Source organism: Aotus nancymaae, unplaced genomic scaffold (genome assembly GCF_030222135.1).
Source record: "Aotus nancymaae isolate 86718 unplaced genomic scaffold, 86718_ANA_hifiasm-v0.15.2.pri h1tg000004l, whole genome shotgun sequence".
Lineage (NCBI taxonomy): Eukaryota > Metazoa > Chordata > Mammalia > Primates > Aotidae > Aotus > Aotus nancymaae.
This window is the reverse complement of record NW_026988415.1, coordinates 48,469,421-48,541,509: the sequence shown is the minus strand read 5'-3', so window position 1 is coordinate 48,541,509 and position 72,089 is coordinate 48,469,421. Positions and strand designations below refer to the sequence as shown.

Genomic DNA, 72,089 nt, shown 5'->3' with positions numbered 1-72,089 from the left:
AAAAACTTTTCTCCTATTCTGCATGTTGTTCAATCTAATGATAGTTTCTTTTGCTGTGCAGAGGCTATTTAATTTAATGAGCTCCTGTTTGTCATTTTTTGCTTTTGTTGCAATTGCTTTTGGTGTTTTCATTATGAAATCTTTGTCCATGGCTTTGTTCTGAATATGGTATTGCCTAGATTTTCTTCTAGGAATTTTATAATTTTGGATTTTACATTTAAGTTTTTCATCCATCTTAATTTTTGTATAAGGCATAAGGAAGGGGTCCAATTTTGGTTTTCTGCATATGGTAGCCAATTCTCCCAGCACCATTTATTATATAGGGAATCCTTTTTCCATTGCTTTTGTCAGGTTTGTCAAAGATCACATGGTTCTAGGTGTGCAGTCCTATTTCTGTGGTCTCTATTCTGTTCCATTGGTCTCTGTGTCTGTTCTTGTACCAGTACATGCTGTTTTGGTTAATGTAGCTATGTAGTATAGTTTGAAGTCAGGTAGCATGATGCCTCCAGCTTTGTTCTTTTTGCTTAGGATTATCTTGGCTATTTGGGCTCTTTAGATTTTCTAAGTACCCAGCTTTTTAATGAAACACTAACGTAGGTGTTTCTGTGAAGGTATTTTGTAGATGTGGTAAATATCTACAACCAGTTGACATTAAGTAAAAGAGATGACCTCAATAATATGGGTTGGTCTAATCCAATCCATTGTAGGTCTTGAGAGCAAAAACTCAGGTTCCCTAGGGAAAAAGATATTTTGCCTGAAGACTACCCCATCAACTCTTGCCCGAGTCTCCATCCCCTGCCCATCTGCCTTATGGATTTCAGACTTGCCAGTCCCACAATGGTGTTATTAGGCAGTTCCTTAAAAAAATGTAAAATGTTTGTTTCTATCTCTTTCTGTGTGTGTGTGTGTGTGTGTGTGTTTGTGTGTTTGTGTGTGTGTGTGTGTGTGTGTGTGTTTTCTCCTACTGGTTCTATTTCTCTGGAGAATGCTGACTGATATATTATGTTCAAATAATTTTAAGCAAAAATTTTAAATAGTTATATTACTAAATATTCCATTATAAAGTTTATTCAAAAAAATTCTATTGTGCATCTTAGTTATTAATAAAATATAGCCCTTTATTTTCACTGCTTGAAATGCTATTTAATTTTAATCATGAGAAAAAGTGTAATTTTTCAATAAATAAATAAAATGGAATATGTAATATTGAATTTGAGGAACAAATGTATATTAAAATATAAATTGAAATGTAACTATTATAGAATCAAAAGAGACAAAAACATTTTCATAAAATCACATTGAGTTTTTGTGTTTTGTTTATAGAAATCAAAGTTTGCTTTTTATAGTTATTCTCCACCCATTATAATATTCAACATTTTCCATTTGTAAGCACTATTCTTTAAAAGACATACTGTTACTCTATATGGTATGTATTCCAAATAAATAGTAAGAAAAAGTGGATATATTTGTCCCTAAATTTTCTTTTTTATACATTGGTTTTTGAAGTATTGGTGATACCCTCAGCAGCCACATACAATTCTTAGAAAGTTTTAAGATATAATTTGTATACTGTAAAACATACCTGTTGTAATTGTTAAATTCAATGATTTTTAATAAATGTATATAATTGTGCGACCTCATCACAATTCCATTTTGGAGCACTTTTATCATCCCAAAATGTTTTCTCATGTCCATTTGTAGTTAGTCCTCATTCCCATCCCCAACTTCAAATAGACACTAATAGTGATTTTGTCTCTATAGAATATAAACTTTAATTTTAGCAACCTCTCTATGAAGCTGAGATCATATTGAGGTAAATATATAGAATTATATTTATACTTTTTATTGACTCATTCATTTATTCAACAAATACATACTGAGCACCTATTACATGGCTTATACAGTGGTTGATATACTTTATATCTATCATGACATACACAGTTGAAAGAAGGAAGCATGAGTTGAAACTAAAAATTCCATGAGGCAAGGGAACAAAGTAGATAAGCTCCTTGCTTTATGGAATTTTTATCATGAGTATAAATTAAATGATACATAGCTGAGAGCATAAACGATAAAAATTAGTAAAGTAGTCAAAATCACCACAGCATCTTCTAAACTCAGTTACTGAATCCTGAGCATGCTCATCATGTATCTACCAACTCTCAACGCAATATGCCATCAGATGTTCTTAAATTATGCCATTTTATGAAGAATAATTAAATATTTATTTTTTCAATTGTTTGGAATAGTTTCAGAAGGAGTGGTACCAGCTCATCTTTGTATGTCTGGTAGAATTTGGCTGTAAACCCGTCTGGACCTGGACTTTTTTTAGTTGGTAGGCTATTAATTGCTGCCTCAACTTCAGCCCCTGTTATTGGTCTGTTCAGGTTTTCAACTTCTTCCTGGTTTAGCCTTGGGAGGGTGCAAGCGTCTACGAATTTATCCACTTCTTCCAGGTTTACTGGTTTACATACATAGAGTTGTTTGTAGTAATCTCTGATGGTAGTTTGTATTTTTGTGGAATTGGTGGTGATATCCCCTTTATCATTTTTTATTGCATCTATTTGATTCTTCTCTGTTTTCTTTTTTATTAATCTGGCTAGTGGTCTGTCTCTTTTGTTGATCCTTTATAAAAACCAGCTCCTGGATTTATTGATTTTTGAAGGGTTTTTTGTGTCTCTATCTCCTTTAGTTATGCTTTGATCTTAGTTATTTCTTGTCTTCTGCTAGCTTTTGAGTTTTTTTTTCTCTTGCTCTTCTAGCTCTTTCAACTTTGACATTAGGGTGTCGATTTTAAATCTTTCCTTGCTTCTCATATGGGCTTTTATTGCTATAAATTTCCCTCTAGACACTGCTTTAAATGTGTCTCAGAGATTCTGGTACATTATGTCTTCATTCTCATTGGTTTCAAAGAACATCTTTATTTCTGCCTTCATTTCACTGTTTATCCAGTTGACATTCAGGAGCCAGTTTTTCTGTTTCCATGATGTTGTGCAGTTTTGAGTTAGTTTCTTAATCCTGAGTTCTAATTTGATTGTACTGTGGTCTGATAGACTGTTTGTTAAGATTTCCGTTCTTTTGCATTTGCTGAGGAGTGATTAATTCCAATTATGTGGTCAATTTTAGAGTAGGTGTGATGTGGTGCTGAGAAGAATGTATATTCTGTGGATTTGGAGTGAAGAGTTCTGTAGATGTCTATTAGGTCTGCTTGGTCCAGGTCTGAGTTCAAGTCCTGGATATCCTGGTTGATTTTCTATCTCGTTGATCTAATATTGACAGTGGAGTGTTAAAGTCTCCTGCTATTATTGTGCGGGAGTCTAAGTCTCTTTGTAGGTCCTTAAGAACTTTATGTATCTGGGTGCTCCTGTATTCGGTGCATATGTATTTAGGATAGTTAGCTCTTCTTGTTGTATTGATCCTTTTACCATTATGTAATGCCCTTCTTTGGCTCTTTTGATCTTTGTGGTTTAAAGTCCATTTTGTCAGAGACTAGGATTGCAACTCCTGCTTCTTTTTGCTCTCCACTTTCTTGGTAAGTCTTCTTCCATCCCTTTATTTTAAGTCTATGTGTGTCTCCACATGTGAGATGGGTCTCCTGAATACAGCACACCAATGATTCTTGACTTTTTATCTAGTTTGCCAGTCTGTGTCCATTGACTGGGGCATTTAGTCCGTTTACATTTAACGTTAATACTGTTATGTGTGAATTTGATTCTGCCATTTTGCTACTGGTTGGTTGTTTTGCCCTTTGGTTGGCACAGTTTCTTCATTGTGTCATTGGTCTTTACATTTGGTTCTTTTTTTGCAGTGGCTGGTATTGGTTGTTCCTCTCTGTGTTTAGTGCTTCTTTCAGGAGCTCTTGTGAGACAGTCTGGTGGTGATGAAATCTCTCAGCAATTGCTTGTCCATACAGGATTTTATTTCTCCTTCACTTATGAAGCTTAGTTTGACTGGATATGAAATTCTGGGTTGAAAGTTCTTTTCTTTAAGGATGTTGACTACTGGCCCCCACTCTCTTCTGGCTTACAGGGTTTCTGCTGAGATATCCACTGTGAGTCTGATGGGCTTCCCTTTGTAGGTGACCCAACCTTTCTCTCTGGCTGCCCTTAGCATTTTTTCCTTAATTTCAACCCTGGTGAGTCTGACAATTATGTGTCTTGAGGTTGCTCTTCTAAAGGAGTATCTTTGTTGTATTCTCTGTATTTCCTGTATTTGAATGTTAGCCTGCCTTGCTAGGTTGGGGAAGTTCTCCTGGATAATATCCTGAAGAGTGTTTTCTAGCTTGGATTCATTCTCCCCGTCATCTTCCAGTACACTGATCAAGTGTAGATTAGGTCTTTTCACATAATCCCATATTTCTTGGAAGCTTTGTTGATTTCTTTTCACTCTTTTTTCTGTTTTCTTTCCTTCTCATTTTATTTCATGGAGTTGATCTTCAATCTCTGATATCCTTTCTTCTGCTTGATCAATTTGGCTATTGAAACTTTTGTATCCTTCGCGAAGTTCATGTGCTGTGTTTTTCAGCTCCATCAAGTTGTTTATGTTCTTCTCTAAGCTGGTTATTCTAGTTAGCATTTTGTCTAACCTTTTTTCAATGTTTTTAGTTTCTTTGCATTGGGTTAGAATGCGTTCCTTAATTCAGAGAAGTTTGTTATTACCCACCTTCTGAAGCCTGCTTCTGTCAATTCATCAAATTTGTTCTCCATCCTGTTTTGTTCCCTTGCTGGTGAGGAGTGTGATCCCTTGGTTGGGGAGAGGCATTCTGGTCTTTGATAGTTTCATCCTTTTTGCGCTGGTTTCTTCCCATCTTCTTGGATTTATCTAGCTTTGATCTCAGGTAGCTGTTTGGGGAGGCGGCCTTTCCTTTGTCTGCCTGCAAAGGCGCTGCTGGGCTGCCACAGATTCAGTGGAACTGCTGGGTGTATTTCCTGCATCTTTTGTTCAGGAAGATTTGGCCTGCCTCTGCAATAGCAGCTGCCCTTCCCCCTGCTGAGTTCGATCGTTCCTGGTTGTGCTCTAACTGATGTGCTGGCTGTGAAGCTCTCAACTGAGAGGGCTTCAGCCTGCTGGGCTTTGTGGGCGAGGGACCTTCCCAGCCATATGGCCTGATTCCCTGCTTTCAGTTCCCCTTCTTTCTGGGGGCAGGTAGCTCCATTCTGCAGGCTTTCTCGGCGTCAGCCAGTACTTCCACCTAGATCTGTGCCGACAACCCCTGGCACTGTCTGGAGTTGGTGCTCAGCCCTGTTCAGGCAGCTCACAGGTGCTTTTCAGCCTGGCGAAGATCCTGTTCTGTGGGTTGTAGAGGATTTGGGTGAAGTGCAGTATCCGAACTGGAGTCCCAGAGGTGAAGAGCCCCCGATCCTCCAGTCAGTGGCATGTACCTCTGGGGTGGGGCAGTGTCCCACCCTGCCTCAACTTGTCCTCTTTGGGTTATATCCACTGTCCAACGAGACCCACAAAATGAACCTGGTACCTCGTTTGGAACTTCAGAGACCACTCAGCTTCTGTGTCTCTCTCTCTGGAAGCTGCCTCTGTCCGGCCATCATGGAACCCCAGTGCTTAAGATATTTTGCAGACCCTACACTCAGTGGGTCAGCTGGTACCACCCAGATGGATAAACTGGCTCATCTGGTCTTGTGGCCCCCACGAAGGAATGACTCAGTACAAGAAGACATCTTCAACTTCCTATTATTGCATCTCCCACCTGACCAGTCAGAACTTCTGACTCACTGGGTCCCTATCCACCAAATTATCCTTAAAAACTCTGATCCCTGAATGCTCAGGGAGACTTACTTCAATAATAATAAAACTCTGGTCTCCTGCACAGTGGGCTGCGTGTGAATTATGGTTTCTCTATTGCATTTCCCTTGTCTTGATAAATTAGCTCTGTTGAGGCAGCAGGCAAGGTGAACCCATTGAGCAGTTACACTCTTCATAAGTACGATCATAACACACTAAAAACCTTGAACTCACAGGGCTCAAGCAATACTCCTTCCTCAGCTTTCTGAGTAGCTGAGACTCTAGGTGCACGCCACAGCATGTGGCTTCGATTTCTTTATTAAAGATCAATTCTCTTCTGAAGTTTCTCTCTCTTTTTTTTTTTTTTTTGAGACAGTTTGCTCTTATTGCCCAGGCTAGAGTGCAATGGTGCCATCTTGGCTCACCGCAACCTCTACCTCCCAGGTTGAAGTGATTCTCCTGCCTGAGCCTCCTGAGTAACTGGGATTACAGGCATGTACCATCACGCCTGGCTAACTTTGTATTTTTAGTATACACGAGATTTCTCTATGTTGGTCAGGCTGGTCTCAATCTCCCGACCTCAGGTGATCTGCCTGCCTCAGCCTCCCAAAGTGTTGGGCTTACAGGCATGAGCCACCACGCCTGGTCTCTCATTCTTTTTTCTTAATAGACTTCTGTTTGGTCCAACCTTAGGCTTACTTATTATGCCCAGATATTTTGGAACTGCAGCAGTGAACACAGCTGGACTTATTTTTCAGATGATTCCTCAGCAAATAGACTTCAGTTGAGCCTTTCTTATCAGTTCATCAGAACATGTCCAAACATATCTGAACCCCTAGCTGTTTCTGGCTATGCACCAACCACAATATGGATTACATTTTCTGTAAGGGTATACACAAAATACAATGGCAAAGGTGCTGTAAAAAAGCAGAGAAGACAGAGGAACTAATTTCTCCCGGTAGTGACTGAGAGAGCTGGAAAGTCAAGCAGTAGGAAAGTTTTAATGTAAGAACTCTGACCTTAAAGTAGGTCTTCAAAGATTTGTGTGATTTTGCCAAATGAAGAAAACAGGCAAAGCATTGTAGGTACAAGGTATATGAACAAACGCACGGAAGTATAAAAATACATGATATGTTCAAGAATAAACAAATACTTATCCCTAGAGTACTGAGTTCACCAATGAGATGAAAATAGAAAAATGGACCTAGTCAGATTGTGAAGAGTTTTTTTGCACTGTGCTAAGAAGTTCAAGGTTTACTCAAAAGGCAATGAGAGCACTAAAGTTTATTTTTTTTAATGAAGATTTTTGAGTTGCATAGTTGCATTATTTAATCTCTATTTTAAGAAAAATAACTGGTTACTGTGTAGATAATAGAAAGAGGAGAACTATTAAAATAAGTAAGAGAAAATGAAGAACAAAAATAAGATAGTATAGCACTGGGATGTCGAACGACTAAATGTTATCAGGACTTCTCAGAGATAGAATTGACAAGATTTACTGACTAACTGTATATGGTTAGTGAAAGAAAATTGATTCTGGGCTTCCAGTGTTGAGAACTGTGTAGATGGTGAGGCTACAGGAAATAAAAAAGTAGATACAGATCTGTAGAAAGAGATAGCAAGTTAAATTTTGAACTAGTTGTATGTAAAGTATGTATACTACCTTCAACTACTGGTCTTTAAAAGATAACTGGAAATATGGGTCTGGAACTCAGGAGTGAGGCAAAACCTACATATGTAGATGTGAGAATTATCAACATACATATTAGTTGAAGTCATGAGCATAACTGGGTTACCTGGGGAGAAAGAAGACAATAAATATTTGTTAATTCATTAAACACATTTCTAACAAAGAGGTATTATGTTCTAAGGATTGCGATAGGAATTGAGAACAATATTATAACAAAGAAAGAATTTCTTTTTTATTAATGTGAAGCTTTATTACAATCTTGTAAGGACATAACTGTCAAACAAGAAAGTACCTAATAAGTGAATTACATATTTGGAATTGCTTGTGAAGGAACTGTACATGGTGCTTAAAAAAAAAAAATCTTATAGCAGAAGGATCAAAAATAATTTTCAGAGGTCAAGGAAAGATTCCTGAGGAAATACGTTTTGAGATTTGGAAGATGAGTAGATGTTAAGCAAGTAAAAGCAAATGGCCATTAGAGGGAGAATTCCAGGCAGAAAAAAAGTTTCTTCAAAGTCCCAGAAGGCAGAAGCAATGTATGACTTAGCAAGAACTAAAAGCAGGCCAATGTGCTTATAGCACAGAGAAGAGCATGTTTATTTTCTGAAATACGATGAATTTGATAAAGAGAAAAACTCTTCCTGTATCTAGTAATTCTGAATAAAATATAGCAAACATCCTTTTATAATCATATCAGGACTTGCAGTAAAGGAAATTCTTGGGAGCCTATCAATCTATAATTTTTTAAAAAGTATAAACATGATTCTCATATAAATGTGAAGTAAGGATGTGGTAAAGATTTATTTAATTCATTAATAAGAGAATGAGCAGAATGGTAGAGCTTAGCCAAAGAATTAGAGGAATAGGGGTTTTATAGTCCACCAGGAAATATATACTAAAATAAAGTTGTCAGATTAAACACAGAAGTAGTTAATGCCCTATAAACCAATAAAACCATAATCTTTGGAGTTATCTTTTCTGTGAAATAGAAATAATTTGCACATCCTCTAGATAAATACTACTAAGTTAATATGTAACTTTGTAAGTTCTGGGCCTTAATTAATAGTAAATAACATGTCAAAACAAAGTATCTTCCCCTGAAGAATAAAATAATCATTGGATAGGGCCTTTACACAATGCCCCAGTATTATACTGAATGGTCATGTAGATCCTTCCACCTAATTTTTAAGGTTTTGATATATTTTTTTCTTGAATGGTCCCAAACAAATATGAACCTCAAAGCAGGAGCAGTAAATGTAAATTCCATAACAAGCACTTTATTTTCTGCTCTATCTCTAGTGACTCTAATAGTGGTGAGGCATAGTAGACATTTAATAAATAGTTGTTGAATAAATGAATTAATTTATATTTTAGTTTATCTGAGTATATTTGCTGTTTTCCATAAATGACTTAAAGTTTAATGGTCACATAGGAACAGGGGGGCTGGGGCTTGGGCCTGTGAGAATTAGGAATTTAAAATCGAGACTCTCTTAAAAAGCCAAAATACTTTATGGTCTATACCCGAAGAATAAAGGCAGACTAGAAAAAAATAAAGCTACCAGCAAAGATAGTCTGTTTATATTGTCCTGGGCTCTAGATTATAAAAATGTTTTTTCCCTGAAAATTCATTACTACAGATCTTCCTTCACATGAATTTTGTTCTACTTCCATATTCTGGGAACACCAAAGTCAATAAATTGACATAATAAATGATCTTATTCTGGTGACATTTCTAAGGAACCTGTCAAAAGCAAACACAAATACCAAATGTCCCCAGAAGGATACACCCTTATTCCAGGATTCCCACAATAAAACCCCCACGAAACACAAACTCAAAATCAAAACTTACAAAGCACACCAATAAACAAACTGCCATGAGCAAAAGTTAACAGAAATAATAGTAATAAACAGCAGACGTAAATAAATAATTCATAACACTGCTTAAAGAAGCAGAGATCAATAATAGGAAAGGTTCAGGATAGTTTGAGAACACGCAATGTATGTTTAATAATAATGCTAGCAGGAAAGTAATGGGCATGGGAAGAGGAATATTCAAAGTAATAATGTTAAAGACTTTTACACAAGTAATGTAAGACATAAATCCTCATATTCAAGAAACAGAGATACCAAAACAGAGATATAGACCAATGGAACAGAACAGAGGCCTCGGAGGCAACACCACGCATCTACAACCATCCGATCTTTGACAAACCTGACAAAAACAAGCAATGGGGAAAGGATTCCCTGTTTAACAAATGCTGTTGGGAAAACTGGCTAGCCATATGCAGAAAGCAGAAACTGGACCCCTTCCTGACACCTTACACTAAAACTAATTCCAGATGGATTAAAGACTTAAACATAAGACCTAACACCATAAAAACCATAGAAGAAAACCTAGGCAAAACCATTCAGGACACAGGTGTAGGCAAGGACTTCATGACCAAAACACCAAAAGCATTGGCAACAAAAGCGAAAATAGACAAACAGGACCTAATCAAACTCCACAGCTTCTGCATGGCAAAAGAAACAGTCATTAGGGTGAATCGGCAACCAACAGAATGGGAAAAAATTTTTGCAGTTTACCCATCTGACAAAGGGCTGATATCCAGAATCTACAAAGAACTAAAACAGATTTACAAGAAAAAAAACAAGCCATTCAAAAGTGGGTGAAGGATATGAACAGACACTTTACAAAAGAAGACATACATGAGGCCAACAAACATATGAAAAAATGCTCATCATCACTGGCCATTAGAGAAATGCAAATCAAAACTACATTGAGATACCATCTCACACCAGTTAGAATGGCGATCATTAAAAAATCTGGAGACAACAGATGATGGAGAGGATGTGGAGAAATAGGAACACTTTTACACTGTTGGTGGGAGTGTACATTAGTTCAACCATTGTGGAAGACAGTGTGGCGATTCCTCAAGGACCTAGAAATAGAAATTCCATTTGACCCAGCAATCCCATTACTGGGTATATATCCAAAGGATTATAAATCATTCTACTATAAGGACACATGCACACGAATGTTCATTGCAGCACAGTTTACAATAGCAAAGACCTGGAACCAACCCAAATGCCCATCGATGATAGACTGGACAGGGAAAATGTGGCACAGATACACCATGGAATATTATGCAGCCATCAAAAACGATGAGTTCGTGTCCTTTGTAGGGACATGGATTAACCTGGAAACCATCATTCTCAGCAAACTGACACAAGAACACAAAATCAAACACCGCATGTTCTCACTCATAGGTGGGTGTTGAACAATGAGAACACATGGACACAGGGAGGGGAGCATCATACACTGGGGTCTGTTGGGGGGAAATAGGGGAGGGACGGTGGGGGGTGGGGAGTTGGGGAGAGATAGCATGGGGAGAAATGCCAGATATAGGTGAAGGGGAGGAAGGCAGCAAATCACACTGCCACGTATGCACCTATGCAACAATCTTGCATGTTCTTCACATGTACCCCAAAACCTAAAATGCAATAAAAAACCCCCCAAAAAAATAAATAAATAAGAGAAACAGAAGAGTGAGACAAAGTCCAGATCATAGAAAGCTTTTCTAGCTATTTTAAAAGTTTGTCTTATATCAGCAAGTGAGAAACCACTCACTGAAAAGGAGTCTTAAGTAGATAAGTGAGGTGATCTAATTTTACTTGAAAAATAACCACTTGACAATTGTATAAAAATGGATTGTAATGGGCAGGAGTAGGTACAGGGAATGATTATGGGGAGAAATTATGGTGGACTCAATTTGGATGGTAATGGTGAAAACAGAGATAAATGGACACTTAGGGAGTATAATTAGAAGTATTTGATGGTGGAGTGCATGTAAAAGTGAAGAAGAGAAATCAAGAATGACTTCCAATTTTCTGGCTAGTAAAGCTAGGTAAACAGTGATAACATTTTCTGAGTTGAAGAATATTGTATGAAGATTATGTTTATGAAAGCAGGATGGAGATTATGAGTTTAATTTTCAGCAAGAGGAGTTTGAGGCACCTTTGAGACATAAAGGAGCAAAACCATGGGATTGCTGTAAGAGTGGGCTGAAAAACAGAAGGCAGTAAAGATGACAAAGAGAAAAATCATAGAGGATGGAGGAAAATGAGTAGAACTTGATGACATGAAACACAGGGGAAGAAAGATACAAGAGAGTTTCAAATACTATATGAAAACAAAGAAGCACAGACACTGCAAAGATCGCAATGGAATTAGCAAGTAGCAAGTCATTGATTATCTTAATGAAGACCACTCGCTCCCATTTGCAATAAAACCTCATCAGAATGAATAAAAAGAGGAGAGTTGCTTTCAAGTGAAATACCACTGTGGTGATAACATTTTAGTAAATGTCATGGGTCTTAATTTATGCTGGGAACAATACAAACATTGCCATGTTTTAAACATTAATACTAATAGAAAAAACCTTGAATACCACCAGTGGTTACTAGAGTAGTTGACAAAAACAAAAACAAAAATTCCCAATAAACAACAAAAAGCCATTCTGCTAGAAATCAGACTGGGAGGTAAATTATTTACTAGACTGCATACATAAGGATGAAAAATGATCACAAGACATCTAAACAGGGCAGTAGAGAAAAATATCTTAACAAACTACTTATAATAAGATCCGAGCTAATGAAAAGTGACTTCACCATGAAGTGATGAGAAAGGTATAGCAAATATACAGAACAACGTAGAGACTAGCTTACACTCTCTTATTATTTCATTAACAAATACTTATTAGATGCCTACTGAGTAAGACATAAAGGAAATAGAGTGGAATGTGCTTGGGTGGATATGGGAGGAAAGCAGAAATAGGTTGGGGATCATAGATGTTACATGTCATATTTGGTTATTCCAAAAAAAAAAGCTGACAGATAATGGTTTGTGTTTTAGAATCTGTCAATTGGGATATTAAGTATGTTAAAATGATCTTGCCCAAGCAACATCATCAAAAGATCTTAACATCAAAATGGCTGCATCAAATTGTTTCATGTTATGTACCTTAATGTTAGATAAATTCAACTAACTAAATGTCATTTGATTAAGGAGAATCTTAAATGTCAGGTAGAAGAGTTTGGACTTACTAACTTAGACAAGAAGAAACTGTTGCAGATGCTGAGTGAAGAAATGGCATGATATATATTGTACTTAAGGAACAATCATCCAGGTAAATTCAGATAGATGCATCAGGCTGTGATGTCTAGGTGACATTAGTTATTAGGAATATCTTCTAATTGCTCTTGCTTAGATTTCAGGCTCTCTGAAGTGATCCTGTATTTCTAATTTGGCTTCCCTTATAAATTTTCCTATAGGGAGAAAGGGTACTGTTCAGTGGACACAAGCACCTGGACAGTTGATAGCTACGTGTCTTATTATAAATTAATAAACTGAATCTCTGGTTTACATATGTAAAGAGAAATATTAGCCTGGCAGAATAGTTGGATTGCAAACTTACCTTTAAATAATCTTTAAATCACAAGGAAAGGCATAAAGACATTTTCATCATGAATATTAAAATAACCTGAACTGAAAAATCTTATAAAGGAATTTAAAAAATTAGACTTTGAAATGTGAGCTCTATAAGCACATGCCAGAAACAAATACAAATATACATTATGCTAAGTGAAATAAGCCAGACACAGAAAAAAATTACTGTGTGATCTCTCTTATGTGTGGAATCTACAAAAAGTCAAATACACAGAAACAGAGTAGAATGGTGCTTATCAGGGCAGGGAGGGGAAAGAAACAGGGAGACATAGGCCAAAGGATACAAAGTTGCATTTACACAGGATGAATAAATTTTGAGATCTAATGTACAGCAGAAGGACTATGGCTAATAATATTGTATTATAGACTGAAAATTTCCTGAGAACACCGGAGGTTTTAGGTGCTCTTACCACATACACAAAAAAGGTGATGAAAATGTTAATTTGACTGTAGTAATTATTTCACTATGGAGTTGTATTTCAAATCATGATGTAGTACACTTTAAATATACACTTAAAAAAAATGCTAGGTGCGGTGGCTCATGCCTGTAATCCCAGCACTTTGAGAAGCTGAGGCGAGAGGATCACTTCAGGCCAGCAGATAGAGACTAGCCTGAGAAACCTAGCGAGACCTCATTTCTAAAAAAAAAAAAAAAAAAAAAATTAGCCAGGCATGGGGGTTTGTACCCATACTCTCAGCCACTTGAGAGGCTATGGCTCAATTAGCTGGGATCCTGACACTACACTCAATCCAGCCTGGGCAAAAGAATGAGATCTTGTTTCTAAACCCCCTAAAACAAATATAACCCCCAAAACACTACCCTCATGGTGTCACATATAGGTCCACAACTTGCCACCTTACTACCTTTTGTTCACGTTCTACTGAGATGCTTCTTCTATTCCTCTCCCCTTCTCTCTCCCTCCTTGTCAATTTCTATTTTCACATTACCCTTCTTGAGAAACCAGCTTGTATACCACCTGCAACAATAAGCCTTTCCCAAATCCCCTGAGTCAGAATTACTCTCTCCTTGGTCTCATAATTGGAACACATCACTTTTGCCCTGTGTTATAGTTTGTGGTTGTACACATATCTGTCGCAGGAAAATGTTAGCTCCTTGAGAGTAGGAATCATCATTTGCCCAGAGTAGATGCTTGGTAAATGTGTACTGAATAGAATTATCTCAATATAGCGATATAACTTCATCATCCAAACTAGTGCTTGTTCAATAGATCTCTCTGTGATGATGGAAATGTTCTATATCTGCACTTTCCAATATACAGTAGTCAATAGCTACATGTAGTTATTGACACTTGAAATTGGGCTAGTGTGACTGAGGGGCTGAATTTTTGAAATTATTTAACTTGAAATTTAAAATAATCCCGTGGCTAATAGTTACAGTTTGGGATGGTACTGACTATGGCAAAGTGACAATTTAGCAGGTGTGCATCTCAGTCAATTCTGTGAAATATCAATTAATTTCTTATTGTCAAGTAGAGTCTAAACAATCAGTTGATTGGCAGGTTTTTCTTGCTTTACCTCACTCGTTTGCTGCTGTGCAGCCAGATCTTTCATTAACACCGTATGGGCAGTCTGTTTATACTAAGTAAAATTTGTAGAATAAAAACAAAAGAAGCAGCCTTTGATCCTGGCTCCAAACAGATTGGTATTTTCTGGAGGAAACAATAATCTAAGGGCATTAGAACATTTAAGGCTTTTTAAAAAATATTAAGTCTACATGCTAGGAAGTAAATTATAATTTAAAATGCAGCACTGGTTATAATTTTCTGATTTGGGGAAAACAGGTTTAGAATTCACTCAGTAGGGTAGTGGTCATTTCTCCAGTGTTTGTTACAGAGAGACAGCCAGAGTGCTTTGCCTGGTTGTCCAACTCTCAGAAGTGTACTGCTTAGCCCTGGGGAGCCCAAGTGAAAAAGCAGGGGTTGCTCAGCACATATCAGTCCTCACAATCAGAGAAACAATTCAAAAGCCACAACAGAGGGAGTGGAGCCCAGTGGTTCCTTTGAATGTGGAGATAGCTCACCTGCCAGCAAGCACTTGTGTGGTGACTTGCTGAGAATCCCTGTTGCCAGGAACATCCCATACTCAGATAAAGTCCCTAATTCTTCTGCCTTAGTGTTCTAATCCTTTCATTTTACAACTTGTTTATAACCAAAGAGATTTCCTTCAGGCAAGAGGAGTCCTCTTTGGGCCAAGTTGATTATCATTATTTTGTTAAAAGATATAGCAACTTTGCAGGCACCAACCTCAAAGGTATTTCGTGATGTGATTATCCTTGGTAAGTTCCTTTTTCTGACGGGCATAATAGCATTTTTGGCCTACTGAGTTTTTCTTAGATGCTGTTAGTACACAGAATGCCTCCTCTCTGCCTAATTCCTCTACCTTATTTTGATACCTATTTTTACACATAAACTAATACTAGTAAGAGGTGGGGAGCAGGCATCAGAGAAGGACGTTGAATTGCTGCAAAGGGGTCAGTGGAAGGGTGAGGTGTATGAGGAGGTTGGTAGGTATGACCTCCATATACTGTCCAGCCTTGTGGACTAGTTTTGCGTGAGGCTATTAGAAGCTAAGGGCATGGACTGAACAGTCAGACAAGAGTTTAAAATTTTGATTCTGTTCCAGCTAGCAATATGAACCTAGGAAAGTAATGTGTCTAGTACTGTTAAATAAAGATAATAATAGTCCTTACCCAGCAGAGTACTGGTAAGAAAAAAATGTCTACAAACTACTTAGCATTATTTGAACTATCTTCATCACTAAACTATAAACTCTCCAAAACCAAGGACTGTGTTTTTTTTCACTGTTGTAACCCTAGCAACTAGCCTAGTGCTGGGCACGTAGCAGACTGAATGAATAATTGGATGGTTGGAGAAGAGAGGGCTAGAAAAAGACAGACCTGTTTAAAAGAGACAATGTAATATTCTGACACAAAAGGAGTAATTTATGCTGAAAACTGGCAGAGAGGAGAAGGAGAAAGTGCTCACCGCCCCCACAGCCCCTGCAGTTGGCTTTGGCTTATGGCAAGTGTTGGGAGGCTCTGGAATTAGCTGCTGTGGTATGTACATAGGCTTGCCTGTGATGTGTACTTGCTGCAGTGGAGCTATATCAAGTGGGTTGATGGGCACAGTGTTTCAATAGTGGATGTGAGAGAACAGGAAGGATTAGAGCTGATAGCTTCATTCATAGGCAACCATGGAACCTAAAATAATAACGGGAAGTTTTTGAGAAGGGCTATATTTCAGCAACCTGGTTGGAGCTCTGTAACTCAGTTCATAAAAGTAAACTTGACCTTATTTTAGACCCTCTTCTATTTCCAGAAAGAAGATCTAGAACAGGTACGGACACCATTCTCAAGGTGGTCTATCATAGCAAAGTCACTTTCCAACATTTACTAAATTGTTTTAAAATTAAACATATTGTAAAGGCACTGGGACTTCTTCAATGTGAATATTGGTATTCCCAACCACCCTGTGTTTTGAAACTCCCCATGATGAGTGCTTTAATGATTTCTACTTTTTCCTCCTTTCTTTTTCCTTTATCTTTTCTCCTAAATTCTTATATTTTTCTTCATTTCTCCTTGTCTTTCTATGCCTCAAGACCTTCCAATGTAGCATCTAGTAAAGCCCTTAGGAATTTTTAGTTTCTCTACCCATCCTGTACATTTAGAACCGAAGATATTGCCAGTCTCTATTTAAATACTACTGTATGGTAAATAAGTTCAGAAAAAAATTTTGTACTTGCTTGATTTCATTATGGAGAATGCAATTAGCAGCTACTTAAATGTGTTAAATGAAGCTATGTGGCCTGAGAGGAATAACAAATATTCGTCTAGATTTTCATTGATGCAAAGCCTGGTTTCATAGCTTATACATCAGTCTTCATGAATTTTAAAGAGGTAAGAACAAACAAAGACGAACAAAAATAGAGAAGGTTAAAATTGGAGTGAAATGATACAGGGAAGGCTGGGACTAAAAGAGAAGAAAACCAGCGTGTCACAGTTTGAAACTGAAGAGTGCATTCACTCCAGGGCTTTGAATATCATGTTTATGCTGTTATTTTCCAATGCATGTCTTTCCCCCCAAGCCTCAAAATCACATATATAGCTCTAGCTGAATGCCTCCCTGTCACCTCAAATTCAGCGTGTTCAAAATAAAAGTAACATCATCTTCCCACTCCCCAAGCTCTCTCTCTCCTGTGAGGAGCCCCATCAACATCACAAAGGCCAAGGCAGAAATCTCTTCTCCTCCCTTAGGCCTGATTTTTCATAAAGCAAATCTGATCTTGTCACTCTGTTTTAGAAAACCTTCAGTGGTTTGCCATTGCCTTGGGATAGAATCCAAGGCTTTCTGTGATTTGTCCCCTGCCTCTCTCTCTAGCCACTGGCAAATAGAAAAACAAATCTGGACTTAGTAAAGAGATTTTATTCAGAAGGATTATTGAGAAGGGAGAGAGGTACTATTGCAAGAGGTTGAATCTGTGACCAAAAATCTACAAATTTCAAGAATTAGGCGAAAATAGTTTTCTTTTATACAAAGTAAAAAGGAGTATATAGAATCAGGTAGAGGGAAGTGGAATGAAAGTACAGGTTGGCATGATGGGATAGCAGATAAGAGAATGTTATTCTGAGACAAGCCTATTCTCAGGAATGGCTATCTGCTGGTAGAAAAAAAAAAAATGCGTTCTTCTCACACTACCAGGAAGAGTTGGGCACGCAGACACTTTGAAGGGTGAAGGTGAATGGAATTTATTGGAAAAACACAGGAACCCTCAGCAAAGCAAGCAAGAGTCCTGTTAGCAGGTTTACTGCCTCATAGATCACACGGGAACAGGAAAGGCCAATCTCCTCCCCACTGCAAAAGGAGCAAACTTCCCAAGGCCCCATCCTATCGTCCCAGTGCACAGGTGGGCATTATTCAGAAATAATCAGTCAGAACAAGAGTAGGCTTCGTCTGGGACTGGCAATCTGGATTTTCAACCTTCAGACTGTTTTGGGCTTGAAGGCAGGGTTTCCCCAGGTAGGGCCCTTGGCTGCCTCCTGTCTCTATCATTCTCCTCTCTAAAGAAGTACATCTAATTGCCATTAGAATAAGGATAAGAATGAAGACTGATCTTAAGTGCTTCCTACTGACGGGATGCTGTTTTGGGAAAACGGCAGTCGAATCTCCCTCAGAGGCCTATCTAAGGGTTCCTGGCAAAAGGGGCCATAATCCAAGGCTCCAGTTGCCTGACTGGAGTTTGATGGCCTGAAGGCAAGAAGAGACAAACTAGGTTATTAGAAAACATGCATCAAAGTGAAACAAGGGGTAGTAAGGAAAGCTCAAAAATCCTGAGCCCTTTTACTGGTTTGCACAGAAAGAGGGAGGGCAAAAGCCCAACCTTTTACCCTTTTGCTGGCAAGTCAGGCTTCTTGGTTCCTTTCTGTTGAGCTCAATCCTAAGCCAACGAGTTTAAGATTTGAAAAATTAACTTTTCCCAGTTTGGAGGATGCATCTGAGAGGAGTGTCTTATAGTACGGGGACCCAATTACCTATCAGTGAAGAGAGGACAGAGGAGGAAAAAGGAAAAAAAAAAAAAGTATTCTTTTTCCAAGAGTCCTGGGGTTCAGGATGCGCTTGAAAGGGGTACAGACTGATGATGAATGGCTACTCATCTAGAAAGAGGGAAGTGAGGCATCCTTGGTTCCCTTCCCTTCCTAGAAAATACCTGCAGTACATGAAGGAGAGAAAGCAAAGCATTTTCTTTCTTTCTTCTGTCCTTGTATCCCTGAGTTCTGGTGACCATGACAGGGTGCCACCCATGGGTGTTGCAGTGGTTTTCACCCATGTTAACAGGGGCATCTGGGGGTAGAAGTATCCACTCTTTCCCATGTATGCCCTATCTCCCCTGCTGTCAGTAGTCTTTGAATTCCCTAGACCTCATTTATGCCATGCACACTAGTGTGACTTTTATTCATGAAATGGGAAGCTTGGCTTAATCGACAGAAATCAGTCATGCTCACCTGTGCTGTGCCTTTTAACTTCTGTTATCATTTGCCTTTGGATCCCTCAGATCCAGTTTTCTTTCCTAGGGCTTTGACTTGAAGCTTAGAATTGAGTTTGGGACAAAAATATGTCTTATAGGGGAGGTGCTTGGACCCCTTATCATAAGCCAGATGCTAAGGTAAAGCTGTGGAATCAAGTCCTCTTCCACCAAGGGAGAGAAAATGATATCTTATGACATGCCCAGATAGCTGGTAGCTATAGTTATGCTTGCTAGGATTTGGGTGCATGATGCTTGGCTTTGGTTAGCTTCCTTGGTCTTACTTTCCCAAAGAGGAAATCTCTCGATGATGGACATCCTATTTATTCCCATTACCTGAGAGGATTTGCAGGATAATTGCTCAGAACTAGAATGCTGATTCAGATTTTTACATTACCCAAACCTTTTGTTCTTTCTGAACTGTAGCTGGAGATTGCTGTTTGGGTCACAGGAATAAGCAGGGTTAGTCTAAAATGTAGGCAAAAGCTTAAAAACGATGAAGGGGCCGGGCGCGGTGGCTCAAGCCTGTAATCCCAGCACTTTGGGAGGCCGAGGCGGGTGGATCACGAGGTCAAGAGATCGAGACCATCCTGGTCAACATTGTGAAACCCCGTCTCTACTAATACAAAAAAAAAAAAAAATTAGCTGGGCATGGTGGCGCGTGCCTGTAATCCCAGCTACTCAGGAAGCTGAGGTAGGAGAATCGCCTGAACCCAGGAGGCGGAGGTTGCGGTGAGCCGAGATCGTGCCATTGCACTCCAGCCTGGGTAACGAGAGTGAAACTCCGTCTCAAAAAAAAAAAAAAAAAAAAAACGATGAAGGAGCTTAGAATTGAATGACAAATGATCAATTTTGAAGCATACTTTCTCTCCAGTTCTCATTTTTGGTTAAAACAAACAAAGAACAATCATGATAGGACTGAATTGTTTGCAAAACAGACCTTACTCTTATACTCGGCCTGATTATTTGCATAAAGTACAGCAAGGATAACTATTTCTACATAGGCCTTTTAGGCTGGCTTTGATGGGACTCTGTTCCACAAGGAATCTCAGATATGATCTTTTAAAGCTGAGCCCAGCCATTGGTTTGTATCCTCAAATACCTGTAAATTAGGTGATCTTTTCCTCTTAAGGTCCCAAGATAAACTTGGAGCTCCTGGGCCTGTTAGAAAGTGACATTCTTTACTGATCACAGGTCCAAAACCCTGTATAGGGACAGTGTTGGCAAGGGTATGAGGCCAGTCTCCCCACAGGGTGTTATGAGCTCTGCAAGCTGAGCTTGACTCCTTAAAGAAAAACATATCCTTCCAGTCAAAGCCTTGGTAAAACAACCAGTTTGCAAAGGAAAATGAATTCTTATTGCACAGATGCAAATAACTATATTGCCATAAGAATATTCACAGATAGTTTCAAAATTCTAGAGGAACCAGACAGAGAGAAACAAACATGCTCCAAATTTTGTTCACAGGTGTATACCTTACTCAATTATTAAAGGCCGTGAATAGTTCAAAATAAGCTTCATTGACTCTGAAAAACCAAACAAGGATCAGCAATATTTTAAGCAAAAGTCAAAAAGATTGGTTCAGTTTTATGAGTTCAGTCCATTTGGTTAACTCTGGTTTTGCTTAATATTCATGAACTTTTTAGGCATTTATGAATCTTGTATGTTTTTCCTTTACTCCAATGTCACATTCTCCAAAGTTATCAGAAACTTGTATTTGAGAGCACCTGTCAGAGTTCTATGACTTACTATAAATCATCTTTTAAAAGGATTAAAACAAGACAACAATTGTGAATAACAAAACGGGGTACTTACAGTTAGAAACACAATTGAAAAAGAAGTTTGGTTATCTTCATTGCTTACAATAACTTAACATACCAACCTTAGTTATGATTGATAGCATATACTTAGACATTAGAATTTTAGAAATGCCATACAATTTTGTAACATATATTAGTATTCACCAAAATATAGCCTAAAGAAGACTGAACACCATTTAAGCAATCACATGTACCTAAACATGTCAAATAATCCTGTTTACCTCTGTTTTGGATACTCCATGAACCCTATGAAGCCTCAAAAGGCCAGGTGTCAGGAAAGAACATTTTGAAGCTGACGTTTGATTTTGAAAAATCTAATTATGTTAGAGGTTTAAAACACTTGATGTTATAAAACAGAATTCCAGATTACCATAAATGATTTATGTTGCCAAAATGACTCAGAAATTTTAAAAAGCAAAAACCTTTTATAATCCTTTACAAATTTTGCTAAAGAGAAGATTCATGCCGTAAGAGTACCTTGTGCTTGTATTTCAATGTTTAATTTACAGAAAAACCATATAACTTTTTAAATTTAGTCAATAGGTTCACACACTAAATTTTTGCAAGATTAATTTTTACACTTCCACCCCTTGTTTGAACTTTTAGCTTTATCTAATTCAAAACAATTCTTTAACCCTAGGTAAGAATTTACATTTCCATGCCTTCTTGTAATCTTTTATTAAAAACACATTTTATTGTTCCTACACATCTCACACGTAAATTTATTCCCAGTAGTTTCAATGACATGCTATAATGGTAACTACTAGCAATTTTAACTTTAGGGTAAAACCTGGTAATTTATTTTGTTTATGTGCTAGATGCGGCCAAGGTTTGACGCCTTAATTAACTACACAATTAGTTCTAAATGTCCCCAGGCCTTTCCAGTTGTGAAGCAGGTAAGTCAAATAGTTCTCAAAACCCAAAATGTGGTTTATAACCTTAAGACATTTAGCAAACCTAAAACCTGACCTCCATAATTTAGTCCACCTATTTATATTTTGACAACATCTGCTTCTTAACAATCTTTAAGGTTGTATTTATTTCTCAAAGATTAAAGTCGTGAACTTAAAGGTGCCACAGGTTTTATCTTCCCTTTAAAAATATTCAATCCATGCACTTATCTTCCTTTAGGTGAATTAATTAGAGCTCTTTTTATAGACATCACACTCACAACACATATATAACTACACAGGCAGAAGAAAACCCAGTATCCATAAGATCTTTCATCTGCCAATCTCCTAATTGGATTATTGGCCTCCGTGTGGAGCCCTTTAAGAGACAGGACAAGGAAAATATTCAGTTCCTAAGGCCTAATAAACAGGCACAGGTGGGGCAAAAAACAGATTTTGAGAGGGATCAATCCACTTTTAATTCCTGGGGTTCCATGAGGAAAACAGAGGTCTCTCCCCTCGTGTGTGCATTAAAAGTGGCAAGTCAAAATGAAGAAAAATAATTTAGTCAACTGAAAAACAAACTTTTTCCAGCAAAACAAGGTCCAAGAAAAGAAAAATGTAAAGCCCTTTTAAATATATCTATCATTTGGATATCTATTTTTAATTAAGCTGAGCATTCCTTAAGAAATCCTTTTAACTCCCTTACTATCTGACTCTAGCTGCACCAAGTGGCCAATATTTATGGCTTTCAAACTTTATTAAAGGCTCAGAGAAAGGAAAATCCAAGGCAGTTCGTGGAGGGAAAGAGAATTAACAGACGGCAAAGGTCGCACAGATAACAAACCAGAAAAGACTCATTCCCTAAGCTGAGGTTGAACCCCAGGCCGCCATTGTAAAATGGCAGAGGCTACAAAACATTGCCAGGTGATTGTAGGTTTTGGTTCCAAGGACTTAAAACAAGATGGAGGCCTGCAGCAAAGTTTGCTAGGGACTATTCAGAAAGTCAGGCAAAGCACACCAGATTGGCTACAGCTTAAGGCCAACCTCACAAATCCTTTCTTACAATTGAAACTCTACAGAAAATATAAACAGTGATCCCCATCATTCCCGGCCCAGCAAAACGTCTTCCGCAAGGAAAATAAAAAGCCTCGCTTAAAAGTCAACTACTGACAGGGTAGAGACAAGAAAAGATGCCTAGGTAAGACTTTCTTATTCTTATGCAAATAGATTCCACTTGGCCAGGGTAGGGGAAGGCTCTGTCGACCTGTGGCAGGGAGCACTGCCCAGCCTGCTGCTGGGCACCCTGGGGCCATGCATTCCAGCCCTAGCTCGGAGGGGAGCTGGGGACCCCCAATTCCCCAATCCATCCTGCGCGTGCCTGCAGCCGTTGGGGTGGGGTGGGGTGCAGTTTCCTCTACCCTCAGAAAAGGTCCCAGGATAAAAAGACTTAGAAACCAAAGTAAAAAAAAAAAAAATTGTTTGCATGGTACTCACCCTTCTTCAAGCCCCACGTCCGGACGCCAAAAATGTTGCAGATAAAACTGGGTTCTTGTCACACAACCAGGAAAAGGTAGGCACACAGACGTTGACAGGTGAGGGGGAATGGTATTTATCAGGCGAAAGGGGGAGATAAAAAGGTAAACAGGAACCCACAGCAAAGCGAGAGTCCTACTAGCAGGTTTTCCGCCTCACAGATTGAATCTCAGGTTACCGCACAGGAACTGGAGAGGCCAGGCTCCTTCCCCCTGCAAAGCGTGCAAACTTCCCCAGTCTGCACGCTGTCCCTCACCAGTGCACAGGTGGGCATTATTCAGAAAGAAGCAGTCGGGAGAAGGGTGGTTTTCTTCTGGGACTGGCAGTCTGGTTTTTTGGTCTTCAAGCTGTTTTAGGCTTGAAGCAGGGTTTCTATCCTCACCCTGAGGATAGGCCAAAGTTCAGGGGCCTGGGGAAGGGAGAGAATCTTAACCAAACTTTGGTTAACAAGCATTTTGCTCCCATTGATCACTAGGAACAAAATAGCTAACCAATTATGGGGCAAAAAACAGGAATTGGAAGTGTCTGTGTCTGGTCTTGTCATAGATAAACAAGGGGGCATCAATGAGTCTTATCTAAGGTATAAGGAGAAGGGTGGTTCTTTATAGTAAGCACTTTCTTGGAACACAGAAGGTGGAGGAATACTTTAACCTTCTCTGTTTTCCATGAGAACAAGAAAAATTTACCATTGACACATTACTTGGTTCTCTCAGTTTTTTGTTGTAAGAATACCAAACATGAAATTCCTCACACAGGTGTTAATCTGTATTGCTACAGGCTAATATTTTCTACCCAACTACCATTTATCCTACTTGTTCCAACCTATCATTCAGCAAGCAGCTTACATCACTGAACTGGGTGGTGTTTCCTAATCCCTAATCCCCAAACAAAGACAGATGATATGTTGTGTATTCCCATTGACAATGTTGATTTTTACCTGAGCCCCTTGCTCCTAGAAAATAGTAACAATTAGGAAATCCTCCCTCACATTTCTGTTCCTGGAATTTGCTTATTGCAAGGAACCACCCTTCCGTTCAGAAATTAGAGATGACTCTTAGATGCTCCCATTGTTTTCTTATGGCAAGACAAAAGCTCTCTGTGTTAATCAGGGTTCTCCAGAGAAACAGAACCAATAGGATGGGTAGATGAATAGATAGACAGATAGAGATATGAGGGGATTTATTATGTGAGTTGTCTCACATGATTATGGAGACTGAGAAGTCCTAAAATATGTCATCCACAGGCTGGAGAACCAGGAAAAGCCCATGGCCGAATTTAGTCTGATTCCAAAAGACCTGGGACGCTAAGAGGGCTCCTAGTGTAAGTCCCAGAGCCCAAAGACCTGAGAACTTAGAGTACCGATGTCAGAAGGCAGGAAAAGATGAATGTTGCAACTTCAAAAGGAGAGAGAATTTGCCTTTCCTCTGCCTGTTGTTTTATCTGGGCCCTCAATGGATTGACTGATGCCTGCCCACATTGGTAAGGGTAGATCTTCCTTACTGAGCCTATTTTTAAAAAATATTTTTTACTTGTGCCTCAGTACTTACTCAGACTATTGATTCAAATGCTAGCCTCTTCCAAATACGCTCTCATGGACATATCCAGAAATAATGCTTTACCAGCTACCTGGACATCCCTTAACCCAGTCAAGTTGACACCCAAAATTACCCAGCATAGTTGCCAGATTCCCATTCTTTGTTTCATGAATAATGGAACTGTTTGTCCCCATTGGTCATCCCACTCCCCAGTACTGTTTTTTTTCTAGACTTGTTCACATCTCCCTACAAAAGTAAAGCCCTTTTCTGCCTGGCTTTTGAGATGCTTGCAGAGGTCAGCATATTCCCCATTGTAATAGCCAACCACTTCCTTTTGTCATAGTTCTTGTCCACCATCTTGCAATAATCCTTTGGAATCAACTCTCTTCTTATCTAAGCCTGGGTTTCTTTCTTATTTGACACCATAGCGCTCTGTAATTATCATCTTGTATTGTAAGTACTTGTTTCATGTCTTACTGTAAACTCTGTAAGAGCAAGGACCATGTCTGCTACCCAGGGTTTAATACAGCGTGTAGTATCAAATAGGTGCTCTATAAATGTTTATTGACTGAAGCATTTATGAAAGGATACTGTTTTGAGAATGAGAATGTATTTATAATTATAATACTATATACAGAATTATATGATTCTGCTCTCTATATTGACCCCACTATCAAATATGAAAGTTTTCAAGGGGCAGAGGGAAAATAATGGTGCTAGTAATTTCCTTTGCTAAAGTTTATCTCCTTCATTCACTGAAGAAGAACAGAGACTGAAAATGTTATGTTTCTTTTCTTTCTTGTAGAAATATGAAACTTCCCATTATAAATTGTAGGGGAGAAAAAACTTTTCTGTTACCCTCTTAAGTTCAGCACTGGGGCCTGTAAATTAAGCTGACAAAAGCCATATGAGCAAAAGAAAAGGCATTCAGTTGTGAAGCCCAAGTATCTGAGATAGGTCTCAGCTTAATTTAGATAGTTTATATTGCCAAGGTTGAGGACACATGCCTGTGACACAGCCTCAGGTGGTCCTGATGACATGTGCCCATGGTGGTCAGAACACAGTTTGGTTTCGTACATTTTAGACATCAATCAACATACGTAAGATGAAGGTTGGTTAGGTCTGGAAAGGCAGGACAACTGGAATTGGAGAGGGGGCTTCCAGGTTATAGCTAGATAAGAGACAAATGGTTGCATTCCTTTGAGTTTCTGATTAGCCTCTCCAAAGGAGGCAATCAGTTATGCATGTATCTCAGTGAGCAGAGGGTGACTTTGAATAGAATAGGAGGCAGGTTTGCCTTGAGCGGTTCTCAGCTTGATGTTTTCCTTTAGCTTAGTGATTTGGGGGCTCCAAGATTTATTTTCCTTTCACAGTTTTTATTAAAGCTAATATTTTTATGTGGGTGAAGGCCTCACAGAAAACAAGTAAAAACTCAAAGAAGCAATTGACTTGGGGGCTTATATGCCATTTTAACAAAAGGAAATACGTTGTAGTATACTGACTAGACAAAGAAAAGTGAGTTTGGTTTTCTAGGAGTGATACATTGTGGGAAAGTGACTAGGAAATATAGAGTAATGGAAGATAAAGCTTATCTTAGTAAGATTGGTTTATGCAGACTTAGCATTAACTCCTATGTGATAAGTGTTGCTCTCCCCTTCCTGGTTCAGCGAGGGCACGTTTTTAATAGAAAATTTATTCCTGCTTTTAGGCAGATAGGGGAGGACAGAAAGCTTTTCCTGTATCTACTGTTTCTCAGTTTCCTTCAGCTCAAAATAATCTCTATGCCAAAGTGGCTTATTTTAAAGTGGCATATTCTGATCTTCTCCAAGATCCTTGGCCATTTACAACGGAAAGAATTTGAGGATTTTTGCTTTGAGATCTAGTTTATTGTTATCTCTTTTAATTAATCTGAAGATATTTTTCATTTGTTCCTGTATTTTAAAAGTAAGCCAAAAAGGTAAAATTTGTGTTGTATTTTCTATTGTTTCCCACTGGAATAGACTGCACACTTTACACTTTGGTAAACTGTTCAAATTAATCCCAAGGATGATATTTAAGGTAAAGAGCTATTTGCTGAGTATTTAGCAGCCCACTAAGATCATTGATCTCATTGATATCATGGTTCAGTTTCCAGAGTGTGATTGATATTTAACAATGTAGATTAGTTGCTACAGGCAAGATCTTTGTGTGTTGATATGCTGGCTTTCAGCTCTCTTTTTGAGAGTGCTAATCACATTTGCATACTTTTTCCATCCTGAAGACTTTTATTGCTGTTTATAAACTTTGAAAATATCTTGAACATAGCAGCAACTTTGCTCAATTGTTTATAGTCTTAGTTCCTTCATACTTTAATTGTTAAGTGAAAGCAGTATTGCTGAACAGAAAAGAAATATCTCAATTTGAAGAAAAAGAAAGACACTTCTATTTTGAAAGTAGCCAAAACTGAAATAATGTAAAGGATTTATAAGCAAATGGAATGAAACTGCTTTGTGATTTAAGCTTTACAAAGGATAGCAACTAGAATTATTCAATACGAAGGTCGAGCTCAAGAAGCAGTGTTCACTTTTTAAAACAAATTTCTACTTAGCATGGCAAGTATAAATATAGCACAGTACAAGGGCAGGAGGAGGGGAGTGTCACAAGAAGCCCTATACTGTGTTTATAATCACAGCTGGCAATGTTTATCTAACTTCTAATCCAGTTAGTCCACCACTATACTACGTGAGCAAGATGATGTAGATTATTTGGCAAAATATTCTATATGCCAAAATAAAGCCAACAGGCTCATGAGAAATAGTTTTGGCTAGATTTACTTGATTTGGCAGAAAACAAAGAAAATTAACAGCAAGATTTGAGTGGTAGTTTGAGACTTAATCTTCCCACAAAAATATGCCAATTAATGTATTTTATTAGTACATTACAATGATTCCAGTATAATTTTTCATGACATAGCCAGGCATGGCTCAAGTATCCTCAGAGGCTTAGGACAGATTGCAGAATGTATAAACCCTCTGGTGACTAAGATAGCTTCAGGTTCTGCCAGACCACCAGGCAGAGCTGTAGCTATAGAATATATCATTGAATGCCCAGAGAAGGAATCGGTAACAGAGAAAGAGAGAGAATAATGGGATATCCCTGCAGATGGTCAAAGCACATTGATTCAAGTGATATTGAATGATCAAAGCTAGGAGGTGTGCAGTATTCCAGGAAGTCTACCATAATATGAGGGTTCATGGGCTGTATGCAAATCCTGGGGATGGACATTACTGATAAGACAAAGAAGTCCACACTCCTATAGAGATCTAAGTAATGAGCTTTACAAGAGGAAAAAACCTTTTTCCTTCTACCCATTTTAGGTTCATGGGCTGGGACCTGTGAATTAGACTGACGAAAGATGAATTATCAAAAGAAAAGCAGACAATTTGATTAACATGTACCTCATATATACACATCAAGCAACAGATACTAAATGGTGAGTAACTCAAAGGGGTAGGTAAAATGTGGGATTATATAACATCTTAAAAAGTCAAAATAAATATTTAGAGAAGTGGCAAAACAAAAAAAAGGACTGAGTTTCTAGGGCAGTAAATTTAGGGAAGGTAAATACATGGGGGAGACTAATGAAAGATACGGGCTAGTTAGTAATATTTGTTTTGAAGATTCATCTTGGGGTGTCCCTAGGCTGCTGAGGGTCTGAAGTTGTCTATGGTGATTAATTTCCATTTTTCTTGATTGAGTGCTGAGGGGAGACACCTTTACAAATGTATGCCCATAGGGACAGGGCAGAGAGCTTTTGTATCTTGTATCTGCCTCTTCTCCATTGCTTTTACCTCAAGATAATCCTTACGTCAAAGTGGCAAATTTTGGGGTGGTATATTCTGCTACTCTTGAAGGTGTATTAAGACTCAAGGAAATAGCAGAAGCCTATTTTCAGAATAGAGGCATCTGGTTTACACTGGACTAACAGAAAGGTCACTCACATCTGAGAGGTAGGTTAAAAAGCTTTCATTACCTCCTGATTAAGGACAGGATTAAGGGCAAGATTGGTCCTCCACTGTAGCCTGAGGTTGATCAGTGCAGTTGTGGGGTGATTAAGGCCAAAAAAAGTGGGACAACGTCAATGACATTCAGAGCCAGGGAACAAACTTCAAAAATTCAGAGTAAAGTTAAGCAAAGGGTGCCTTCAGTTTGCTGGAATTCATTATTTGGTATTTCATGAAAAAGATGTGAATGCTTTGAACATATGTAGGGGGCAGCCTTTTCACCTGCACACTCACTTGCATTGCCTCTTACCACCTCATGGACAATTAAGGTGTCACTTTTCTCCCTTTTTTTAAATCTGTTTTTTTTTTCATCATTACTAGATCATTTCCATCAGTATGCACACATCTGGCAATATCCCACCTTGACACAACTCTCCTTTGATGTTATATCTTTTTGAGATACTATTAACTTCCTTTCTTCCCCATTTAGCAAAACTGCCTTAAAACTGTCAATATTTACTGTCTTTACTTCATCACCTTCTGTTATCTCTTGAACTCACACTAGTCATGTTTTTATCGCCGTCACTCCGTTGAAGTAACTTTTGACAAGTTTACCAATGATTTCCATGTTTCTAAACCCCACACTATATTCTCAGTCCTCATATTATTTTTCTATAAGCTGCATTTGACATGATTTGATCATTTACTCCTTGGTTTCTGCCTCCTTCCCTTTTGGCTGCTTTTTCTTGGCATTCTTTGCTTGATCATCCTTATCTTCCAGATATCTTGAGTGTTGGAATGCCCGGTGGCTCAGTTCTAGAATGTTTTTCCTTGTATTTTCTTATTGCAAGACTTGTGCCTTTCTGCTTAAGGACTTTCTCTGGCCACAGGAGTGTGCTTCACCTGTAACTTGGGTGGGATGCCACTGAAATTTATAACCCTTACAGCAGCCCTTACTCAATAATTGATAGAAATTAGTGGATAAATATCCCCACTTCTTTACTCCTTGGGATTGATGACATTAGGACATGTTCTATAGTTTCTTGGAATTCTCCTTCAGCTGGATTGAGATTCAGTTGCACACAAAAGTAACCTGTTTATTAATGCACGCTGTACTGGCTTTCTTCCCTTTTCGGTCTCACTTCTCTATTTTCGAATTGGTGCTTCCTGGGGTCACCTCTTGTTTAAACTTGGGCATTAAACAGGCTCTGAGACAGAGATGTGTGTGCAAAAGGTTTGTTTGGCAGTTCTCTCAGGAACGACATCAGTAAGGTTGTGAGAGAAGCAGGATTGGTCACAGGGAGAAGCCAAACTACAATCCAGAAGAAACATAGGTATTAGCTGACTCTATGAGGAGCTTTATAACTAGGATGTCCTTCAGAGTTGAGGCAAAGGGGTCAGGGCCTTGTATCTTGCATAGACCATCATTGCATGCAACCTGTCCCTGGGAAGGGGCTATTGCCTAGACAAGATAGCTCTTACTGGCTAAGGGCAATTGTCAGAGGACTCAGCTGTGAGCCATCAGCAGCAATACTCCTGACAACTGGGAAAATGAGCAAGAAGGGATGATAATGGATCACCAGAATTCACTACATTTTACTCCTGTGATGCTTGAATTGTTTCATACGGTAAGTTTTCTCATCTGGGAAAAGCTCCTTCAGGGTTCTGGTTGGTCTCTGTGGCATTATAAAAAATGTATTTGGCTTTTTAGCAATGGGTTTGCCATCAGAACACAGGTGTCATGAAAAGCACACCTGTTGTAAGCGAGCGAGAGCGAAATTACCGCTGAGACAAAAGTAAGCCAATTTAGAGGGTTATTTATTGCCAGCAGCCACGGAGGACTTGTGTCTCTTTAACCCCTCACCCCGAAAGGAGGGTGTTAAGACCTTTTATGCCCATAAACCACCTCCTGGGCAGGGGTAGGGGTGAGGGACTTCGGACATTCTGTAAACCACCTCCTGGGCGGGGGTGAGGGTGAGGAGCTTCGGACATTCCGATTGTTACTTAAGTGGTTTACAGAAGGTAAGCATTAGTTTACACATTGTCTGGGTAGTGTGGAAATTACAGACCTTAGTTACTTATTACAAGTCGCAGGGGCCAAGATGGCGTGGGTTTGGACTGCTTGCCTGTCACATCAGGGTTACAGAGAGCAGTTTCAGCAGAAAGCCGAGGTATGGTGAGGTATGCAGTTTTATGGGGCTTTTACCATGTCACATTCCCCTCTTGTTTTATTTACAGGAATTAAATTATTAATTCCTCCAGTAGGTTAGTATTGTTTGTTTGTTCTAAGAGGGGTTTGCTATAGGGATTTACAGCACAGATTAGGGTGGCAAGGATGGTGACCGTGAAGAGCACACAAGTTTTAGCTTTAGTGAATCAGGGGATGAATGGTTGACACTCCATTGTCCTTCCGGTGGGGCAGTCTTGACGTGGGGGTGGTGAATCCAGTCCATTAGTCCGTCCACCTTGAGTGCGGTGGGTGTGATCAGGATAACTGTGTAGGGTTCCTTTTAATGGGGTGGGGGGTGAGGCTGGAGGTGGCGAATTTTTTAACAAGGACAGTCTTTACGCTGGAAGGGGTGTGTTGGCTGGTCTGCGAGGTCCACTGGGATGGGACGGGTGTTTTTAATGAGCTGGTGTACCTGGGATTGAACAGACTGGAGTGCCTGTAAGGGCTTAAGGAGTGTATAGTTATGGATTTAGTATGCACGGTATCCGCGGGTCTGGGGAGTAAGGGAGGGGGCCTGCCGAACATGATTTTAAAAAGGGAGAAGCCTTTCTGATAGGGTGAGCATCCAATGCGGAGGAGGACAAAAGGAAGCAGGCTGACCCAGTTTTCACTGGTTTCTAAGATAAGCTTTGTCAGGGTTTTTTTTAGGGTCCAATTTATTTGTTTGACCTGTCCTGAACTCTGAGGATGATAGGCACAGTGTAATTTCCAGGATATACTCAGGGCCTTGACTAGGCCCTGAGAAATTTGTACAGTAAAGGCGGGCCTATCGTTTGACTCCAGTGTTAAAGAGAGGTGGAACTGAAGAACAAGGCTCTGTAATCGTTTTTTTTGTGGACACCAAAGCAGTCTCGGACCTAGTGGGGAAGGCTTCGACCCATCCAGAGAATGTATCTATAAACACCAGGAGGTATTTATAGCCATTTGCTGGGGGTTTTATTTCAGTAAAATCTACTTCCCAGTGCTCCCCAGGGCTAGTCCCTCTGAGTCTCACTTTTACCTGGCTAGACCTCTTCCCTCCCGGATTTACCTGGGCACATACATCACACCGAGTAGTGATTTCTTTGATAAGTTTATGTAAATGGGGAATGTAGTATTTGGCTTTTAGCAGATTAGTTAGTTTGGTTTGTCCTAAGTGAGTGGCCTGGTGTGTGTCCTTAACTAGGGCCCGTCCGAGAGCCTCGGGGACCACAATCCTTGTGTCTGGTAGAATCCACCATCCTGTGGAATCTTGTGTGCCCCCTTGTTCTTTAGCAAAGTTTTCTTCATCAGGTGAGTATGTAAGGGTGGGGGGCAGGGTTGGGGCCGGCAGAGTTACAAAAAGAGTCAGAGGTTTTACTGGTCCCAAGGCTGCCTGTCTGGCTTGTAGGTCAGCCACCCTATTTCCCCTCACTTCTGGTGAATCCCCCTTCTGGTGTCCTTTGCAGTGTATTAATGCCACTGCATTGGGCTTTTATATAGCCTCTAGTAGGGCTAGGATTTTTTGTTGTTGTTTTTGATGGTCATTTTCTCTGAGGTAAGTAGTTCTTTTCTTTTTTTTTTTTTTTAATATATAAATAACCCCATTTAGATGAGCTGTAGCAAAGGCACACCAGCTGTCTGAATGAATGTTGACAGTCTTTCCCTCCGCCTAGTTTAAGGCTTTTGTCAGAGCTATGATTTCTGCCTTCTGGGCCGAGGTTCCATGAGGAAGGGCCTGGGCCTAAATAACCCTATTGAGAGTGACCACGGCTGCCCCGGCATACCTGACTCCATTGACCATGAAGCTGCTGACATCAGTATACAGTACCTCCTCCAGATTCTGTAGGGGGACGTCGGTGAGGCCTGGTAGAGCAGTGTGGATGATGTTTATTATTTGCTGGCAATCATGTATGGGCTTCTTTGGCTCGCTACTAGGTAGCAGCGTGGCTGGGTTTAAAACTGTAGCCTTTAAAAACTTTATGCAGGGCTGGTCCAAAAGTAAGGCCTGATATTGAACTACGTGGGCATTTGACATCTATTTTCCTGGGGCTCCACGAAGTAGTGACTTCACCGCGTGGGGTATTACTAAGTTTAACTTCTGCCCTAAGGTTAGTTTGTCTGCCTCCTTGACTAACAGGGCTGTAGCTGCTACTGACCTCAGGCAAGCTGACCACCCAGAGGCTATTAAGGTTTTGTGAAAGGTAAGTGATTGGCCTGGACCATGGCCCTAATGTCTGGGTGAGCACCCCCTTAGCGACTCCCTGTTTTTTATGTACAAACAACCCGAAGGGTTTAGGGATGTCTGGCAAGGCCAAGGCTGGGGCCGTGGTTAGGGCAGTCTTAAGTTTGTTAAAATCCCGTTGTTCTACTTCTGTCCAAGCCAAGGGCTGATTTCCTCCAGTACAGGCATACAGAGGCTTGGCTATCTTGGCAAATCCTAGAATCCACAGCCTGTAATATCCCACCGCCCCAAGGAATTTTTGAACCTGGCATTTTGTGGTGGGGGTAGGTATTTGCAGCACTGCTTGGACTCAACTGGGCGCCAGTGCCTTGTTGCCCTTCTCTATGATATAGCCCAGGTTAGTAACCTTCTGTTGGCAGAGTTGAGTTTTTTTGGTTGAGACCCGGTACCCCAAAGTTTGTAGGGTTTTTAGTAATGACTGGGTGGTCTCTTTACAGGCCTCCTGGGTTTTTGCAGCTAAAAGTAAGTTATCCACATATTGGAGTAGGGTACACTCTGGGAACTCAGCTTGGAAGGTCATAAGATCTTGGCTAAGTGCCTCATCAAACAGAGTGGGGGAGTTTTTGAACCCCTTAGGCAGTCTTGTCCAAGTGAGTTGCCTTGAAACCCCAGTATCAGGGTCAGCGTGTTTGAAAGCAAATATGGGCTGGCTAACAGGGCTAGTGGGATACAAAAGAATGCATCTTTGAGATTTAGGACAGTGTAATGGTGGTGTTTTGGGCCCAAGAGACTCAGGAGGGTGTACGGATTTGGAACCGTAGGGTGGACAGTTTCCACTCATTTGTTTACCTCCCTTAAGTCCTGTACAGGCCGATAGTCCTTTGTGCCTGGTTTTAAGATGGGGAGCAAGGGGGTATTCCAGGGGGCCTTACAGGTGTAAGGATCCCTCCTTTTAGGAGTCTTGTTATACATGGAGCAATTCCCCGTCTGGCTTCCTGGCTTATGGGATATTGTCGTATATGGACTGGAGTTGCCATTGCCAATAGATGGACCACGACTGGGGTACAGTGACTTGCGAAGCCTGGGGAATTTGTTTCAGCCCATACTCCCGGTACATTTTCTTGGAACTGGTGGAGGAGGTCTGATGTTGGTGATTGATTTGCCTCTGAGGATAAAGCTTCCTGCAAAAGATGCTTATTTGACAGAGCACAGGTGATGAGGATTTGCTGAGGTGGCCTTAAAGCCAAGGGAGGAGGAATTGAGAGGCAAGCCTGACTCTTACAGAAAGAAATATTTGCTTGAAGTTTGTGAAGTAAGTCCCTTCTTAGGAGTGGGTATGGACACTCTGGAATGACTAAGAAGGAGTGGGTGATGGTGCCGTTCCCAAGATTAACGAGTCGGTTGGTGGTTCAAGGGCTTGTTGTGGTTTTTCTTGTGGCCCCCTGGATAATTGTTTTCTACTGGATAGTGGTCCTAGAGGCTAAGGACTGAGTGGGCCACCCGGGTGTCGACTAAGAAGCTGACAGGTTTGCCCCCAACTCTTAAAGTGACCCTGGGCTTCTGGGGGCTTAGTAAATAAGAGCCCCAGCTCTGTCAATCCTGACTCTTAAATTGAGAATAGCTCTTGGTTACTCATCTTTTTCTCTCAGGGCACTTATTTTTTCTAATGTTTCTCTTCTTTACAGTACACACATTGGTTTCTTTCGAATGAGGGCCGGGGACCCCGGGGGCCCTTTTGCAAGGTCCCCTGCCCTCGTGGAATGACTTATGTCTCCTGAAGGGCTGTTATTACTGCCTTAGTAACTTTTTTGTTTTGTATGGCTCCAGGAGTATTCCTGTTATTAAAAACTTTCTGGGCAATTGGGTTAAATTTATTTCCTGGAATTTATCTAATTTTTGTAACTTTTTCCTGATATCTGGGGCTGACTAGGAGACAAAGGCCAAGTTAATGGCCTGTTGATTTTCCGGGGCCTCAGGGTCTATAGGAGTATAGGTATGGTATGCCTCTTGTAGGCGTTCCAGGAAAGCAGCCGGCGACTCCTGTGGACCCTGAGTCACTGTTTTTACCTTGGAGAGGTTCATGGGCCTTTTAGCCGCCTTTTTAACCCCTGCTAAAAGATACCAGTGAAAAGTGTTTAGAGCCTGGTGACTCCTCGAGGTGTTGGGGTCCCATTGGGGTCGGGTATAGGGAAAAACCTTTTTAATTTGGTCCCGGTTTTTTTTTTTTTACTGTTCTTCTCCCTTGACCTATGATGGCCTTCAGGGCTTCCTGTCTAATTCTGCTTCTTTCCTCTGTGGTGAGCAGAATTAGTAATAATTGTTGGCAATCAACGCGATGAGTCTGGAGTACAGATTCCAAGAGCCCTGTCAAAGCCTGAGGCTTTTCAGAGAATGGGGGTGTTGTAATGGACCGAGCGTAGAAAATTATCACCAAGACAAAAGTATGCCAAATTGCAGGGTCTTTATTGCTGGCGACCACAGAGGACTCACGTCTCTCAAACCCGCGGCCCCAAAGGGAGGGTACCAAGACTTTTTATACCCGAAAAACCACCTTGGGAGTGGGGTGAGGAACGGGGAGGGGGATGAAGGGTCTTCAGACATTCCAAGGGCTGGTAGATTGTGTAAATCACCTCCTGGGCAGAGATGAGGGTGGGAGTGTTTGGACATTCCAAGGGCTAGAGGACATGTTGTCAGTTACTGATAAGAAGCAGTTTTACATAGTAGCTACTTTACAGAGCAAACTAGCAGTCTTATTTTTAGAAGCCAAGGCCAGCAGTTATTGTGAGGAGAATGGGGCAGCTGTTGCAACTTATTTTAAAAACAGCTTTGTCTTTTATAAAATGATGTTCAGGTTCTGGCCCTAGGCCAGCACAGGGGATGTTGAGACTTCTGACAGAACTTACTCCATTTTAAAACCCCAGGTTCCTAACCCTACCCCTCTAGCCATCTTAGCAGTTCCCCAGCACAACCCCCTCTGGAACTCTTTTAGCATTTCCCCAGCCCCTCCCCTCTTGCACAGCCCCTCACACTGGAAAAGTTTTGCTGTAGAGAGAGCCAATCCTAAGCAAGGCAAATTATACCAAACATAAAGTCCTATAGCCTTCAGCTTCTGAATTTCCCCAAGATTTCTTTTTCATTTAAGACTGGCTCTACTGAGGATTTGAACCAGCAACCTTAAAATTGCAAGCCCTATACATTAACTACTGTACTATCAGGCCACTTATGTTAATGGTAGGCAGAAAGCTTTCTTAAGCCGTATTTTGGATGCAAATACTGCACCCTGAGGCGGTGTGGCCTGCTTGAAAGCCGGGTGGGGCTGGTGGCCGGAAGAGAAAGAAGAAAAAAAACGCTTTTTGCATCAGTTTTAAAACTGAGCTCAGGGCTGCTGGGCCAGCTGCGAGTTCCTTGCCCCTGCGTGTTTTGGTCACCTTGACACAGGGATCTTAAAAAGCATTAAATTCCTCTCTCCCTATCTCTCTCTCTTCTTGCTCTCTCTCTTTTTCTTTCCTCTCTGTCTCTTTTTCTTCCTACTTTCTCTGTCTCGCTCTCCTCTCTCCCTCTGCTCTCTTTGTCTTTCTCTCTTTTTTCTCTCTGTCTCTTTTTCTTTTCACTTTCTCTGTCTCTCCTCAGCACCAGGTTTAAGAGTGCTTTTACAACTAGATTTTGTTGGGAAAGTATAATTAAGTTAACGGGTCTGTCTCTGATACGGGCCAAGGGAACAGGTGGAGGGGGCCAAGGGTAAGCATAGGATTCTCTTAAGAAGCCCCAAAAGGGCCGGTAGTAAGTCTTGTAAAGGATTAATGCCGCTCGGGCATGGTCCTTTTTTAGATATATTTTGGCATTTAGAGGCCTAGGGAACATTGGGAAATGTCAGAATAGGTGAACCAAGGGGTTTACCGGGTGTGAATTTTGAATTCACTGTGCCTTTAAGAGAGTGCAAAGGTTTTGCCGATCAGTCTCTATTAAACCATGGTAGCCAACTTCCCAACGGTTGGGTTGGTGCTAATATGCTGACCTGTGGTGAGTCCTTGGGCAACGCCCATAATAACACCGAATTTTCTTTTGACAGAAGAGACAATTACTCCTTTTTCACCCTAAACAGGTGAAGAGGGCTGGTAGTTTTTTATTTAAGGTTTGATTTCCTAAGACAGAGAAAAAACTACACCCAAGTTGTCTGGGGCAGAATTTTCTCTCAGACATGAAAAAGAGGAAGAATGAGGCCTCAATGATAGAATAAGAAGAAGAAAAGGAAAGAGAACAGAATTATTTCCAGGGCTATAAACTCAATCAGAGTTCCTTGAAGTCAGTGGTCACTTAGCCAATGGAGAATATTATCCACCTCAAGAGTAACAGGTCTAAACCACTGTATATCAGCTAGTAACTGCCTCAGGAAACTAGAGGACTTACAATAAAGACAGAACCACATGAGAGACAGCCAGACACAGGGTGGGTGTCCCCCGAGGGAGACCAGTCTGATGCCTGCCCAGCCATGTCCCCAGAGGGATATTTCAGAGCATCTTGGCTAAGGTGTACCTGTATAAACCCCGGGCCTGGTCACCACAAGGGTGAATCACCGTTATGCCCTATGAAGTCCTTGTGGAACCATGGGTGAAGACCCACACAAGCCCCGTTGCCTGCCGGCCGTGGGACTACACATATACACTTTCACTCTCACACTCACACCGAGGTTATGGAAGACAACCACAAACTAAACTACCTGAGCCTCCAGTGACGTCTCATGGTAGGCTTGCCTAGTCAGAGATTAACGACCGCGTCCGGTCTCCTGACCTAGGCCCCTGACGGACCGTTCCCCCAATTTCCAGACCTGACTTACCTCTGGAGGTTCCTGAGACCCTGAGGAATTTTGGGTGAACGTCAGCCGCACAGTTGCCCAGTCACCACGGGGCCGGAACCCTGGGGCCCTGGAAAGTCTCAGGGGGCTCCTCCCCTAGGGGTCCCCGGGGCAGGGAGCGGCCACTGGGGCGAGGCTCTGCGGGTTTGTCAGGGTGATGAAGAATCTCGCTGCGGCTCCAAATGTTGTAACTGAGTGAGTACAGAATTACTGTAGAGATAAAAGTAAGCTACTTTAGAGGGCTATTTATTGCCGGCGGCCACAGAGGACTTGTGTCTCTCTAACTTGTGGCCCTGAAAGGAGGGTGTCAAGACCTTTTATGCCCATAAACCACCTCCTGGGCAGGGGTGGGGGCGAGGGGCTTTGGACATTCCGAGGGCCAGTGGACTCTGGACATTCTGTAAACCACCTCCTGGGTAGGGGTGAGGATGAGGGGCTTCGGACATTCCGATTGTTACTTAAGTGGTTCACAGAAGTCAAGATAAGTGTTAGTTTACACATTGCCTGGGTAGGGTGGAAATTACAGACCTTAGTTACTTATTATAAGTCGCAGGCGCCAACATGGCATGGGTTTGAACTGCTTGCCTGTCACATCAGGGTTACAGAGAACAGTTTCAGCAGAAAGCCAAGGTATGGTGAGGTATGCAGTTTTATGGGGCTTTTACCATGTCACACACCTAAAAGCCAAAATGGGAAAAGAAAAGACTCATATCAGCATCATCATGATTGGACACCAAGATTCGGGCAAGCCCACCCCTACCAGACATCTGGTAGACAAAAGAACCATTAAAAACTTTGAGAAGGAGGCTGCTGAGATGGGAAAGGGCTTCTTCAAGTATGCCTGGGTCTTAGATAAACTGAAAGCTGAGTGTGAATGTGGTGTCACCATTGATATCTCCCCATGGAAATTTTAAATGAGCAAGTACTATATGATTTACTGATGCCCCAACACACAGAAACTTTACGAAAACATGATTACAGGCACATCTTAGGCTGACCGTGCTGTCCTGATGCTAGCTGCTGGTGTTGGTGAATTTGAAGCTAGTATCTCCAAGAAAAGGCAAACCTGGAAGCATGCCTTTCTGGTTGTGAAACAGTTAAAACTGGATGTGAAACAGTTAAACATTTGTGTTAACAAAATGGATTCCACTGAGCCACCCTACACTCAGAAGAAATACGAAGAAATTATTAAGGAAGTGTGCACTTACATTAAGAAAATTGCTTTCATTATTGGAAGAAGTGGCATAGGTACAAAAAAGAAAAAAGAAAATTGGCTACAACCCCAACACAGATGCATGTGTGACAAGTTCTGGTTGGAATGGTGACAATATGCTGGAAACAAGTGCTAATATGCCTTGGATCTAGTGGTGAAAAGTTACCTGTAAAGATGGCAATGTGAGCAGAATCATGCTGCTTGAAACTCTGGACCACATCCTACCACCAACTCATCCAACTGACAAGCCCCTTCTTCTGCCGCTCCAGAATGTCTACAAAATTGGTTATATGGTTACTGTCCCTGGTGGCCAAATGGAAGCTGGTATTCTCAACCCTGGCCTGGTGGTCATCTTTGCTCCATTCAGTGTTACAACTGAAGTAAAGTCTGTTGAAATGTACCATGAAGCTCTGAGTGAAGCTCTTTCTGGGGACAATTTGGACTTCACTGTCTAGAATTTTTCTGTTAAAGATGTTCATCATGGCAACATTGCTGGTGACAGCAAAAATAACCAACTAATTGGCTTCACTGCTTAGGTGATTATCCTGAACCATAAAGGTTAAGTCAGTGCTAGCTATGACCCTGTACTAGATTGTCACACAGCTCACATTGCTTGCAAGTTTGCTGAGATGAAGGAATTGATTGATTACTGTTCTGATAAACAGCTGAAAGATGGCCCTAAATTCTAGAAGTCTGGTCATGCTGCCATTGTGTATATGATTCCTGGCAAGCCCATGTGTGTTGAGAGCTTATTTGACTAGCCTCCTCTGGATTGTTTTGCTGTTTGTGATATGAGACAGACAGTTGCTGTGGATGTCATCAAAGCAGTGGACCAGAATGCTGCTGGAGCTGGCAAGGTCAACAAATATTCCCAGAAAACTCAGAAGGCTAAATGTATATTATCGCTAATACGTGACACCCCACTCTTAATCTGTGGTAGAAGAATGGTCCCAGAACGGTTTGTTTCAGTTGACCATTTAATAGTAAAAGACTGGTTAATGATAACAATGCATCACAAAACCTTCTAAAGAAAAGGAGAGTGTTTTGTGGACCATTTTAGTTTTTCTTATTTTTCTTTTTTGCATATGACAGTTTTAAGTTATTAGTTTTTAAAATCAGTACTTCCTATTTTCTTTTTTCCAACTTTTAAGTTCAGAAAGTATATGTGTGGATTTGTTACATGGGCAAACTGTGTGTCATGGGGATTTGATGTACAGATTATTTTTTCCCCTAGGTAATGAGCATAGTACCAGATAGGTAGTTTTTGATCCTCATTCTCCACCCACTCTCCACCTTAAGTAGGCTCAAGTGTCTATTGTCTGTTGTCCCAGTCTTTGTGTCCATGTGTACTGAATGTTTAGCTTCCACTTGTAAATCAGAACATGCAGTATTTGGTTTTCTGTTCTTGTGTTAGTTCATTTAGAACAATGGCTTCCCACTCTATCAATGTCAATGCAAAGGACATGATTCTGTTCTTATGGCAGTGTAGAATTCTGTGATGTATATGTGCCATATTTTCTTTATCCAGTCCACCACTAATGGTTATCTAGGTTGCTTTCATGTCTTTGCTATTGTGAATAGTATTGTGATGAACATATGCATATATGTGTCTTTACGGTAGAATGATTTAATATTCCTTTGGGTTTATACCCAGCAATAGGATTGCTGGATCAAATGGTACTTCTGTATTAAATTATTAGAGAAATTTCCAACTGCTTTCCATTATGGCTAAACTAATTTTACATTCCCACCAGTAGTGTATAAATGTTCTCTTTTCTCTGCAACCTTGCATCTGTTATTTTTGACTTTTTAGTAATAGCCATTCTGATTGGTGTGAGAATATCTCATTGTGGTTTTCATTTGCATTGCTCTAATAATTTCTGATGTTGAGCATGTTTTCATATGCTCATTGGCTGCATCTATTTTTTCGTTTGAGAAGTACCTGTTCATGTCCTTTGCTCATTTTTTAATGGGGTTGTTTTTTGCTTGTTAATTTAAAGTTCCTTATAGAATCTGAATATTAGACCTTTGTCAGATGCATAGTTTGCAAATATTTTATCCCATTCAGTAGGTTGTTTATTCTGTTGATAATTTCTTTTGCTATGCAAAAGCTCTTTGGTTTAATTAGGTCCCACTTGTCAATTTTTTTTTTTTTTTTTTTTTTTTTGTATTGCTTTTGTTGTCTTCATCATGAAATCTTTGCCAGGGCCTATGTCCAAAATGGTATTTCCTAGGTTTTCTTCTAGGTTTTTCATGGTTTTAGGTATTACATGTAAGTGTTTAATCCACCCTGAGTTGATTTTTATATATGTTGAAAAGAAGGAATCCAGGTTCAATCTTCTGCATGTGGCTAGCCAGTTATCGCAGTACCATTTATTGAATAGGGAGTCCTTTCCCAATTGCTTGTTTTTGTCAGCTTTGTTGAAGATCAGATGATTGTAGATGTGTGGCTGTATTTCAGGGTTCTCTAACCTGTTCCATTGGTCTATGTGTCTATTTTTGTACCACAACCATGCCATTTTGTTTGCTGTAGCCTTATAGTATAGTTTGAAGTCTGGTAGTGTGATGACTCCAGCTGTATTCCTTTTACTTAGAATTGCTTTGGCTATCCAGGCTCTTTTTTCATTCCTTGTAAATTTTAGAGTTTTTTTTTTTTTTCCTAAATCTGTTCAAAATATCACTGGTAGTTTGAAAAGAATAGCATTGAATCTGTGAATTGCTTTGGGCACTATGGCTTTTTTTAACAATATTGATTCTTCCTATCCATGAGCATGGAATGTTTTTCCATTTGTTTATGTCATGTCTGATTTATTTCAGCATTGTTTCATAATACTTATAGAAATATTTCACCTTACTGGTTAACTGTAGTCATAGGTATTTTATTCTTTTTGTGGCTGTTGTGAATAGGATGACGTTCTTGATTTTTCTCTCACCTTGGTACATTGATTTTCTATCTTGAAACTTTTCTGACATTGTTTATCAGATCTAGGTGCCTTTGGGCAAAGACTATGGGGTTTCCACGTATAGAATTATATCATCTGGGATGAGAGATAGTATGACTTCCTTTCTTCCTATTTTGATGCCTTTTGTTTCTTTCTCTTGCCTGATGGCTCTGGCTAGGACTTTAGCATTATCTTGAATAGGCATGGTAAGAGTGGGCATCCTTGTCTTGTTCTGGTTCTCAAGGAAAATGATTTCAGCTTTTGCCCATTCAGTATGATGTTGGTTGTGGTTTCGTTACAGATGGCTCTTATTCTGAGGTATATCACTTTAATGCCTAGTTTGTTGAGGGTTTTTAGCATAAAGGGATGTTGACTTTATTAGTATTGAAAGCCTTTATGGCATCTGTCGATATATCATGTGCTTTTGTTTTTAGTTCTTTTTATGTAAAATCAGTACTTTTTAATGGAAACAACTTGACCAAATATATGTCATAGAATTTTGATACCCATAATATAACTTTAATGAGAAAAAATATATATATTATAGATATTTAATATATAAATATATGTATTTAAGTTATAAAAATATATATTATATATTTATCATGTATAATATGTATTTATATTAACTATATTATATAATATATACTTCAAATAAATATATTTTTAAAAATTTATTGAAATATATCATTTATATAAATATATATTTTGTTTCTATATATATTGATTTTATATACATATATTTATTTTAGATAAATGTAGATACATTTATATAATAAACATTAATTTTATATACATATATAAAAGTTTGATACAAATATACATTTTAATTTTATATTATATACATAAGATTAACAAAATAGACCTCTAGCCAGACTAATAATGAAGAAAAGAGAGAAGAATCAAATAGACACAATAAAAAGTGATGAAAGGGATATCACTGCTGATCCCACAGAAATACAAATTACCATCCAAGAATACTGTAAATACCTCTATGCAAATAAACTAGAAAATCTAGAAGAAATGGATAAATTCCTAGACACATACACTCTCCCAAAACTAAACCAGGAAGAAGTTGAATCTCTGAATAGACCAATAACAAGTTCTGAAATTGAGGCAGTAATTAATAGCCTACTAACCAAAAAAAGCCCAGGACTAGTTGGATTCACAGCCAAATTCTATCAGAGCTACAAAGAGGAGTTGGTAGCATTCCTTCTGAAACTATTCCTAACAATAAAAAAGGAAGGACTCCTCCCTAACTGATTTTATGATGCCAGCATCATCCTGATACCAAAACCTGGCAAAGACACAACAGAAAAAAGAAAATTTCAGGCCAATATCCCTCATGAACATCTATGTGAAAATCCTCAATAAAATACTGGCAAATGGAATCCAGCAGCGCATTAAAAATCTTATCTGCCACAATCATGTCTGTTTCATCCCTGGGATGCCAGGCTGGTTCAATATATGCAAATCAATAAGAGTAATCCATCACATAAACAGAACCAATGACAAAAACCACATAATTATCTCAATAGATGCAGAAAAGGCCTTCAATAAAATTCAACACCTCTTGATGCTAAAAACACTCAATAAACTAGGTATTGATGGAACGTATCTCAAAATACTTAGAGCTATTCATGACAAACCACGGTACATATCATACTGAATGGGCAAAAGCTGGAAGCATTCCCTTTGAAAACTCGCACAAGACAAGGATGCCCTCTTTCACCATTCCTATTCAACATAATATTGGAAGTTCTGGCCAGGGCAATCAGGCAAGAGAAAGAAATAAAGCATATTCAAATAGGAAGAGAGGAAGTCAGATTGTCTATTTGCAGATGACATGATTGTATATTTAGAAAACCCCATCATCTCAGTCCAAAATCTCCTTAAGCTGATAAGCAACTTCAGCCAAGTCTCAGGATACAAAATTGATGTGCAAAAATCACCAGCATTCCTATACACCAATAATAGACAAACAGAGAGCCAAATCATGCACGAACTCCCATTCACAATTGCTACAAAGAGAATAAAATACCAAGGAATACAACTTACAAGGATCTCTTCAAGGAGAACTACCAACCACTGCTCAAGGAAATAAAAGAGGGCACAAACAAATGTTCATGGTTAGGAAGAATCAATATTGTGAAAATGGCCATACTGGACAAAGCAATTTATAGATTCAATGCTATCCTCATCAAGCTACCATTAATTTATTCACAGAATTAGAATAACCTACTTTAAATTTCATATGGAAACATATAAGGGTCTGTGTAGCCAAGACAATCCTAAGCAAAAAGAACAAAACTGAAGGCATCACACTACCAGTCTTCAAACTATACTACAAGGCTACAGTAACCAAAACAGCATGGTACTGGCTCCAAAACAGATATATAAACCAATGGAACAGAACAGAGGCCTCAGAAATCATGCCACACATCTACAGCTATCTGATCCTTGACAAACCTGACAAAAACAAGCCATGGGGAAAGGATTCCCTATTTAATAAATAGTGTTGGAAAAACTGGCTAGATAAACAAGATAAAGGAATTTTGGATGGATTAGCATAGAGAAGAAATGCCTAAGGGACTTCTAAATTACTGCTTTTAAATTTTTGATAGTGATTGTTAACCAGTTGGACAAAAAACAGAAGAGAGCTAAAATTAAAATTAGAAAGATTTCACTTTGGCCAAAGGGTGTATTATTATTTTTAATAACATTCATTTGCTCATTCATCAAACATTTTTGGAGCCTCCATTTTAGTCTGGGCTATTCCAGGGTGCTGAGGTTTTTCAATGATGACCAGTCAGGGCTCAGATTCTAATGGGCTTGAAGCTGGATGGAGCTGGATGTCAAGGTTATAAAATGCCGGGGAAAGATCACTGAAACTGATTAAAGAGTCTCCTTGCATTGTTAATAAATAAATAATTAATTTAAAAAGTTTTATATAAATAAATATACATATTATATATATTTTATTTATGTAACATATTTCGAATACATATAAATATAATTATATATTTGATATAAAGAAATATATATCATACAATATGTTTTTATATATCATTTAATATATTTGATCTTTGTACCAGTTCTTGGCATAGAACATTGACATTTCCTGAGTAATAGTAGTGCCTTTTGTTATTCATAATAAGTCCCTTTTAACATCATCTGTGTTTATGCTAATCAAGTGACTAAACATGGGGCCCCTAGATAGCTTTAGGAAGGGGGTTAGTCACTAGAAAGACAAAACTCATGATTGGTGGGTTAGAACTTACAGTCCCATCTCCTAACATCTGGGGAGGAAATGGAGGTTGAGTTCGGGTTCTATTAAAAACTTTTGTACAGTGCGATTCAGAGAGCTTTGGAGTTGTTGAACACATTGAAATGCTAGGAGGATGGTGCATTCAGAATGGGAATGGAAGCTCCATATCCCCTTCTCTATAACTTGCCCTGTGTATTTCTTCCAGCTGGCTATTTCCATTTTGTAGCCTTCGTAATAAGCCAGTAAACCTAAGTAAGCTGTTCTCTTGAGTTCTGTGAGTTGTTCTACTCAATTATCAAACCTGAGGAGGCATATGGGGTTGTGGAAACTCATTAATTTATAGTCAATTGGTCAGAATTATAGGTGGTTTCCAGGACTTGTAACTGGTTTCTGAAGTTGGGGAAGTCTTGTGGGACTAAGCATTTAACTTGTTGTTTATGTGCAAACTCTAGGAGTTAGTGTCAGAATTGACTTGAATTATTGGATACCCAGTTGGTGTCAAAGAATTGGTTATTGGTTTCAGAAAAACACATGTACACATTTGGCTTCAGCAGTGGTATCAGAGAAAGTACCACCACAGTCTTGTCTTTTTTTCTTGGAAAGCAGAAAAAAAAGGGTAGTAGTATGAGTTCTTGTTCCTATAGCTGTCTTGAGGCCACAACTGATACTCCTAATCCCTCTTTTTTCATATTTGCTAGATTCCCTTTACCATCAGTTAATACCCCTAGTGATCCAGGGGGTTTACCTGGGTGAGATGACCCATATTCTTTCAATGGACTGAATTGTGTTCTTCCAAAATTCATATGTTGAAGTCCTAACCCCAGTCATGAGTGTGACTGTATTTGAATATAGGGCCTTCGGAGGTAACTAAAATTAAATGAGGTCATAAGCATAGGACCTGATAAGGTTTGGCTATGTGTCCCCACCCAAATCTCATGTCTGATTGTAATCCCCACATGTCAGGGGAGGGGCCTGGTGGGAGGCGATTAAATCATGGGGCAAACTTCCTCCTTGCTGTTCTTCATGAGATCTGGTTGACTGAAAGTGTGTAGCACTTTCCCCTTCACACTCTCTCTCCTGCTTAGACATGTGAAGATGTGCTCACTTCTCTTTTGCCTTCTGCCATGATTGTAAGTTTCCTGAGGCCTCCTGGTCATGCTTCCTGCTAAGCCTGTGGAACTGTGAGTCAAACCTCTTTTCTTCATGAATTACCCACTCCTGGGTAGTTCCTTATAGCAATGTGAGAACAGACTAATCTAGGGCCCTAATCTGCTAAGATTTCTGGCCTTATACAAAGAGGAAGAGAGGAGATTTTTTTCACTTTTCATGCATTTACACCAATGAAAAGATATGTGAGAACAAAGAAGCTGCTTGCAAGCCAGAAAGGAAGCCCTTACCAGAAACTAAACTTTTCCAGATATTGATCTGGGTGTTCCAGCCTTGAGAATTATTAGGAAATAAATTTTCGTTGTGTAAGCTATCTAGACTGTGATATTTTATTAACACAGCTCAAGCAGACTAAAACAGTCATCCTTAAGAGTTCTGAGTCCCCTGTTACTGTCTTAGTCCATTGGTGCTAGTATAACAAAATTCAAGAGACTGGATAATTTAAAATAAACAGAAATTTATTTATTTATTTTTTTTTACAGTTTTGAAGCCTAGGAAGTCCAAAGATTAAGTTGCTGGCATTCAGTGTCTGCTGAGGGCCTTCTTGCTGATCCTCACATGGTGGGAGGTGGAAGGGCAAAAAAGGGGATGAATGCTTTGTCCTCACATATTAGAATAGCACAAGAGCCAAAATGGGCCTAAGCTAGTTCTCTCTAACCCTTTTATAATCCATTTGTGGGGGCAAAGCTCTCATGACTTAATCACCTCTTCACAGGTCCCATCTCAATACCGTTACAATGGGGATTAAATTTTAATGTGAATTCTGGAGGAGACATATTTAAGCCATAGCAGTCACTATGCCTTTCTCAGGTCATGGCTTCTGCCCTTGTCCATTTACTGCAAAATTGGGCAGGAGAGTACAAATATGCAATGGATAAATAGAATCCCAAATGTATACTTCTCTGTCCTGCTATGTAATAGTTGTCCTGTCTCCTCCAGGTTATCAAAATCAAATACCCTTGCCAATATGGAAACTAATTTTTTTGCTTGTTGGTCTCTTGGTTCTAGGAGCCTAAAGTTACCAGAGGGCAGCTGTAACTTAAAGTTTAATAAGTATTTTACTATATCCCTTGTTTAAGCATACTCTGCCTTGGAACCAGGATTTCTAGACCCCTGAAAATTTCCACATCCTAATCCCTAGTCACTGTGGCTATGTTACATTACATGGCAAATGGAACTTTACAGATGTAATTAAGGTTACTAATCAGCTGACCTTAAGATAGAGCAATTATCCTGGATATCCAGGTGGGCCCAAACTAATCACATGGACCCTTAAAAGCAGGAAAGTGTTCTCTTAGAAGAGATGAATTAGAAGAAAAAGTCAGAGATTTAAAGCATGACAAGGACCTGATATGCTGTTGCTGATTTTAAGATGGAGGAGGCAACATAATGAGGAATGCAGGTAACCTTAATGAGTTGAAACAGGTTTCTAGGTGAGAGCCAGCAATGAAAAGAGGACCCCAGGCCTACATCCATAAAGAACTAAATTCATCCAACAACCTCAAAATCTTTGTAGTAGATTCTACTCCAGAACTTTGAGATAAGACTCCACATCCGTCAGTACCTTGGTATCAGCTTCATGAGACCCTTGATAGAAAGAGCCAACCATAACTTCTTAGCTACAGAACTATGGGATAACATTTGTGTCATTTTAAGCTGCTAAGTAATTTGTTACAGCAGCAATAGGAAATGAATGCATCCAGAGTCTGGAGTTGCAGAGACAGGAAGCGCACATTGCCAAGTGAGTCATTGCGGGTGATGATAAGCAGGGTCATTCCTACTTTTACCTCTTGTCTCTTAGAGATATGTATGATACATACTGGAGACATGGCATTATATAAAGGTCATTTAATTAGGTTATATACCATATCCTTGTGGGTTGTACACCATCCTTTTAAGATATGGTCTCAAGCTGGCATCTCAATTGATTCTTTATTATTACAACAATTTATAGGCCATCAGCATCTAAATTATGTAGTATGTCATAGGATCAGAGAATCTCGTGGATATAAACCCACTACTAAAAACCCTTTTCTGTAAAATTGGTCCCTTGATCTCCAACAAAATTGTGTGGTATCCTATTGATGCAGCAAGCACTCTGTAAGTTCCTAGGTAGTCATGCTGGCCAAGGGAAGAAAGCAAAGCTCATAGCTAGGATATATGTCAATTCCAATAATGAAGAGAATTGCCTCCGCAATCTGGGATGGAAGGCATCTGATGTAATCCCCTTGCCACCACGTGGTTGATTGGTCTCCTTGAAGGAAAGTACCATGATAGTGACTTAGATATAGTCTCTGTTTATCGCTGGGGTTCTATATTTGGCAGCAGCAGTAGCTAGTTCAGTCTTGGTTAGTGAGACTCAATGGTGTTTAACCCATGCTTAGCCTCCATACTTGTGATCAGAGCTTTTTCATTCATGTGGCCATTGTACCAGACTGGAATAACCTAATTGGCCTAATTATGCTTTCTCTTTTGTTATTTAGTGCCTCTTTCATGCTCTCTCGTAAGTGTTAAAATGCAAAACAAATATCTTCACATTGCATGCCAATTCCCATAAGTCAATACATTATGTTTCTTACACTGACCTCTTTATCCTTGATTTTTCAATCTTTTTTTCTTGTAAGTTCCTGACGAAACAGCCAAAACACTTTCTGCTGCCTGTATGTTCACATAGATTCTAACTTCTGGCCATTTTTTTTTTCACAAATTGGATAATCTGTTGTATCACGAGGAATTGTGGCCACTGGAGAGATTTTCCTTCATGACTATCTTTTAAAGCCACCCCTGAGTAGGGCTCAAGAGCAGTCAGAGTTCATTTTCAGCTTCTACCCATATACTAAGCTGATCCAGTCATGAAGTAAACTTAGCATTTTTCTTTTTCCATTAGCTGATCAGAAGGGACTGTCCCCATCTCACTATAGGTGTGAACTTAGAAGAGAAAGTAGTGTAACACAGCAGATGATCTGGGGATAAAGACCACTTGCTCATGCAGCTTACAATTGACTTTTGGCTCTGCTAGTGCTTGGTCTGGGATGTACTGCCTCCAGCTAATGATGACTTTGGTTCTGCCTGACATTAAGACTTGTTTGATCTGAGATAACCCAGATCTTGATGAGCAGTTTGGGATGTATATACAACTTTCAAAACACGCTCTCAGGTGAGGAATGGGCCTGTGGTAGAGACACAACAGCTGACTACAATCTATATGAGTTTGTTCTCCACATAGCTGCTAAAAGATGACTTTAACAGTGCTATGGTCTGAATATGTTTATCACCTCCATATTCATATATTGAAATCCTAACCTCAAGGTGATGGTATTTGAAGGTGAGACTTTTGGGAGGTGATTAGGCTCCATTTGTATAAATGGGATTAGTGCTCTTATAAAAGAGACTAAAAAGAGAACAACCCTCCCTGATTCTGCCATATAAAGTTAAAATGACCACCTAGGAAGGAAGCCCTCATCAGACACTGAATAAGCCAGTGCCTCAGTGTAGGAGTAGCCAGCCTCCAGAACTGTGAGAAAGAAGTTTCGGATATTTATAAGTCATGTGTCTATGGTATTTTGTTATAACAGCCTGAGCTAAGACAAAAAAAATGTCAAATAAATGTCGCTTTTCTGGTCAAGACCCTTCAGTGGCTTCTCATGTCACTCAAAACCCAACATGATTGCAATGGCCTACAAGCCCCCATATGATCGAGTACTTTCATATATATTTGCCTTCATTTAAAACCACTGTTGGCCAGGTGCAGTAGCTCATGCCTGTAATCCCAGCACTTTGGGAGGCTGAGGCGGGTGGATCGCTTGAAGTCAGGAGTTTGAGACCAGGCTGGCCAATATGGCAAAACCCCATTTCCACTAAAAATACAAAAATTAGCCAGGTGTGGAGGTACATACCTGTAATACCAGCTACTTGGAAGGCTGAGGCAGAAGAATCGATTGAATCTTGGAGCAAATTAAAGCTGCAAAGCAAGTTGCTCTGTCACTTGGGTATTGGGACCCAGTAGACTCATAAATACAAAACGTGCCCATGGCATGTTGAGATGCAGGATGGATCCTGGGACAAGCCTCCAGTAGCAAGAAGAAACTCAATGCAGACCCAAAGAGTTTTGGAACACAGCTATGTTTACTTTGGCAAATCATCTTTTTCTCTTTGAGAAATAGCTCCTAACTTGCTGATCTTGGCTCCACATCAAGTACTAATATGACCCAAGCTAGTCATCATGAGACAGGTGTAATTTGATTCACTAAGTCATAAACTTGGACATACAACAGCATTTCATAATTCATAGGAAGTGGTATACACAAGATTAGACTTGAACAGATCAGGAAGGCGTAAGTAATTTGTATAGGTAGATGACTCATATTCCCAATATGCCTATTTCAGCTGCACTAGCATTCTTCTTGCAAATGACACCTTTGACTTCCTGGAGAATTTTTGATGACCAGCTAACAAAGGAAAAAATTTAGCCTGGTTTATAGATGGCTCTGAATAATGTGCTGACACTAGTAAAAAGTGGAGTACTGCAGTATTACAGGCTCACTTAGAGGTTACCCTGAAAGACATTTATCAAGAGAAATCCTTCCAATTGGCTAAAATTCAAGCTGTGTAACTCACTGTCCATTTTGCCTGGAAGGATATATGGCCTCAGGTGTTGATCATTAGTTATTCATGGGTAGTGGCTAATGGTTTGGCTGGGTGGTCAGAAAGTTTGAAATAATAAAATTGGAGGATTGGTGATAAGAAAGTTTAAGTAAAAGGCTTTTGCATGGATCACTTAGAATTAGCACCAACTGGGAGAATGTTTGTATCTCATGTGAACATTCACCAAAAGTCATCCTTGGTGGAACAGGCTTTCAATAATCATATACGAAATGTTATTTTCTTATTATGACAGTTGGAGTTCTTTCCTCAGTCTTCTAGTGCAAACTAGGTGGGTTAATGAAAAATATGGCCATGATGGCAGGAATGGACTTTCTGCCTGGCATCAATAATAGGAAATCCCTCTCACCAAAATTGGCCTTACTAAGTACCCAATTTGCCTACAATAACACCTGATTCTGAGCCCTAATACACCCGGGGACCAGTCAGCCACCTAGTAACAGGTGACAACAGTGGATTTTGTCATGAAGAGGGCTGCATTATTATTTTTATTTTTTGCTGGGATAAAGTATTTTTATTTTCTTTCTTGCTTCTGTTAGTATCATCATCCATGTACTGAATACCATAAACACAGTCATAATATCCCACACAGTATTACCTTTAACAAAGAAATTGTCTTTTAGCAAAAGAAGTAAGGCAATGAGTTGGCTGATTTCCATGTGATTCACTGGTCTTATAAAAAACCACTACACAGAAGCACATTGGTTTTTGGAATGATATACCCTACTAAAGACACAATGATTATTACAATTAGGAGACAGGTATGTAAGATTGGGATACCCTTCTATGGTATTCAGTATTTAATCTCAACCAGTGATCGATGTATGGTCCAGCTTCTTCCATAATTATAGGTCCCATAGGTCTGGGAACCAATGGGAGAAAGTGGGAATGACACCTCTTTCTCATTATTACACCTAATAAAACACTCATGATTTTCAGTTCCCATTTCTGGAATTCTAGGGTTTGTTGATTAAAAGATCTTAGTACTCAAAGGGGTAATGCTTCCACCTGGAGAAACAATAATGATTACATTGAACTGAAAACTGAAATATCAACCATTCATTTCAGATGCCTCATTTACATTGGTTAAACAAGCAAAACATGGAATTACATTATTAACTTGGATAAGATTGCTGTTAAACAATTTAAGTAGAGAGAAGTAGCATCCCTGAAGGTGCTCTTAGTTCAGCTACATCCAATGGTCAGTGATAAAAAGAAATAATATTAAAAGTCTAATCAAGTAGAAAACACTACCCAAAAATATGATACCTTGGAAATCGAAGAAAGTGCAGAAGCAGGAAAGTCATTCTGCCATTCTCCTACCCCCTTTCTTCTGAAACAGGCCATAGAAACTAGAATTCCTCTCATTGCTTATTCCTTGGAGCAGGCCATAAAAGCTATGAAGGTCATCCTCTGACCTTCTGCCTCCCTTCTTTCCAGAAGACCCTCATATAATAGGTGTCCTAGCCTATACCCATAGGGAAGGAATGTCAGACAAAAACACCAAGAAAAATCGGAACAGGCCTTGCTCAGTACCCCCCACCCATTAGTTTACTACCATTACATCATACCCTTTTGTTCTTTAATCATACTTCTGCAAGGCCTTCCACAAAAATATACACGTCTCCCTGTTTCTTTGGGTTTTCATTTCTAAAGGCTCCCTTGTCAGGTAAAACTTACATTAAATAAATTTGTATGCTTATCTCTTGTTCATCTGTCTTTTCTTATTGGGACCTCAGCCACTAATCTTGTAATAAGTGAGAACAAGATTTATTTTTTTTCCCCTACAAGGCAGAACCACTGAGAGCTTAGATCCCTCAGGAAAAGACATTTGGTGACTCACAGGTAAAGAACCCTAGCAAGTAAAGATGCTGGCTGAGAGAAAATAAAAAATGAAATGGGAAGTAGAGGAATAAAGTCATTAATACCAGTTGTGGCCTTGTGATTAGATACAGAAAAGAGGACTGTAGCCTCAATCTATGTCATTCTCCTTGCTGCTGTATGCTGTCGCATATTTTAACAAATTTTCTCCTACCTTCCTAAACATTAAACAGGTGTATTATTAATCATCAAAGTTATAGGGTATTTTGTTATCATTAAACTTATCAGTTAGAATATTGAGAAGGAATAATTTTATGTTGTAAAAAGAGGAACAGTGGCTATTACTGAGACACCATGGCTTTAGAACTACATAAGACAAGGAAAAGAACTATTTGCAGATAACTTTTGTAGAGAAAGCAGTTTTGTTCAATTTAATGAATGCTATTTTAAAATTAATAATGTATTTTTCTTTTGAGTAAACATGATCGAAAAAGACATTGTTTGAAAATTTATTTTTCTTTATTAAATTATAATTTTTTTCTCATGTTTGAGAAAATTTGGATTTGACTACTGGCTAAATATGTACCCAATAAATAAGTTTGTGATATTCTTAACTACATTCCTAAAATGTATATATTGTATAAAATTATTTTTAGAACTAGAGACACACTGCCGTAGTGTGATGTGCCAGAAGATGTTTCAGAATGTATTTAAGAGAAATTTTTTTTTAATGCCAAGATTTTCATAGTGGTGCTTGTGAATTTGGCTTTTGTCCAAATGTATTTCAATAAAGAAAATATTCTCCATGGAACAACTGATCTTCCTCTATTCCATTCTACAGTGAAATCATGTCCAGAAACTGGGACACTGAAAGAAAGTGACTATAATGAGATAAGTGGAGGATTATTTTGACCTTATTGTAGAATCTAGAAGAAAGGGAATGTTGCTAAGAAAGAAACATCAGAACAATAGAAAATTATTGGTTAATTGTTTCATTTAAAAATATTCTTTGTTTTCCATTTGCCTCATGTGAAAATCTCCTATTAAAATTTTACTAAAACCGTAATACCTCCTGCTGTGAAAATCTGTTTTACACCATCCTTAATGATTCTAATATGAGAGTTTCTAATATATCTTGAAGCAGTTCAATGAAAGGATAGCTACAAAGGATACATTTAACTTACTTTAAAATTTTCTTTTTATTTATTTAACTATTTTAATTAACATTTGACTCTGATGTGTTTGAAAAACAGGAGAAAACACCAAATAATTATTATTACCAATGCCATGCAATTTTCTGCTTTTACTAATGACCTTTTATAGGAGGTAAATTTATGAAAGGATACGGTATAGTTTTTCAATGATAAAATATTACATTAATCTTAACTTTGAAAAGAGCACATTTTTGCAGGAGGGAAATATGTAAGCATGTGAATTATTTTTCTTTGGTTATAAGTAGCAATTTGTTTCTGTGGGATTTGTGTTGCTGGTAGAGTATTCAGTGCACCTACATCATCTATTTTTAGCACTGGCACATGGTCATAGACTGTACTATATATGGAAAACATGCTCATACACACTTATTTTGCTAAAATATAGTGTTTAGTGCCTTGTTTTCCATCAACTCAATATAAGGGATTTTTCATGTGGAAATATAATTCCCCTGCCCTCTTTCTTTGAGCTATGCTCCAGTCTTAAATCCAGTAAAATTCATGTTTACTATTCTCTAGTAAAAATAGCACAATGGTGAGAAAAAATATAATTGTACACCATTCACTTTAATACCATCATTACAATAAGAGTTTAATTTACCATCATCTGATATTTAGTAGCAAAATGAATGTAGTTCACTTTGACACTGCCCTGATTGCAGATATCCTAATGAATAGTTCTATGATTGATTGGGTAGATGACATCAGCACAATTATAGGCCTGTGTGAGCATTAAATAGCCAAATTGTTGGGGGGAGAAACACATGAAAGCCTGGAGTGGAATGTAGATAGAGTTGGAATATAAGCAGGGTTCGAGTAGAATAGAACCCTTCTTTATGGAAATGTGCTTGGAACAATTTCACAGGAAGCAGTTGCTGGTAGGCACTATTGCTATAGCTGGAAGAACAATTTTCTCTTTTGTAACAACAACAACAAAATGCACTGCCCCAGCATCACACCCTCTTTCTTAGCTTAGGTTGCCAAGACAGGATTTTCCCAACTAGATCTTCAATTCAATTCTATAACATAATTCTTTCTTTCTGATATTATAAATTAAAAATCAATGAATTGAGAATCACAACCTTTTTAAAACAAAAATTCAAAAGCATGAATTGTGTGTGCCTAATTGAATTAAAGAAAACCATTTCACCAATGAATTATGCTTTTCTTCATTCATTCTTATTCAGGATGTTGGTTTGAAGAAAATTTTACAGTGCTCCATTCTCAATCGCTCCTTGCTCTCTTTTTCTACCCCCCACCTCAATACACATGCACACACACCCTACACAATTAGTTAAAACCAAACTAAATTATTTGGATCAGAGCTTTCTTAAGCTTTTTGAACCTTTCCCAGGATCATGCTTAAATATTCCTGTTGTAGCTTCGATAAATAACAGCTGGAGGTATGGAATGGTGGACACACGGAAGACTAGGTCATCATTTTCATTATTTCAGCCCTTAACGGGTTTATAATTCAGCTGTGCTAGAGCACAGTATGTGCTGATTTACACATCTTCAGTCGACACAGACATTTCCTGAAAATAAAACACTGGGATTAGTATTACATGGCATCTTCCAATGCAAAAGATTAATTTGCGTTAAAAAATAGGATCCACTCTTCAAAAGGCTACATATAACTCATGCTGTATGTTATATATCTTAAAATAATTATGTGAAGGATTAATAAAAACATAATATTGCTATTCAATTACTTCTTGGTCTCTCAGAGATTGGTACTACATGCTATGAGTTGAGATATTGGAGAAAACATAGTTGGGGCTAAGTCAGAACATAGCACAGCACCATCCCTCCTCGTTGTATTTTAGTTGATACCAATGATATATAAATAGTCTCCCAAACTTGGATGGTAATCAGAATGAATATGGGAGCTCATATAAAAGAAGAATTTCTGGGCTTTACCTCAGACTTACTGAGTCAGAATCTGTATTTTCTCCAGCACCCCCAATTGCTGGTGGTTTTGACACAGCCAGTAAGACCTATGCCTGAAACTTCTCTGTATTAGATTGAACATCTAAGCTCAGGTCCTATTCTTGGCAGCAAAACTGCTTTGTGTCCATGCTCACAACGCTACTTCACTTCTCCAAACCTGTTTCACCATCCCAGTTGTGAGGAGATACTGCTAAATACAAATAAACAAATTATTCCTCTGGGCCTAAAACATCAAACAGGGTCTAAAAATTATACTACATTTAGGCGCTGCTTATACAAAATGAAACTAGCTTTCATTTTGTAGGGACAATATAGGAACATCATTGTACTTTTTAACATTATGAAACATACAGGTTGGTTAATTTGGGCTTGTTTAAACAAATCACAGGGCCAAGGGACGATATTGCAGCTGAAGATGGTTAATTTAAGAGCAAATGAAGATCTTTTCATGAAGCAGGTAGTAAATCTATGAAAGTAATTAGAGTGATAAATGACCAACCCCAAAACATAAATAGGTTCAAGAAGCATTTTAATAAGTTGTGGAGGATTAATCCATAATGGATTTTTATGGAAGATAAGAAGCTTTTGAGATGACCCAGTATTAAAGCAAGAATGGGAAACAATGGAAGTGCAAATGCAAGTTTTTCCATCTGATAAAATTCTTGAAGACCCAACCACAGGCATCTAAGATATAGTTTGCTTTTATATCAATGGATTTAAAGAATTTTGAAATTACTGAATATTATCTTTCTTCCACTACATAGTAGATTACTGTACAAATCAAATAGTCTCATAGAGTTTTAGAACTTTTAAAATGATTTCAATGTGGAAACTGGAGCCAGTGCTTACAGATTTCAGAAGTATAAATGTAAACTGAAACAAAGCAGCTCATTTTTACTGCTTGTAAAATGATGTGTCATCAAAATTAGACATACTAATGGATCATTAAGTTATTAAACTTGTCTCTTTTAATTTGTTCTGGTACCTGGTATTCTGGTTAATTTATGGTGATTGACAAATGTGCTGATAAAGTGCCCTGGGTCATCTGTATAAAACTTGGAGGTAGATGCTATTTAAATTAGCAGTTTTCTAAGCACACTTAAGTAATCAGTGTGGCTTCCACTTACATTTCGGACAAGATGTAAAAGAATTTTCTATTAATTTCAAGCAGTTCAGTAGTGCACGTTGAGATTACTATTAGGTTGGTGCAAAATCAATTGCAGTTTAAACAATTACTTTTTTTTTTTTTTTTGCTAAGCTGCTAGGTGACAGTGGTCAATTTAGACAAGGAAAAATGAGGGTAACAGTCAAGCTTTTTTTTTTTTTGAAAGAAAGAAAGAAAGAAAAAGAATAAAGAAGAGGAGGAAAAAGGAAGAGAAAGAGAGAGAGAGAATAGGAGTATTGCTTTCTTGCCCAGGCTAGAATGCATTTTAGTAATGGGTATTGAAAACCTCTTTTATACAATAATTATACTTGATGTAAACAGGAAGGAATAAGGGAAGAAAATAACAAACAAACAGCCAACCAATATTTCATTTAAACCTATGAAATGCTATGCGATTACTGAGGAGTGATTTACTTCCAATTATGTAGTCACTTATGGAATAGCTGTGAGGTGGTAATGTGTGTTTTGTGTATTTGAAGTGGAGAGTTCTATAAATGTTTATTGAGTTTACTTGTTCCGGGTCTGAGTTCAAGTCCTGGATGTCCTTGTTAATTTTCTGTCTCGTTGATCTATAAAATTGTTAGCTCTTCTTGTTGCATTGATCCTTATGCCATTATGTAATGTCTTTCTTTGCCTCTTTTGCTCTTTGTTGCTTTAAAGTCTACTTTATCAGAGGCGAGAATTGCATCTCCTGCTTTTTGTTTATTTGTTTATTTTTACTCTCTGATTGGTTGATAAATCTTCCTCCTTCTCTTTGTTTTGAGTCTTTGTGTATCATTGCATGTGAGATGGGTCTGGATGCAGCATACCGATGGGTTTTGGCTTTTTATCCGATTAGAATATATATAACTTTAATACTGGCATTTGATGCTAGCTAGCTGTTTTGCCTGTTAGTGTAAATTTTTCATTGTGTTAATGTTCTTTTCTTTTTGATATATTTTTGGAAAGGCTGATATAGGTTGTTCCTAATTTTTCCTTCGATTATAAAGCTTAGTTTGGCTGGATAGGAAATTCTGGGTTGAAAGTTCTTTTCTTTAAGGATGTTAAATATTGGTCCCCACTCTTTTCTGGCTTGTAGGGTTTCTGCTGAGAGATCCGCTGTAAGTCTGATAGGTTTCCCTTTATGGGTAACCTGACCTTTCTCTCTGGCTGCCCTTAGTATTTTCTCCTTCATTTCAACCCTAATAAATCTGGCAATTATGTGCCTTGGGGTTGGTCTTCTTGAAGAATATCTTTGTGGTGTTCTCTGTATTACCTGGAGTTGAATATTACCCTGCCTTGCCAGGTTGGGAAAGTTTTCCTGAATGATATCCTGAAGAGTATTTTCCAACTTAGATTCATTCTCTTCATGACATTCAGGTATACCTATCAAACGTAAATTAGGTCTTTTCACATAGTCCCATATTTCCTGGAGACTTTGCTCTTTCCTTTTCATCCTTTTTTCTCCAATCTTGGCTTCTCGTTTCATTTCACTGAGCTGGTCCTCGACTTCTGATATCCTTTCTTCTGCTTGATCAATTCGACTGTTTAAACTTGTGCATGCTTCGCGAAGTTCTCGTGTTGTGTTTTTCAGCTCCATCAATTCACTTATATTCCTCTCTAAATTGTCCATTCTCGTTAACATTTCGTCAAACCTTTTTTCAAGGTTCTTAGTTTCTTTGCATTGGGTTAGAGCAAGTTCTTTTAATTCACAGAAGTTTCTTATCACCCACGTTTTGAAACCTGCTTCTGTTATTGGAACACACTCGTAATCTATTAAGCCTTGTTCCGTTACTGATGAGGAAATATGATCCCCTGTAGAGGGACAGGCATTCTGATTTTGAGTATTCTCTGCCTTTTTACGCTGGTTTCTTCACTTCATTATATATTTATCCGTCTCTTGTCTTTGTAATTACCGACTTTCTAACTAGGTCTCTGAGCAGATGTCCAACTTGTTGATTCCCAGCACCAAAATCTGAACAATCCACTGCGCCGGCCAAAACAGCGGTGTTAAGATTGATGGTGCTTTTCTGCCCGGGAATCTCTGGACTCTGCACCAAAAACTGGCGCGCTAAGGTACCAGCAAAACCGCCGCGCAGGCCACAAGAGTCGCCCTGGCGACACGTGGGGCTCCTCTGCTGGGAATCTCCTTAGTTATCTTTTCTCCTTTGCTGTGTCCTGAGAGTTAGAGCAAACTGAAAACATGACAAAGTATTAATACATTTTTCTAAACTAAAGCCTAGTTTTTCTTGATGTCCTGTTATCTTTGTGAAGGTTAAGGTTATAAGTACCAGCAGAGTTAATCTGGCTCTGCAACTATGCTGTAATATTCAACACAGGAAGCTTCTGTGCCTAGTGTATCTCTGACTCTACCAGTTGCTGGGAAATGGTAGATTGAAGGACATTCAGAGTGGTTCATAATTTTGAAAAATCAATTATCAGTTAATAGAGCCTTTAGGATACCCTAGTTTTCAAGCATGGCATTCTGCCACAAAAACACTCAAAAACTTTTTGCTGTTACAGTTACATGTAGACAGAAATCCATTCTGTTTCTAGCTCCTTTCGTTAATCAATGCTGGACAAAGCCTAAGGGTTTGTTCACTTAGAAGCAGGCACATTTGATCTGGAAATGCCTTAGTGTATTCCAGGTATGTACCAAATTTCTGATTTTGACTAAGTCTTCCACTTTCTCTAGTGGAGAGCTTCCTACATTTTCTTTTGCCCCATGTAAATGTAAGGAAGTTGACACTATAAAAAAAAAAATATATATATATATATATCATATTATGTGTGTGTGTGTGTGTGTGTATATATATATATATATATAAAAAATAGAAGACAGCTAAACAAATTGATGAAGGTGAATAGAGCTGTTAAGAAAATAAATTATCAGAGTTAGATGACCTCTCTGCCTCCTGCTATCTCAGTAAATCTAGCAAACACAATAATATGACAAAGTGGTCCTAACCTGTAGAACCCTATCTCATATCCTGATGGAAGTTTTTGGCAAAATAAAATTAAGCCAAGTCTAGTGTGACTGACTGATCTGTTTAGCTTGGGGTTGGAAGGTTTCCCAGATGGTAGTACTTTTACTGCTAAAACTGGGATAATTCCTGGGCATTCTGTCACTGTCAGTCACTCTACATCTGATGACATTATTTTGTCTCTGAGCAGGAACACATCTCCTGGAAGGAGTCTACAGATGCCCAGATACGTTGAAGACCAGGCCACACTCCACAAAACATACTATCTTTCTTTGAGGTCTTAATGATACTTGCTTCTCTCTCAACCTCTGACTTGCCTGTGAGATAAAAAGAGCACGAAAAGGCCATGATTTGGGGCCACATGATTGAGTACATTTGGGAAATGATTATATCATGTAAAAATGGCAATGGAGTTGGAAGGAAACCTTGCCATCTTTGTATGCACCTTTGATATGGGTTTATCACAGGGCTGAAGTACTTACTTGGTTAAAAGTACTGACAACTATTCAGTTCAAAATAAGTTTTCAACATTTTCAGAGATATCAATGTCAATTAAAAAGCTTGGTGACTGTCTTAGAGGTAGATAATAAAAATAATTATTTTTGTTTGTGTTCTGAGATTTTAGTGCTTAAATAATAAACTAGAATAATGCTGCATATTAGCAGAGTCCTACAACATCTAACACCAAAGACAAAGAGAATAACAAGTGAAGACAAATTGTGCTACTAATAGATACCTTTGGATCTGCAGCACCTAGAATAATGCTTGGCATATAGTAAGCCCTCCCCAAATATATGTGGAATGAATGAATGATTAGCAGCTATGACATCAAAACACGCAAATTAAATCTATCAGCAAATGTTTATTAAATTCCTGCTAAGTACAAAGCACGAAATCTGAAAGTTCATTTGTTTTGCTTATCCAGTTCTCTCTATTGTTTGAGTATTTTGTTTATCTATGTCAAAGTTCTGACCTATTAAGAAGTGCAGGGATAATAATAGTTTAATTTCTAGCCCAACTAATAGAAATGGTGTTAAAAATCTCAGAAGCCTTTTTGATTAAAATTCTGGGACTGGACACTTTGGATCCCTAATTATTATGTTACCTAGATTGATGCCACTTTTTTGTTCTTTTTCTTTTCCTTTACTTTCTTTTTTTTTTTTTTTTTTGTCTTCGACATAAGCTCTTGCTCTTTTGCCCAGTCTGAAATGTAGTCATGTGATCATAGCTCACTGCAGCCTTGACTTCCTGGGATCAAGCAATCCTTCCACCTCAGTTTCCCAAATAGCTGGGACTACAGGCATATGCTACCAAGCCCGGCCAATTTTTTTTTTTTTTTTTTTTTTTTTAACGAGGCAGGGTTTCCCTGTGTTACCCAGGTTGGTCTCTAACTCCTGGGCTCAAGTGATCCCCCTGCCTCAGCCTCCCAAAATTCTGGAATTACAGGCATAAGCCACCCTGCCTGGCTAAGATGCCGCTTTCTAAATATGATGTTCCAGCTGACCGTGGTCAGGATTAATAGCTATGTGGTTCATACCATACTTTTCCATTTTATTGATGGTTGTGTCAGCAGGATAGAATTGAAAGCCTTAAAAAAGTTCCTTCTTTATTCTATCTGGTCTATTGCAGTAAGAGATACATTTATTCTGATAGGATTTGGTTTTCACAAACCTATTATTTAATTTCTTTTTCCATTCAAATGGCCTGTATATAGATTTAGGGCAATTTTTCCAAATTTGTTTTATAAAGGCAAAGAAGGTAAGCTTAGATGTCTATTATTTCTAGAATCATTTTCCTCCTGGGGAAAATAGATAAATATAAATATATAAATATGCCCTCACTATAGTCCTACAAAAACTTTGACCTTATTTTTATAGAATTTTAGAATACGAGTTATTGGGATCTTAAGATTTGAATACCATTTTTATATCTGAAAATTATCACACAATACAGTCTTTTGTTTCCTTTGACAATCAGTAGAATTCTACAACATGAATTTTTTGTCGAAAAGGAATACAATACAGTCATGTATACCTTAATGATAGGTGTGTTAGTTCATTCTCACACTGCTATAAAGAGCCACCCGAGACTGGGTAATTTATGAAGAAAACAGGTTTAATTGACTCACAGTTTCTCAGACTTAACAAGAAGCATGACTGGGAGACCTCAGGAAATTTATAATCATGACTGACAGGGAAGGGGATGCAAGCACATCTTACCATGGTGGAGCAGGAGAGAGTGAATGAAGGGGGAAGTGCTACACACTTTTAAACCATCAGATCTCATATGCAGCCTTGTCAAATGTGAAAAACCATTTGTTAGTCTATTTTGCTGTGTCTCATTGACCCAGTTCTGGAATAGGCAGAAACCGAAACTTTAACTTGCATGCTTATCTTTGTATCTTATGGCAGGTTAGAATTATCATGTGTTCTATACAGGTTTCACTATCCCTTATACAGCCAGGAAACAAAAGAAGACAGGTTACATGGAAAGATAATATAAAGCACTTGAGAACTAAGGCTTTATAATTACGGGAAACTGGGTTTGCCTCCTTTCTCTTCCATCTTGTAACTAAGCCACTTAGTGTGTGAAAACCATAACATCCGTTGTTTTCTGAGGCTTGATCATACAATTTTACCAACTCATCTTTTGTCACAGTTTACTAGTACAAGAGGAACAGAGGCAAAAGAATGGGGACATAGACAGATCTAGGGTAATTTCTAGGCTACGCATGAAAGAAATCCTTTAGTTTGTTATATGAGCTTTGACTCAGATATATCGCTTCCCTCTGATTGAGTCGCACTAGGGAGAAGCCAACTGAAAATACTAGGAATTAATTATTAAGTCATGTTTATATATTTATATCTTTCATACATATTCATCTATTTATTTAATATTTAGTGCTTTAATTATTAAACTGTTTTTGAACATTGTTTATGGGAGAATATTTTTGGCAGCCTAAATATATTTTCAAGTATAAACAGCTGACTAAGAATCAGAGCATCATACAAACAAGATAGAGCCTCCATTTCCTGAGTCCCTTATGGTGTTTTTGAAATCAAAACACTTAAAACAGGTAAAAGGATAGACTACTTTTCTCTATGTAAAAATATCAGCATGCAATCCATTACCTGAGAAGTTTAGAAGGTGATTCTATACAAGAAAGTTCTTCATTTTAGAACTTTAAGAAAAAATAGTGAAAGTGCTCCTGTTATTTGGAAAGGTACAGAGAAGGTATCAAAAGTTTTCGGTATTTGAGGTTAATTTTATATGAAGAGTAAAATGAAGGACTAGAAGAATTAAAATGATTTGAGGCTTAAACCTTATAGAAAATGTTGTTATTGAATGGCCAGCAAATGTAAGGATATTCAGCAGGTTTAGTGCTTGATTGCACAATGAAGGGGGTAAGAAGTAATAATTGTCAAATTAAAATGGATTGACTTTGGTCTCATCTAATTTCTTGTCTAATGATTCGACGTAACATATAGTTGTAAAGGAAAGCAGCATTGTGTCATTCACATCTTGCAAAATTGAACTGTCCCTAGGCTACTTTGGAAGAGACACCTGCCTGAAGTTTCCTTTTTTCACACAAGATTGTCCACCATCCCATCAGCCAATTATTTTAAATTAATTTGGTCAGCATGAAATGAAATAAGAAGATACTGAAACCATTCAAGGAATATGAAATTCAATCAAATTTCCTACTTTTTTTTATTTATTTATTTTTTTTTATTTTTTATTTTTTATTGCATTTTAGGTTTTGGGGTACATGTGAAAAACATGCAAAGTTGTTGCATAGCTGCATTCATGGCAGTGTGATTTGCTGCCTCCCTCCCCCTCACCCATATCTGGCATTTCTCCCCATGCTATCCCTCCCCAACTCCCCCCCCCCGCTGTCCCCCCCACTCCCCCGCAACAGACCCCCGTGTATAGTGCTCCCCTCCCTGTGTCCATGTGTTCTCCTTGTTCAACACCCTCCTATGAGTGAGAACATGTGGTGTTTGGTTTTGTGTTCTTGTGTCAGTTTGCTGAGAATGATGGTTTCCAGGTTCATCCATGTCCCTACAAAGGACGCGAACTCCTCATTTTTAATGGCTGCATAATATTCCATGGTGTATATGTGCCACATTTTTCCTGTCCAGTCTATCATCGATGGGCATTTGGGTTGGTTCCAGGTCTTTGCTATTGTAAACTGTGCAGCAATGAACATTCGTGTGCATGTGTCCTTATAGTAGAACGATTTATAATCCTTTGGATATATGCCCAGTAATGGGATTGCTGGGTCAAATGGAATTTCTATTTCTAGGTCCTTGAGGAATCGCCACACTGTTTTCCACAGTGGTTGAACTAATTTACACTCCCACCAACAGTGTAAAAGTGTTCCTATTTCTCCACATCCTCTCCAGCATCTATTTTCTCCAGATTTTTTAATGATCGCCATTCTAACTGGCGTGAGATGGTATCTCAATGTAGTTTTGATTTGCATTTCTCTAATGGCCAGTGATGATGAGCATTTTTTCATATGTTTGTTGGCCTCTTGTATGTCTTCTTTTGTAAAGTATCTGTTCATATCCTTCGCCCATTTTTGAATGGGCTTGTTTGTTTTTTTCTTGTAAATCTTTTTTACCTCATTGTAAATTCTGGATATCAGCCCTTTGTCAGATGGGTAGGCTGCAAAAATTTTTTCCCATTCTGTTGGTTGCCGATTCACTCTATTGACTGTTTCTTTTGCCGTGCAGAAGCTGTGGAGTTTGATTAGGTCCCATTTGTCTATTTTGGCTTTTGTTGCCAATGCTTTTGGTGTTTTGGTCATAAAGTCCTTGCCTACGCCTATGTCCTGAATGGTTTTGCCTAGGTTTCCTTCTAGTGTTTTTATGGTGTTAGGCCTTATGTTTAAGTCTTTAATCCATCTGGAGTCAATTTTAGTGTAAGGTGTCAGGAAGGGGTCGAGTTTCTGCTTTCTGCATATGGTTAGCCAGTTTCCCCAACACCACTTATTGAACAGGGAATCCTTTCCCCATTGCTTGTTTTTATCAGGTTTGTCAAAGATCGGGTGGTTGTAGATATGTTGTGTCGCCTCCGACGCCTCTGTTCTGTTCCATTGGTCTATATCTCTGTTTTGGTACCAGTACCATGCTGTTTTGATTACCGTAGCCTTGCAGTAGAGTTTGAAGTCCGGTAGTGTGATGCCTCCTGCTTTGTTCTTTTTGCTTAGAATTGACTTGGCTATGCGGGCTCTCTTTTGGTTCCTTATGAAGTTTAAGGTGGTTTTTTTCCAGTTCTGTGAAGAAGGTCATTGGTAGCTTGATGGGGATAGCATTGAATCTGTAAATTACTTTGGGCAGTATGGCCATTTTCACGACATTAATTCTTCCTAACCATGAACATGGAATGTTTCTCCATCTGTTTGTGTCCTCTCTTATTTCGTTGAGCAGTGGTTTGTAGTTCTCCTTGAAGAGGTCCTTTACGTTCCTTGTTAGTTGTATTCCTAGGTATTTTATTCTCTTTGTAGCAATTGTGAATGGCAGTTCGTTCTTGATTTGGCTCTCTTTATGTCTATTATTGGTGTATAGGAATGCTTGTGATTTTTGCACATTGATTTTGTATCCTGAGACTTTGCTGAAGTTGCTTATCAGTTTCAGGAGATTTTGGGCTGAGATGATAGGATCTTCTAGATATACAATCATGTGGTCTGCAAATAGAGACAATTTGACTTCCTCCTTTCCTAACTGAATACACTTTATTTCTTTTTCTTGCCTGATTGCTCTGGCTAGAACTTCCAATACTATATTGAATAGGAGTGCTCTGAGAGGTGGAAGACCATGTCTGTGAAAGAGAAAAGAAAATCTGAAGACAGAAAAGGCAGACAAGGCCCATTATGAAAGAGAAGTAAAAACATATATTCATCCTAAAGAGGAACCAAAAAGAAGCTCAAGGATCCCAATGCACTCAAGAGGCCTCCCTCAGCCATTTCATTGTTCTGTTCTGAATATTGCCACAAAATCAGAAGAGAACATCCCAACCTGTCCGTTGGTGAAGTTGCAACGAAAGTAGAAGAGATGTGGAATGACGCTGCTGCAGATGACAAGAACCCTTATGATAAGAAGGCCATGAAGCTGAGGAAAAAATACTAAAGGAAAAAGTCTAAAGAAAAGCCTGATTCAGCAAAAAAGGAAGACATCAAGGCTGAAAAAAAGCAAGTAAAAGAAGGAAGAGGAAGATGATGAAGATGAAGATGATAATGAATAAGTCAGTTCAAGCAGTTTTTTCGACTCTACAAAGCATTTAACCCCCCTGCACATAATTTACTCCTTATAAAGAAAAAATGAAATTTCAGGCCCTCTAGGATTTGTTTTTAAACTGTACAGTATCTTTTTTGTGTATAGTTAACACACTACCAAATGTGTCTTTAGATAGCCTGTCCTGGTGGTATTTTCAATAGCCACTAACCTTGCCTGGTACAGTATAGGGGCTGTAAATTGGTATGAAAACTTAAAGCATGTTCTTGTTGATACACACCACAAATTAGTTATATATGATGAAAGGAATTGGCTCTGTGTCCCCACCCAAATCATCTTGAATTGTAATCCCCACATTTCAACGAAAGGACCTGGTGGGAGGTGACTGAATCATGGGGGCGGATTTCCCCTTTGGTGCTGTTCTCTTGATAGGGAGTTATCATGAGATTTGGTTGTTTAAAAGTGTGTGACAACCTCCCCCCTCTCTCTCTTCCTCTTCGGGCCATGTAAAACATACCTGCTTCCCCTTCACCTTCCAGAATGATTAAAAGTTTTCTCAGGCCTCCCCAGTCACGCTTCCTGTACAGCCTGCAGAACTGTGAGCCAATTAAGCCTCTTTTCTTTATAAATTACCCAGTTTCAGGTATTTCTTTTTAGCAGTATGAGAATGGGCCAACATACCTTCCTTATGATTTTCTTAATAGCATTTTCTTTTCTAGCTTATTTTATTTTTGTAAGAAAACGTTTTATGATATGTATAAAAACTGTATTTTTATAAAAATAGTTTTTACTGTAAAATACAGTACTGTATTTTGTAAAAAAGTTTATTTTTTACAGTACTGTATTTTGTAAAAAAGTTTATTTTTTACAAAAAACTTTTTATGAGAATACAATTTATGATACATATACAAAATATGTACCAATCAACTATATTATCGACAAGGCTTCTGGTAGACTAGGCTATTAGTAGTTACGTTTTTCCAGAGTCAAAAGTTATACACAAATTTTCAACTGTGTGGGAGGTCAGCATCTCTAACCCCCATGTTGTTTAAGGGTTAGCTGTATTTTGTGGGAACGGTTAAACTACAGATACCCAGGTTGTTAAGGGCCAAAAAGGATACAGGTGAGGATGGTACCATTAATGTATTTTTGCCACATTCCTTGGGACGGGGGATAAGTGACATTGAAATTTGAGCACTTCTGTGAGGAAATGAGTCCTTCTTGAACAGAGGCAGTGAGAGCTGTGCCTGCTAAAACAGAAGCCTAACATAGTTGGAAGGGGTCCTAGTGACCATCTAGTCCAAGGGTACACAAATTATGACGTGCAGGCCAAATCTGTCTATTTCTTTTACAGCCCTAAGAACCATTTTAAGAGGGTTGTAAAAGTGTGCATGTCAGGGAAGGGCAGTAGATCTATACCTACACATGTGGTCTGCAAAGTCCATCTTAGTTTTCATCTGATCTTTTAAAGAAAAATTACCATAGTCTACTTTTAACCTGTTCATGTTATAGGTGGATACTAAGGCTTATTTATTCAACATATACCTACCTACATATATATATATAAAATGACCTCCGAGCATTCAACCTAATGCCACTGAACTAATATTATTTTCCAAATATTTATATTAATTTTATTTAGGGAATCAGGGAGGGCCAAATTTCAATACCCTTAAAAGTCAGGCATGCTCTGTGGCACATGGTACAGTACACATTTGTTACATTTTGTCACACCTCCTACCCATTTATTTTATGGTAGCATTATCTTGAAATATCTTTGGGGAATCATTCATCTACATAGTTTGGTTGGAACTGATCTCACCCAGTCCTCGGGGTTAGGGTTATCCTATTAGCCTAGGGCAATGAAAATATCCCATGCCTCTGGCCACAGTGATTAGATTAGGGATGGGCATATGACCCAGTACAAAGGACTGATAATCAGACCGAGTTCTTTATATTAGACCTTTTAGAAAGAGGAATATTCACTCTCTTTCCTGCTGGGTTTGAACATGGAAGCAAAAGTCCTGGAGATAAGGACACCCACACACCATACAATCAGAACATGAGAATGAAAGCAACATAAAGGATTGAGAAACTGAGAGACAGAATCTGGTGACATTGTTTGGAACCCCTGGATCAAGCTGTACCTGAAACATTGATTAGGAGAACCAATACATTCCTTTTTAATTAAGTTTATTTGAGCTTAATTACCTGCCACTTATAACCAAATTACAACCCATGGGCAAAATCCAGCTCACTGAATGTGTTTGTATGGCCCATAAGCTAAGAATAGTTGTATTCATTTTTATTTTATTTATTTATTTATTTATTTATTTATTTATTTTTTGAGACGGAGTTTCGCTCTTGATACCCAGGCTGGAGCGCAATGGCGCGATCTCGGCTCACCGCAATCTCTGCCTCCTGGGTTCAGGCAATTCTCCTGCCTCAGCCTCCTGAGTAGCTGGGATTACAGGCACGCGCCACCGTGCCCAGCTAATTTTTTGTATTAGTAGAGACGGGGTTTCACCATGTTGACCAGGATGGTCTCGATCTCTTGACCTCATGATCCACCCGCCTCGGCCTCCCAAAGTGCTGGGATTACAGGCTTGAGCCACCGCGCCCGGCCTGTATTCATTTTTAAATGATTGAAATAAATAAACAAGAAAACAAAAGACAAATATTATTTTATGACACATGAAAATTATGTGAAATTTAAATTTCGGTGTCCATACATGCAGTTTTATAAAAACACAGCTACTCATTCAACTATGCACCATCTGTGTCTGCTTTTGTGTTACAGTAGCAGTGTTGAGTAGTTGTGACAGAGACTTTATGGACAACAGTGCCTAAAATATTTACAGTTTGGCCCTTTACAGAAAAAGCTTGCTGACTCCTGGTCTAACTGAAGCAGGTGATGCTCAAGAGTTTTTTATTGTTGTTGTTGGTTAAGGTTTCTGTTGATGTCCTGGGGAGATAGTAATGGGGCTCATTGAAATTTATGATTCTAAGACTAAAGAGTTGAAGAACAATCAGAGGCAGAGAGGTAGGGGTCACTTCTAACCACTCAGGGAATAATTCAGTAGGCAAAAAATTTATTCACTATCTGGTAGGAGAAATTGTCAGTAAGAACAGAGAATCTGAGTAAAGTTGTTAAATGTCACCAGGTGAAATGTTTTCTACATGAAGCCCTGGAGAATCTATTTTATATCACCAGCTATAGAGATAGGGAGTGAAAAGGGGAGCTAATATTTATTCATTCCCTCTAATACATTAGATACCATCCTAGATTTTATTTTTATGTTATGTTTGACTCATCCTCGAAACAATCATATAAGCTAGGTCATATTTTTATGCCACTTTTATGATGAGAAACTGAGATTTTGCCTTACTTTACTCTGCTAGAGAATACCAGAGCTGAAATTTGAACACAAATCTATTGGACTCCCAAATGCATGCTTTTTGTGCTACATCATGGGTTGGAAGAATCTGAGAGTGAGAAAAACAAAAGAATTCTAAAAGTATGAGGATTGTAGGAAACTGAGTTAGAATATTCTATTTGGGAGCTTCATTAAACAAGAATTATAAACTGATGGAAGAGAGTCCTTTTCCAGGAAGAGGTAGCACTTTTGAGAGTGAAAAGGAGCACTATAAATAATTATGCTGGGTCAACAGAATTAATCTGAGATTGTCTTGAGCTAACCAGAATGTATGGTGACCCTAATTAGTAATAACAAGGGTCATCTGATGATAGGAGGAGTCATGACAATGAAGCAGTGACAAATGACCAGATTATATCAAGGTCAGCTGACATCACTGGAGCAGAGACTGCATTGGGATGGAGGAGACAAATGAATGCTAGCAGCTGCTCAGGACAATTATAGTGCCAATCCTGGGAAAGGCATTAGACACCAAGCTACCCAGCTACCTTGCTAGGGCGGTAAGGGAAGGACTTGAGGGGATTAGATTCTGGCCATTTTTATTGAGATCAGAATTAGAAATTACTGTCACTGTAACTCAACACCCTAGTAGAACCCCCCTCCCCCCCGGCTGGGGAATCAGAAGTTAAACTTACCACCAGGAATATTCCTTTTCCTTTTTAAGAGCAATGATCAAAAAGACCAGTGTAGGTTTGGAGCTCTTAGATAGCTTGCAGGTAGCTATTGTGTAGATACCTCTGAGACATACCTGGTTGGGCTTCTCTGAAGAAATGGCTGAACGATAACAATTCTCATCTTGCCTTTCTTCTCATTCCAGACCTACTTGCTAGTTGGTCCCAGCCCTGTGCCTGCCTATAGGGAATTACATCCTCACTATCGCCTCACATGGTTTTCCAAGGCAAACAAAAACAAGATTTCTATTTAGTCTTTCCTATTTCACTTCTTTCTTCTTTTGATGGTATCAATTTTCTGCCCTCATCTTTAACCTTTGCCCTGATTCCTGTCCTGCTGTCTGATCTCTAATATGGTTGCTGTATGAGTGGGTGCTATTTCGAAGATGTGGAGATGAGCTTTTCCATTTTTCTGAGGATGTATTTATAATCAAATAAGGTACCAACAGGGATAAAGGTGTTCACTTTACCCATGTTTCCGTGCCTGTCCTTCTGCTAACATGAGTTTTTTTAATCTATAAACATTTTTTGTGCTTTCAAAACTCATAATAAATTGTAGAGCTTGACAGCTGCACATTTATTGGCAAACACCAGTTTGAAAGGATGTGTCCCTAGAGGATCAGTCTTGACAGTGTTTTTAACCAACACACATTGAAACACTGGTACAGACATCAGTCGACTAGAACCAAGCTCTGTTCATGGATTGTGCTGATTCTGCACACGCCTTCACCCTCCATGACCAACTATTATTTGTTTATTCACTCCAAGTCTCACCAGCCTGTGTGCTGCTTCCCTGATAGAGGCAAGACAGCGTCTTACATATTAACAGCATCTTCTATAATGCCCAGATTTGATACGCTTTTACGACTAGGCCCCACAACCTGAAATTTAAATATGACAATGCTATTATGTTATAATTTGTCTTGAAAAACCACATATGTCTGGATAGACAAGACAGGCAATTGTGTAGTTAGGGTATTTGGATGTTTCTTTCAAGTACATTGTCAGGAGATACTGCAGGGAAAAAGTGAAGAACCAGAGCTGATATGGGGGTACAAAGTCAGTCCTCTAGGCAAACAAAATTGCTTGTTCTTTACCACCGAATAGCATTTTTAAAAAACACACTAAAAAAACAGCCCAAGCAGACACACAGGGGACTTCCTCGTATGCAACATAAAGGATAGCCAGGAGAAAATCATGATTCTGCAACTAACATACTACCTTAAATGGAGGGCAGTAAAATGCTGCTAAACTATATAAAACTCATGTTGCATTGGCTTGCTTTCTCATAGGAATCACAGAGATTATGTTTCCGGAAGTACTTTCTTTACTTTACCGTGACTTAATGTGCGGAAAGGGAATTGTGTTCATTAATGATGTTCCTACTTCCAATCAAATCGTGGTTTCTAGATTACTG

At 38.8% G+C, this 72,089-nt stretch overlaps 1 pseudogene; it reads left to right on the top strand.

Moving 5' to 3' along the window:
- The first annotated feature begins 38,652 nt into the window (after nt 1-38,652).
- Nucleotides 38,653-66,459, top strand: LOC105725090 (elongation factor 1-alpha 1-like; annotated as a pseudogene).
- The last annotated feature ends 5,630 nt before the right edge of the window (nt 66,460-72,089 follow it).